The following is a 71866-nucleotide window of genomic DNA, read 5'->3' on the forward strand; positions in this document are numbered from 1 at the left end:
ATAGTACTGCCTTAGGCATGAAAGCTGACTGGGTGATTTGGGGCCATTCCCCCTCTCTCAGTCCAACCCACCTCACAGGGTTGTTGTGTGGAAAATAGGAGGAAGGAGTATTAAGTATGCTTGCCACTTTTGAATTATCTATAATGAATAATAAAAGTGGGATAAAAGAAATCTAATTTTTTTACCTCAGTTCTTTAAGTAGCTGACTCCTATTGAGAAAATCAGATTATTTTTAATTGTTCTTGAAAGTTTATGTATTTATTTAATAAATTTATATGCTCTCCTCATCTCATGCACATGGCTCTGGGTGGCTGACAATTAAAACAGAATAAATACACTACCAAAATGATAAACAGAACTAACATAAAATAGCAGACGAGGACCCTCAAGTGTATCCCACAATCAATATATGCAAGAAATTGATTCGCTCACACTATGAGGACCCCAGGCTTGATGGCAAGACCAGGTTTTAAATGTCTTGTGAAAGTAGGATCAGGGCAAATCTGATGGGGAGGCGGGGAGCAATTATATTCCAAAGAGGGGCCCCACATCACAAAAGAATCTTTTCTACGATAAACAGTCTGGCAAACTCTGGTCTCATCTAATCTCCTAATGACCGATTCCAGTACCCAAAGAATAACAGGATAAACAGAGTTGGAAGGGGACTTGGAGGTCTTCTAGTCCAACCCCCCTACTCAAGCAAGAGATTCTATACCAGGGGTAGGCAACCTTGGCTCTTTTAGGACTCGTGGACTTCAAATCCCAGAATTCCTGAACCAGCTATGCTGAGGGGAAAGGGAGAGGTTTCCAAGCATGGCTCAGCATGGCAACCTCTCCCTTCCCCTCAGCATAGCTGGCTCAGGAATTCTGGGAGTTGAAGTCCACGAGTCCTAAAAGAGCCAAGGTTGCCTACCCCTGTTCTATACCATTCTGGATAAATGGTTGTCCAGTCTCTTCTTAAAAACGTCCAGTATTGGAGCACCCAAAACCTCTGGAGGCAAGCCGTTCCACTGATTAATTGTTCCATCTGTGAGGGAATTCTAGGCTGGAGGTGTGGCTTTTGCATTTGTCCTTACCCAGAAATCCCTGGCCTCTCACATTTTTATGGATACATCTCCTATATCCCTTGCATTCTCCCCTGACCCACAGCCTTCCAGCTCTCCACCCCACAGCCAGGTCCTTCCTTTCCATACCCCTCTCTTTGCCAGCCAGTACAGCCTCTCATCCTCAGATTATCCTTGGACAGAAGTGGACGAGGGCGTCAGAAGGAGAACACTTTGGAAATCCTAATTAGAAAAGGGGGACTATTTAGCTGTTTTTCCAGCCGCTTTCTGGGATGGCATAAAAAAGGGGGGGAAATGGGATGAAGAAAGGTCTCTCTCATTCCTGCTCCTTTTGGTCTGATGTCACGGGGCAGAAATGCGTCTAGGGAAAAACCACAGAGGGAGAGGCAGGAATGCAATGGGCTGGAAGGGAGGGTAAGACATGGAAAGGGGCGGGAGAGGAGGGAAAGAGATGGGGGGGGCAGGGAAGCCATCAGTCAACTTCTTCGGAGCCTGGATCCGTCACCCCAATGTCCCAGTCAGAGGATCCCATTGGAAAATCCACACCAGATCAGCAAGTTCGTTCTCATTTTATTTCCTACTGTAATCCTGCCCAGCTTCCTCTAGCCATCACTGCATCTCCACAACAGTCCTGCAAGGAAGGCTAGGCTGGGCTAGGAGCTAACCACCAATCCAAATCACTGGATGGCTTTCTGAGGCCATTTTGGAAGAATTTTGCAAAAGGTTAGGGCCCAGTTCAGGACCCCGAGTCTGCTTCCTGCTCTGTAGAAGAGGTGTTTTTGCAAATCCTTATGGAATCCATCTTAGAGAATGCAGAAGCTAATATAAGATATATACATATATTTTTACAGAGGTTGGAATGAAGCTTAGAGAAGAAGTATCTGCCTTTACCCACGAGCATGCATTGCGGGATGGGGCAAGCGAGCTCCATCTGACCTTGACACCGGACTGTGAAAGTCCTCCTCCCAGCCCTATTAAATGATGGTTTGATCTCCTGCACATAAGAAGATTCCCTGGGGCGTTTGTATCACCAGCGTTTCTCAGTCTCAGCCACTTGAAGATCTGTGGACCTCAACTCCCACCACCGCATAGTGGCACAGTGATTAGACTGCACTATTGTAGGCTCATTCCCTGCTTGCTGCCAGGAGTTCGAGTCTCACCGGCTCAAGGTTGACTCAACCTTCCATCCTTCCAAGGTCTGTAAAATGAGGACCCAGATTGTTGGTGTGGGGGGCATATGGTGACTCTGTAAACCGCTTAGAGAGGGCTGCAAAGCACTATGAAGCGGTATATAAGTCTAAGCGCTATTGTCATTGCTATTCCCAGCCAGCAAATTCTGGGCTTTGAAATCCATACATTTTCAAGTGGCCAAGTTTGCCAAATGCTAATTCAGGCCAACAGGCAGAAAGTCTGCATCTCGTTCCAGATGAAAACCATTTGAGGATGCCAACGACCAAAACCAATGGAAAACTGCGAGCTTAGGTCAGGAACGGAGGGGGCAGTGGGGGAAAAGAAAAACCAAACAGATGCTAAGAATCCTCTTTGAGGGTTTGGCAACTGCTGCCTTGGAATAGGCCTCCACAGCCTTACGTTGCACAACCTCCACTAAGAAGCTGGAAGTGATGGGCTTTGTAGTCTCTGCACAGGGTCAGACTGGGTAAAATTTAGGTCTGAGCTCCAGTGGCAGCTTCCAAGGAAATTGGAAGACAATGCAAGTGGTATTTTACAGCATCAAAATACCTTTTGAAGTGATGGATCCAGGACTTAATTTTTTCCCCCTGTTTTCTGCCAAGGCAAAGGTAGGTGTGTGTGTGTGTGTGTGTGTGTGTGTGTGTGTGTGTGTGTGTGTGTGTGTGTAAATTCTCTTGTAGGATGCACAAGGCAGGGGACGAGAATGAAGGCTGTAAAGCAAGCTGGTCTAGCAGGCTGGTTCAGCAATTCCGCAAAGCCACAGGAATACGCTGAGAAATAGCATTCCTTCCTTCTTCAGAAGGGAAGGGCTGAGGAAAGGCACCGTATCCTCTCCTCCCCCCATTCTGCCCCCCCCCCGCCAGCTATAAGGATGAGGTAGAGGCTGGGAGAGGCCCCGGAGAAAGGCAAAAGACCACAAGAGGCCACGGGTGTGGGAACCCGCAATCCGGCAAGTTTGCAAAGCAGGAACAGCCCCATTCACACGTGATGGTTCCCTCGAGGATGTCAGGCGAATCCTTCGACATATTAAAAACCTGGACTCTAGGGTGAAAGGCAAACCCGGGTTCGCAAACGCGCCTCCAACGCAGCAGTCCCATCCCGGCTTGCAGACACAGTCCCACGTTCTCGTTCAGCAGCTAGACAGTTCCCACCCCCGCCGCCCTTCTCTGGCAAGGGCAAAAGGGAGGTGACCCTCATGCAACGCGTGAAGAAGTCTCAGAGGAAAGGGGGATCCTGCCAGGGGGGGTTAGAGAAGGGCGTGGGATTAAGTTTTGGGAAAGGGGGGGGGAAGTTGAGTGCCAAAATAAAAACCGCGGCCGTCGTTGCGCGAAAGAAAAAAAGAAGCGAGGCAGAGAGAGAAAAAGAAAAAGTGGAATTTGCGCGGGGGGGGGGGAGAGAGAGAGAAGCCGTGCAGCGACGGGGCATCAGCCTCTCCCTCCCCCCCACCCCCTCCCGCCCCGTTTGTAAAATAAAAGAAGGAAGAAAAGAGCGGAAAGAAAGTCGAGGGAACAGCAATAAACGAAGGCGGGAATGTTAAGGAGGGAGGGAGGGAGGGAGAGAGAGAGAGAGAGAGAGAGAGAAAGAAAGAAAGAAAGAAAGAAAGAAAGAAAGAAAGAAAGAAAGAAAGAAAGAAAGAAAGAAAGAAAGAAAGAAAGAAAGAAAGAAAGAAAGAAAGAAAGAAAGAAAGAAAGAAAGAAAGAAAGAAAGAAAGAAAGAAAGAAAGAAAGAAAGAAAGAAAGAAAGAAAGAAACGAGAGCGCCGTCCAGGAAGAAAAGAGAGGAAGGAAAAATGACGAGCGGGCATGCAAATAAGAAGGGAAGATCGGCTGGGAACTCGGTGGAAAAGAAAAAAAGGAAAGGGAAAAAAAAGGAAAAAGCAAGCCGAGTGGCGAAGGGGGAAAGGCGGGGAAGGGGCGAGAGAAAGAGGTGGAGACCCAAAGGACGCGGCGGCGGGGGAGACAGGGGCTCCCGCCGGGCGCTTCTTACCCAGATCGTCCATCACGGGCCGGCGAGGCTGGGTCCGGACTCCGGGCCGGCAGTTGCAGGCTGGGCGGCCCCCGCCCCAGTGACGCGCCTTCCCGGAGCGAGGCTCCGCGCTGTTGCCGCGCCCGCCAAGCCGACTTGGCTGACTTGCCGCCGCCGCCGCTGCAGTTGCGGGTGACCATTTATGGCAAAGGGGATTCGCGCTTGGGCAGGAAGGATGGACGCGCGCCCCCCCCCCTCCACTCCACTCCGCCTCGACACGGACACAAACACACACACACACACACACACACACACACACACACACACACACACACGCGTCGCGCGTCGTGGCCTCGCGTCCACTCCGGGGAAGATGGTTAAATAGGGGCAAGGGAACGTCAGCCCATCCAAGCGCCCCCTCCCGCCTCCCCAAACAGGACGCCCCGCTCCTAGGGACTTTTGGGGGGGTGATGGGGGGGAAGAGGGGTTGATCCGAACTAGACTTGGGTTGTCTCTGTGTGTGTGTGTCTGTGTGTATAATCTTGTGTTAAGGTAAGCTGATTGGTGTATCTTTAAAATGACAATAAAGTTATTCTATTCTATTCTTATTCCTGTTCTATTCTTATTCCTATTCTATTCTAATTCCTGTTCTATTCTATTCTATTCTTATTCCTATTCTATTCTAATTCCTGTTCTATTCTATTCTATTCTTATTCCTATTCTATTCTTATTCCTGTTCTATTCTATTCTTATTCCTGTTCTATTCTTATTCCTATTCTATTCTATTCTTATTCCTGTTCTGTTCTATTCTTATTCCTATTCTATTCTTATTCCTATTCTATTCTTATTCCTGTTCTATTCTATTCTATTCTTATTCCTATTCTATTCTAATTCCTGTTCTATTCTATTCTTATTCCTATTCTATTCTTATTCCTGTTCTATTCTATTCTTATTCCTGTTCTATTCTTATTCCTATTCTATTCTATTCTTATTCCTGTTCTGTTCTATTCTTATTCCTATTCTATTCTTATTCCTATTCTATTCTATTCTTATTCCTATTCTATTCTTATTCCTGTTCTATTCTATTCTATTCTTATTCCTATTCTATTCTAATTCCTGTTCTATTCTATTCTTATTCCTATTCTATTCTTATTCCTGTTCTATTCTATTCTTATTCCTGTTCTATTCTTATTCCTATTCTATTCTATTCTTATTCTATTCTATTCTTATTCCTATTCTATTCTTATTCCTGTTCTATTCTATTCTTATTCCTATTGTATTCTTATTCCTATTGTATTCTTATTCCTATTGTATTCTTATTCCTATTGTATTCTTATTCCTGTTCTATTCTATTCTTATTCCTATTCTATTCTATTCTTATTCCTGTTCTATTCTTATTCCTATTCTATTCTATTCTTATTCCTATTCTATTCTTATTCCTGTTCTATTCTATTCTATTCTTATTCCTATTCTATTCTAATTCCTGTTCTATTCTATTCTTATTCCTATTCTATTCTTATTCCTGTTCTATTCTATTCTTATTCCTGTTCTATTCTTATTCCTATTCTATTCTATTCTTATTCCTGTTCTGTTCTATTCTTATTCCTATTCTATTCTATTCTTATTCCTATTCTATTCTTATTCCTGTTCTATTCTATTCTATTCTTATTCCTATTCTATTCTTATTCCTATTCTATTCTTATTCCTATTCTATTCTAATTCCTGTTCTATTCTATTCTTATTCCTATTCTATTCTAATTCCTGTTCTATTCTATTCTTATTCCTATTCTATTCTTATTCCTATTCTATTCTATTCTATTCTTATTCCTATTCTATTCTTATTCCTGTTCTATTCTATTCTTATTCCTGTTCTATTGTATTCTTATTCCTATTGTATTCTTATTCCTATTGTATTCTTATTCCTATTGTATTCTTATTCCTATTGTATTCTTATTCCTGTTCTATTCTATTCTTATTCCTATTCTATTCTATTCTTATTCCTGTTCTATTCTATTCTTATTCCTCTTCTACTCTTATTCCTGTTCTATTCTATTCTTATTCCTATTCTATTCTATTCTAAATTATATTCGTTGCGGGTACTGTATCTAGTGAAGAGGTGAATTCCCATGTGCCGGCCAGGCTTGAGAAGCGAGAACCACCGGGAATTCCTTTTTTCGACTTCCTTTTGCAAAAACCTAGCTGCCTTGTGCGAGTGGAAGAAAGCGATCCTCAATGGTTAGAGAAACTAGCACCGTGTGGGTGTTTTAAACAGAATCATAGGCAGATTTGTGCCAGTGCAGAATTATGGGGTAGGAGGAGGAGGAGGAGGATTAAAACTTTGCTGGATCTTTCCTGGACGTTATTCCAATTGAACAACGCTCAATATGAAATAAATATTCCCAGCTCTGGGGGGGGAGCACCCTAAGTCAAGCTCCAGGTGTTCCAACATTTGCACAGGCCTCTTTCTTTCCTTCTCACAGTTTTTGAGGTTCACCTTGCAGACAGCCAGAGGGAGGTTGGGCACCCATAAGGCAGGTCCCTTTCGGCAATTCTGTGATATCACATCACAGTCAGGTATTCTGAATGCCGAATAATAGGGAAAGAAGTCTGCAGTTCTGGACTTAAGGGGTGTTTTGTGAAAGGCAATATACTCATGGCTGGGGTGAAACTGAGAATTGCAGGGAGAATTTAGTCATTGAACACTGAAATGATTTGACTCAGAGGATTTGTTGTTGGTGGGTTTTTTTTGGGGGGGGGAAGGCAAGATAGAAAGAGGGGGTGGGAATCTGAACAAAAGTTGGAGAATGAGAGAGAAAAAGTCATCAGACGTGAATGTTAATGCAGCCCCGAGGAGGGATGATTTCAGCCTGAAATCTGAACACCTATTTTAAAAAAGATCTGGATTTTAACTATTTTGACTCTTCCCCAAAACTCTTTTCCGAGAGCCGGTTCTAGTCCACCAAGCCAGCTGGGCCTCACCTTGGGCCAGCCACTTCCTCTCAGCCCTAGGAAGAAGGCAATGGCAAACCACTCCTGAAACACTCTGCCGACAAAACTGCTGGGACTTATCGAGGCACCCTCAGAGAATCGGACACCATTGACCAGTAACACAAAGAAAGTTTCAATAAAAGGAAAAGCGAGAAAAGGCAAGTGTACAAAAACATTGTGAGATCTAGTTTGGCATAGTTAGCTGTGAGAGCTCTGAGGTAGGAGGGGCCTATTCCAAGCCTTCTAAACCAAAGATATACAGCTTTTTCCTCCTAAGGATATGTTTGTGTGTGCTTGTGTGCTCAGAGTTTGCAGAGCTGTAGACACTAACCTCTAGTTATTAAGACCAAGAAGGGGTTTTGCAAAAACCTTTCTGTTGCCCCTCTGGCATGTACCAGATGTGATGGGACTCAAGTCTTCTGACATCTGGAAGAAGGCTAGATAGAAAAGTTAAGGTACTTTCTGCCATTCGGGTACAAGTCATGATGAATATAGAGTACTGACTGTAGAACAGGGGTACCCAACCCCCGGTCCGTGGACCAGTACCGGGATGTCGCATGCCAGAAACTGGGCCGCAGAAACAAGCAAAATCCCATCCGCAGGATGCAGGCAGCACACAAAACCATGCACCCTCCGGTCTGTGAAAAAAACACTCTCCAAGGAACCGGTTCCTGGTGCCCAAAAGGTTGGGGACCTCTGCTGTCGAATGTACATGTAGCAATAGTCCTTGACTTACAACCAATCGTCTTGCAACTGTTCAAAGTTACAACAGCACTGAAAAAAGTGACTTATAACTGGTTCTCACACTTAAAGCGTTGCACCACCTTCAGGGTCACATAATCCAAAATTTGAGCACTTGGCAACCAGTTATGTATTTACAGGGATGCGGTGGCTCAGTGGGTTAGGACGCTGAGCTTGTCGATCAGAAGGTCGGCAGTTTGGCGGGTCGAATCCTGAGTGCCGCGTAGCAGAGTGAGCGCCTGTTACTCGTCCCAGCTTCTGCCAACCTAGCAGTTCGAAAGCACGTAAAAATGCAAGTAGAAAAATAGGGACCACTACAGTGGGAAGGTAACATCGTTTCGTGCGCCTTTGGCGTCTAGTCATGCCGGCCACATGACCACGGAGACGTCCTCGGACAAGCGTGGCTCTTCAGCTTTGAAACGGAGATGAGCCCTTAAGAGTTGGAAACGACTAGCACGCATGTGCGGGGGAACCTTTACCTTTACCTATGTATTTACGATGGTTGCCGTGTCCTGGGGGGGGGTGGGGGGGGTGTAACCTGATCACCATTTCTGACTTTCCAGCCAGTTTCTCACAAGCAAAGTCAATGGGAGAAACCATATTCGCTTAGTGACAACTTAGCAACAGAATATCCGGTCCCAGTTGTGTTCCTAAAAGCAAGCGAAGATTTAATCTGAATAGATTTCCCAAATCTTATTATCCTGCATTTTTTTTTGCAGCACCCGTTAAGTGAATCACAGGATCATTCAAACGAATCCGCTTTCCCTGATTGATTTTGCTTGTGGGAAGCTGGCTGGGAAGGCTGTGGCTGGCGATCATGTGACCCTGGGCGCCCTACAAAAATGCAAGGACCGGTTGTCACATTTTTCAGTGCCGTTGTACCTTCGGTCAGTAAATAAATGGTCATAAGTTGAGGACTACCTATCGGTATATCATGGTAACAACTTCCCGAATGTCCTTACCACACTGGTTTTGGAACCTCAGCAACTTTTAAGATGCGTGGACTTTTTTCACTCCTAGAATTTCCTAACAGGTATGTCGGCTGGGGAATTCTGGGATTGAAGTCTACACATCTGAAAACTTGCTGACGCTGTTCTAGGGGGTAAGAATTAATCCAGAGGGAAAATGTCAGAAGGCGTTCGGCGAGCTAACATAAAAAAAACAACACTCCGGCTACAGCAAGGGCTTACGTAAGACATAAGAGCCGAGAGTACACTCAGTGTGGACTGCAGTTACCCAAGCAAAGATGTGCACCTTATCCCAATTTTGGGCAAAAGAGGTGCGCTCAGAAACAAAGTAGTTATATGCCAGAACATCAGACCTGGCTTGCTTCAGCACCCAAGCTGACAGCACTGTGATAAATCAGCTGCCAGCGCTGGGGCTGACTCCCATGGCTTTCCATAACAAGCAGCCAGACGGATAATCAACAGGACCAGTTTCTCACTTACTTTGAAGCTGGAGGAGAAGGGGGGAACAGGTAGCTAACGTAAGAATATATGCTCTCGTTATCTCAGTGGGGAGGAAAAGCTGCACATCTTGGCTCTTGCCGGATGTGCCCACGAACAGCAAAGAAAAAAAGAGTGGAACAGTCAAATGACAGCCCACCCTCAAAATGGGGGGGTGTCAAAATGTGGATCCCTTTCCCGCCCCATTCCCCACGAATGCGGCCTATAGAAGCCAGGCTCTTAGGAAATGGGTTTCTCGCCAGCGGACTGCAGACCATCTGGATGCAGTTAGAAACAGGCGTTTCCTGTTCTCAGCATGGGAAGGCGGAGGGGAGGGGAGGGGAGCAGGGCCGGGAGGCCTCAATGCGGAGAGACGTAACTGGCATTAAGAGGGCAGGCAAATCCCGCCAACTCTCAGCTCACTCAGCCGATGGGAGAAGTGGGGTGCCCCAGGGGACTTCAGGCCGAAAGTCCCAAAGCGGTCAGCATTCAGCCCACCCACCCACCCACCCACCCTGTCAAAAGGAGGTTTATGAAAGAGGGACAAACCCCTTGCTGGATTTGCACAGCGCGACCTCTCGACCCGTTTTTTTTCCATTTCGATCCTGCAGGCTATCCACGGGGGTGCAAGTGTCCCCCAGGGTGAAAGTGTGAAGAGCTGCCCTGTTAAGGAAATAAGGGCGAGCCACACAGCCCTTCTGAGCATTTCATGGCTTCTCTGTATTTCTCTATGTACAACAATTCACACACATTATCGTTCCAACTTCACAACGAGGACTGGTCTCCTCTTCAACCCAGCTTCTCTGGGTAACTGTTTCCTGGGCCTCCTCGCGAGGAGACAAAACCTCCACCTCTGCAGGTTCCTTCAGGTGCCTGGGGGCATCCAATGGGCTCCTGCTGACTCAAGTTTCCTTCTGTTACAGTCACACCCTTTCACTGTGTCCTTCCTATGCAGGGTGGAGAAGAAACATCTCCGGATCTGGGTTCATTTCTGAATTAACTAGCACCAGTACAGAGTTGCCGCACAGGCTACATACATATTCAAAGCTGACCCTTTTTACAGCTGGCCGGGACCAAAAGGAGACTCCTCCTACTTTTGAGTTTCGGCCAATCAAAAAAAGCAGAGTCTCTTTCTGACAGGAAGGATTCTTGAAGTTCCCGAATAGACATTCTACGGCTTCTACCCGTGTCGGTTTGTCTAGGACGGTGTTTCTCGAACCTCTGTGGATTCCCCAGCCAGAATTCAGAATTCTGGGAGTTGAAGTCCAGACCTCTTAAAGTCACAGAGATTAAGAAACACTGGTGTAGCAGCTGGCAGGGCAAACCCTAGTTCTGTTATCAGGCATCTCTCTTTCCCGCTCACCCCCCCCCACCGCCAGCCTCACCACCCCCCCACACACACACCGCAACTGATCAAACAGTGCTTGGTCCCAGTGCTAGGTTGAAGCCCTGACCATTATAGGACCATCCACTGACCCAGACTCCCCTTTTCTGAGCATTTTGCCGTTTATTCTCTTTGAACTCCAACCATCCTCTCCCTCGCCCCATCCACAACGTCAGTGTTTCAGTTGTGTATAAGAACCGGGGGAGAGGAGAGAAGGCACCCATCCGTCAGCTCAGCTGGCCCTCCGAGCCGCTGCCCCACGGAGACTCCAACACCACTCCGAGCAGCTTGGCGGCTAAACCGCTGGGATCTGCAGCCGATCGGAGCAGCTCTGCCAGGGCAGCAGCTCGGCGGGTGGGGGTTGAGCCTTCCCGGATGAAAACGGACGCCACACAATTCTGAAGGAGACGAGGCCGTTTCTGCTGCTCAGCCAGCCGGTACACATCCCCAAGAGTCCCAGGGCAGAGAGAGTCTTGGCACAATTTCTCATCCACCAAGGCTTGGAGGTCAGGGAGGAGATACTGTTCGGCCACCACCAAGATTCCTTCGGCTAAAGCCAGGGGGAACGGCTTTCCCAAGATCCGGCAAGGCTTGCCACGACAGCCGTGGAGGAAATGGGCGACAGCCAGGAAAGGCTCTGGCAACACGTCGCAAAGCGTCACGGTGGTGTGGGACGACTCGGCGAAGCCTCCGCTCAGCATGGCCCGGAAGACCTCAGAGGCCTCGCTGACCGCCTGTCGCACGGCTGGCACCCTGCAGCCAGAGTCCAGCTGAAAGAATAGGTCAGCCCCACCGCCCTCCTCCACCACGCGAGAATAAGGACAAAGCGGTGGGGAATCCAGGCGAGGCCGCTTCGCGGCAGGAGACGAGACAGAAGCAGGAGACGGAGCTTGGGAGCTCACAAGGAGGGAAAGAACGTCTGAGGTACAGAAGACCAAATAGGGGTCAGGCTCCCGCACCAGGACCCCCAGCAAGATCCGCAGGCCAGAGAGGCCCAGAAGCAGCTTCCGGCAAGCAGAATCATTCCTGCAGCAGAGAGAAGACACAACAATGAGCATTGCCGCTTGTTGCAAATCAACCTCATTTCCCTCTCTCCCCCACCTCCCCAGCCCCAAACTCCTGGCAATATTTCTCCCCGAATTTGGGGCAACCTCAGGTGTTATGCATAGGGACACAGTGGCTCAGTGGGTGAGCTTGTCGATCAGAAGGTCGGCAGTTTGGCGGGTTGAATCCCGAGTGCCGCATAACAGAGTGAGCGCCTGTTACTTGTCCCAGCTTCTGCCAACCTAGCAGTTCGAAAGCAAGTAGAAAAATAGGGACCACTACGGTGGGAAGGTAACAGCGTTCCATGCGCCTCTGGCATCTAGTGATGCCGGCCACATGACCACGGAGACGTCCTCGGACAAGCGCTGGCTCTTTGGCTTTGAAACGGAGATGAGCACCGACCCCTAGAGTCGGAAATGACTAGCACGCATGTGCGGGGGAACTTTTACCTTTACAGGTGTTATGCACCCTTCTCCCCTCATCTTCCAGATCTGTGGGATCGTACCACCAACGTTAACCGGTTGCCTCCCGCATCACAGTCTCCCGCCGTTTAGCCATCTCATCCAGTTGAAGATAAGCAGCCTGGACATCGCTTGGAGGTTCCAGAGCCACTAACAACACCCCACCACCACCACCCAATCTTTAAACCTCTGGTTTAAATAGCAGATCTGAGACAACCGCATGCAATGGCTGCGTTTGCATGTTATTTGTGTTCCCCTCCCCCCCGTTACACTGAACTACACCCTAAGCACAACAGATTGCGTTCACACAATACTGGGATGCAAACAAGACCACCCAGGTTAAGATCTCTCTGCTGGGCCTTGAAGCGAGCCCAGGGAACGAAGACAGAGCCTTGGGTCTCGCGCCAAAAAGGTTGCTGCTGTTTCGACAGCCAGCCGAGGAATAAAATGTTTTGCCCGCCACGTCCATCTTCGACAGTGTGCAGAAAGGGACGCCCGACTCACCGGCAGATGAGGGGCAGCGCCAGGGCGGAGGCTGCCTGGTCCAATTCGCAGCCCGACAGCAGCATGTGAGTGAGAACCCCCATGCCAAAGGGGGACTCTGCCTGCACGCAGAGGTTCATCAGCAGCGCCTCTCCTGTGGAGTGGGGGAAAAGGTAGCGGGTTAGAGGTAGCGTCGCCATCTAAAATGGTAAAGTGTGCCGGGAAGAATGGCGGCGAACCATCGCTTGGGCAAATCGGTATGTTCCTCCCGCCTTTACAGGCAATTTTCCCCATTTCTCTTCCTGCTCGAAGAGGCCTACTTTTACAGATATGCACAGGCAACCTCCTGACTTGACAAGCAACGAGGCTAACTCCCAGAATTCCCCAGCAAAGCCACCGCCTGGCTTAAAGTTGCCCAGTTTGGAGACAGTCTCTTATCAGCGGCTGCCCCGTATCCAAGACCCAGCGAGGTGGGACATGAGGGCAGATAACAGAGTAGGACAGCAATGGCAAACCTTTTAGAGACCGAGGGCCCAAACTGCAACCCAAAACCCACTTATGTATCGTTGGGTGCCGGGTGCCCATTGGGTGCCGGGTGCCCATTGGGTGGGTGTGGCCAAATGGGTGGGCGTGGCTACGGTGGTAACAGCAGACTGGGCGGGACTAAAAAGTTCAATCAATCAATTCCAACTTTGCGAGATCTTTTTTTTTTCCAGCGAGAAGTTGAAATTGATTTATTTATTAATTTTTGATATATTTTTTTTGGCACACGACAGCGGAGGCCTAAAGCGAAAAGGTTTCATAAAACCCAGCTGAGGGGTTAGGACTGGGGTGACAGCTTGTGTGCCCACAGAGAGAGCTCTGCGTGCCACCTGTGGCATGCGTGCCATAGGTTCGCCACCACGGGATTAGGAGATTCCCCCAACGTGAGACTCGCCGACGTCAGGAGACCTCGACTTACAGCCATTCCTTTAATGACCATTCAAAGCTACAATGGCACTGGAAAAAGTGACCTAGGACCAGTTCTCACACTTATGACCGTTGCAGCATTCCCCAGGCGCGTGATCAAACTCCAGGTGCCTGGCAACCAGCATCCATTTACGATGCTCTCAGGATTGTCCCTGGTAACTTTTCTAGGCAGTTTCTGACAAGCAAAGTCAAATGGGGGGGGAGGGAGCCAGATTCGCTTAACGACCACGTTTCACTTAACAAATTCAGGGATTCACTTAACAGCCACAGCAAAAAGCTAGTAAAATGGACACAACTCACTTAGTAACTGTCACGCTTAGCAATCGGACCAATGTTGAGTATTCTGGACAGCCTTGGCAACCTAGGGATGTAGTCTGACACGTCCAACTCCTATACAGGTAGTCCTCAACTTACAACCATTCGTTTAATGACGGTTCAAAGTTGTAACAGCACTGGGAGAAATGACTTAGGGACTTCTGACCCTTATGACCCCTGCAGCATCCCCACGGTCACGTGATCAAAATTGGGGCGCTTGGCAACCGGTTCATACTTATGACGGCTGCAGTGTCCCAGGGTCACTGTGATCCTCTTTTTGTGACCTTCCGACAAACAAAGTCAATGGGGAAGCCAGATTTGCTTAATGGCCGTGTTACTAACTTAACAACTGCAGCGGTTCGCTTAACAGCTGTGGCAAGAAAGTTTGCAAAATGGGGCAAAAAACCCATTTAACAACTGCCAAGCTTAGCAACGGAAATTTTGGGCTTAGTTCTGGTTGTTAAGCCGAGGACTTCCTGTAAACCCAAGGAAGCATGTTGGCTAGGATGAAGGGAGTCATACATCGGCCACAGGTGGGAGAAGATTGTCCTAAACTATGAGGATAACGCAACACACACACACACACACACACACACACACAAACACACACACACACCAAGTTCCTTGAATCTCCTGGGATCATCTGAACCGCTGGTCTCCCCCTCTTCTGCTTCACCGGTGATGGCGGTGGCGGCTTGCTCAGGGGATACACCCAGGATCAACCAAGCCCTGATGAGTGAGGGCCCATGGAAGCGCACGAAGGGCTCCAGGCAAGCTGGGTTGCAGGTGAGACGGTGCAGCAGCCGAAGGCAGCGAGAGGAAGGGGAAGGACTCCCGGTGATGTAACGCAACAGTCCGTGCAGCGTGTCCGGCGTCACCAAACTGCGACTAGGATCCTCAGCTTGAGAAAAACGGGAGAGGAGGAGCAGGGCTGGCGCTTCGGGAGCATGGAGGTCTGGGTCGCCCACGTGGGAAGAGAAAGAGAGCGGCAAGGTCAAGGAGAGCCAGGGAGACGAAGCTCCCGAGGCCGGGCGCAAGCCCTGGAGTGGTGGTGTGCTTTGCTCCGAGGAGCGCAGCTTGGCACGCCGTTTCCAGTAAGAGGTAGGCGTCTTGTACTCCTCCGGAGAAGTTGGGAGAGTCTGAATGTTCGGCTTCGGAGGGACCGGGACCGCTTCCTCTGTGACCGGGGATTTGGCAAGAGGCCCGGGTGACAGCTGGCTTTGGTCACCCTTGCTGGGAATCACGATCAATGGAACGGAGGTGGAGTTACTGGGCCCAGGGCTGTTCTGGCCGGCTACCAAAGCAAGCCAAGAGGATTGTTCGGCTCCACCGTCGATGTTTCCGGCATGTCGCCTTTCCTCCGAGGTGGATGAACAAGGCAACTCTGAGCCATCATCCGCAGAGAGATCGCCGTCTAAATTTGCCAGCTCTGACACCATCACCGGCTCCTTTTGCGGCTTGTTGGCCCCATCTTTATTCTCCTCGTTTCCCTCTGAATGTGGGTTTCCCTCTAAGACAGCTTCTGGGCGGACATTTCCCGATTCAGCCGACAAAGGTAACGCTGCAGGACTGAGGCTGTGATCCGGAAGGATTCCTCCACCTTTCGTTGCCGAGCTTAAAGTCTCCGAAAGGCCGGGCTGCCCCCCAAGAGGCAAATCCAAGAAAGGGGAATGTAAAAAATCAGGAGATTCGGCTCTGGAATGGGTTTTCATCCCAGATGTGCTGTGGCAAGGTCCCAGAGATTCATCTTGCAGTTCTTGGCCGGGACTGAGATCTCCTTGGGTCTCCAGGTCGGAAAGGGTGGCGTCAGGAGACCACTGAGGAGAAAGGTCTCCTGGGCTGGAAATATAACCTTCCGAGACAAGCCAGGATCTGCGTTGGGGACAAAGAAGAAAGAGAGAGAGACAAAAGAATAAGCTTTGACGCATATACATGGGGGAAGATCTGGAGAGGAGGGATCTCAAGAACAGAACGGGAGCACGTTCGGCTAGAAATACTGGGAACAAAAACTCCACACGGACTGCGCAGCTTGACGTCTTCCCTGCTGCAAAGTTTTCAGCGATCTGAATTAGTTAAGTCAGACGATGCTCCGTCTCAGAAAGGGCCCGCAACTTGGCCCTTGGTGGAGCAGTGGGCTAATGCCTCCTTACGTAACACCAGCTGCCTGCAATTAGTGCAGGTTCGCATCCCACCAGGCTCAAGGTTGACTCAGCCTTCCATCCTTCCGAGGTAGGTAAAATGAGGACCCAGATTGTTGGGGGCAATTAAGCTGACTTTGTAATAATGCCGCTTGGGGTGTGTGTGAAAGCCCTAATAAGCAGGCATATACATAGAATGAAGGCTACTGCTAAGCTTGTAAGCCACCCTGAAAGCCCTATTAGGGCTTTCACACACACACCCAAGCGGCATTATTACAAAGTCAGCTTAATTGCCCCCAACAATCTGGGTCCTCATTTTACCTACCTCGAAAGGATGGAAGGCTGAGTCAACCTTGAGCCTGGTGGGATGCGAACCTGCACTAATTGCAGGCAGCTGGTGTTACTTAAGGAGGCATTAGCCTGCCTCTGGAGCTGCGGACGGCCCCTGACCTTCGATCCTTCCGTCGTGACCTGAAGACTTGGTTATTCCAACAAGCGGGTCTGGACTGACTATGTTTTTTAAATTTGGCTTTTATTGAGTTAAATTGTCATGTATCTATTACATTTATTGTTTAATTCTTTTTTAAATTTTGTATTCCATGTTTCTTAAATTTTTTGTTGTGAGCCGCCCTGAGTCCTTAGGGAGAAGGGCGTCATATAAATTCAATAAATCTAATCTAATCTAATCTAATCTAATCTTCAGAGCGATGCTGTCACAGGAAGCCATACCTGGTGGGAAAGCAATGCAAGATGCGCCAAGCCATGCAGGGCGCAAAGCCCCCTCGTTTATAGTAGCTGCGCCCTTACGCTGAATTTTCCATCTTATTATAAATGCGGCGTTTTTCAAGCTTGGCAACTTTTAAGACACGAGGACTTCAGCCTCCCAGAATTCCCCAGCCAGCCATTTGGAACCAGACATTCCGATGCTTGTTATGCGAGTCATGCACAGTTTTACAAAAAAATTTTATTATTTTAATTTTTTTGCCACAGTCGCCAAGCAAATCATGGCAATTGTTAAAGGAATCACATGTGTTGTTAAGCAAGTCCAGCTTCCCCCCCACCCCACCCCGGCGGGGAAGGTTGCAGATATCAAGTCACAATATTGATTGCAGGATGCTGCAACCATTGTAAATACACAAAGGATGCCAGGTGTCCAAAATCTGATCATGGGACCCCAGGGGCATTGTGACAGTCACAATCGCGAGGACCAGTTGTTGCAAGTCACTTTATTTCAGTGCCATTACAACTCGGAAGGATGGCCAAATGTATTTGTATAATAAGCCAAGGGCTACCCCCTTCAAACTGAACTCGACTCCTGGACAACTCAAGGGCTTCTGTGGTTTTTTTTGTGTGTGTGTGTGAAAATTTCCAATTAATTATAGGCCTGGCTATTTTCTGCAGGTCTACCATCCAATTATCAAGCAGGCCTGATTCTGCTTAACTTCACCTGGTCAGCTAGGCATTTTCATCTGCTGAAGAGTTTTTAGGGCATAAATCAAATAAAGGTAAAGGTTCCCCCGCACACGCGTGCTAGTCGTTTCCGACTCTAGGGGCCGGTGCTCATCTCCGTTTCAAAGCTGAAGAGCCAGCGCTTGTCCGAGGACGTCTCCGTGGTCATGTGGCCGGCACAACTAGACGCCAAAGGCGCACGGAACGCTGTTACCTTCCCACCGGAGCGGTCCCTATTTTTCTACTTGCATTTTTACGTGCTTTCGAACTGCTAGGTTGGCAGAAGCTGGGACGAGTAACAGGTGCTCACTCTGTTACGCGGCACTCGGGATTCGACCCGTCAAACTGCCGACCTTCTGATCGACAAGCTCAGCGTCCTAACCCACTGAGCCACCGCGTCCCTCTATAAATCAAATAGGAGGCCCCCAAATTCGGAGAAATTCAACTTCCCATTAAAAGAGAAACGAACAGCTGAATCTTTAAACCACACGGACTTTATAGGAGGAAGGCAGAAGGGGCTGTGCAAAGCTGGCACCAATCAGAGGAGGTCAGCTGCTCCACTGTCCACCTAACTCCCCACTGTGATGTTTTTGTCTTTTTCAATTTGCCAGGTCTTTCCTAGAATTCCCAATCTAGGAAATCCCAGAATCAGACACGCAAGGTAAACAACTGTCTTCCACTTGCATATATATGCAAAGGATCGGTGCAGAGTTTTCCTTTTTTTATCGTTTACTCATGTTCACACCATCCATTTCCCAACTGGGCTTTAGAATGTAAAAACACCTTTTATTTGGCAGCCTTTCAAACTTACCCCATCTTTCTCTGACGTATAAACCCACCTTTCCCACTGCAATACCCACTAACAGCATTGGAATGCAGGTAGCCCTCGACTTGCAACAGTTCATTTATTTATTTTTATTTTTATTTATTTTAATCCCATTTATATCCCGCCCTTCTCCGAAGACTCAGGGCGGCTTACAATTTAAGCACAAACCAATGTGCTTAGCAGTAGCCTTCATTCTATGTATATGCCTGCTTTATTAGGACTTTCGGGGGCCCCCAAGTGGCATTATTACAAAGTCAGCTTATTGCCCCCAACAATCTGGGTCCTCATTTTACCTACCTCGGAAGGATGGAAGGCTGAGTCAACCTTGAGCCTGGTGGGATGCGAACCTGCACTAATTGCGGGCAGCTGGTGTTACTTAAGGAGGCATTAGCCCACTGCTCCACCAAGGCTCCTTTAGTTACAATGGCATTGAAAAAAGTGACCATTGCAGCAGTATGACTATTGGTCATGTGATCAAAATTCAAGTGCTGGACAGCTGACTCATATTTATGACATTTCCAGTCTCCCCAGGGGGCCGTGTGATCACCCTTTGTGATCTTCTGACCAGCAAAGTCAACGGGGAAGCCAGATTCACTTAACAATGGTGTTAAGTGAAGTAACTCAACAACTGCAGTAATTCCATTTAATGACTGTGGCCAGAAAGGTCGTAAAAATGGGGCAAAATTCACTTCAGAAATATCTCACTTAACGTTCCCCACTATCCTTCGCATTCCCCACCATCCGGTCAGAGCTGAAGAAGCTTCTGGGATGAGAAGCGAAACGTCTCCCAAAGAAAGACAAGAAATTCTAGTTGCCTGGTGAAAAAGGCACCTTTGGGGCAACCGTGACCTGGATGACTGAGAATCCTCATAGACATCTCACTTTATAACAGAAATGTTGAGCTCTACTGCGGTCGTTAAGTCGAGGACTACCTGTACAATGCTTCTTATTGGAAGCCAAGCCCAACATGGCCAATGACCATGAGTCAGCGGACCCGACCCATCTGAATAAGTTGTAGTCCAACCCATCTGAAACTGTTGAATAGTCCCTGCACCCACCCAGATGACCCGCAGGCAAAACCAAATTTACCTCAGTCTCTGAAAACTGGAACTCTCTGCTCCGGGCAAGGCCTGTTCTCCTCGCCGCCCCTCAGCAGGGAAGTCAAACGATGCCGCATCTTTCTCGTATTCATGTTCTTCCTCCTCCTCCTCCTCCGCTTGTTCCCGGCCGGCCCACTGGCCCTGGGCTGCCAGCCTGCCAACCAGCAAGGGCACCAGTCCTCCGGCCTGTAGCATCTCCAGGGCTTCCTCGTCGTAGAAAAAGGCCACAAAAGCCATCACCACCCGAGCGTGCGAATAGCTGTGACATTGGTCCCGCAACAGGGAGAGCAGTAACTCTAATCCTCCGGTCTTCCGCACCCGGCTCCGATTAACGGCCTCCCGGCACAGGAGGCACAAAGCTTTGACCAGTGGATGGAGGGAGGCTCCGGGTGCCCCGGCTCCCCTCCGCCGTTGGATCTCCCCCACTAGCAACTCCACCCCACCAGCGTTGCCTATAGCTGGTCTCAGCATGCCCTGAAGACAGAGGTTGGCGAGGACCGCAAGGGCCGACTCCTGCACCACCCGTTTTTCGTGGCCGGCTAAGGTTACGAGGGGCACCACCCCACCTCCCAAGCTCAGCTGCTCCGCACAGTCACGACTGCAGCCCTTTGTCAGCTCCACAAGGGCGCGCACCACGGCTGCAATCAAGGGCCCATCCTCCACGGAGGAAACCAAGCGCTCGGCTATGGGGCGGACTGCCCCCTGTTGGGCCAGCGAAAGACGATGAGCAGGAGTATTGGCCAGGTAGCGGATGGCCCTGATCACGCTCTGCAAACATTCACTGTCCTGGGAGGTGGTGAGCACCTGGATTAGCTGGGGCACGGCTCCTGTGAGGCAAATATTCAGGAAGTGAGAATATGGCAAGAAAAGGAAATCCGGTCACAAGATCCTACATCGGCTAAACGGTGAGTCAGCCAGATACATTTCCAGATGCCTCAATTAGCATACATCTCGGTTTATTTTTAGGGACTCAACGTTTTATTGACCCCTATAATCAAGCAGCGTTCAAAGGCACCATATTAACCCCAAGAGCTCCTTGCTCCCGTCTACCTGTCAGGCCAATTATTATTATTAATTGCACTAACTACGGATACGAAGTTTATTCTCCACTTTAAAATAAAGCAGCAAAAAAAAAAGAAAGTCTTCCGTGACGAGATCTACTTGGGATCTGTCAGGACTCCACCATTTTAGCCTTCTGGGAGGCTCTGAAGAGCTGACGTCTCCCCAAGTGCTGGCCTTGAGCGAAGAGGCCAGCGAACACACGGGGGAAAATATCGTCCATGGGGTGCCTGTGAGACGCTTTCGATTTTAGTATTCTAGTTTTATGTTTTATTGCTGCTGAGCAGCCCAGGATTACAGTACCGCAAGATGGGCAGTTACGTAAGCCTTTTAAATAAATAAATAATTTCTGCTCTGGTTTCCATTGACATCATTCCCATCCCCCGACCTGGGATATGGAGAATAATATGAAGGTTTGCAGTGGAACTTTGACAAGAGTAATTTGGAATTTGATGCCCAATTGTGGAAAGCCACTCAAATTCCTTCCAAGTTACCAATGAAGTGACACCACCACCACCTCCCCATCCTGCAGATTCTTATATTAGAAGAACGAAGAGCTCTGGATTCATCACAGTTAAGCAGAGATGCTTAACATATCCCCGCTTTTAATTTACAACCTGTCCGTAGAGCGTCACATCTGACCAACCTATTATTGCAAAGGTTTTACTATATTAAATGAATTCCCCTATGGAATTGTACGATGCCCTTCAGAGTTTGCACCAAATATTATTAAGAGAATATATGAAATGTATTTTTTTTTACTATTTCAAGCCCTCAGAATAGCCAAGCATATTATATATGCTAAAGGTATACAACAGAATTGATAATTATCTGCATATTTGTAAGGGGGAGTTGAGAATGGCGGGACATAAATTTGTCTCAGGGTGCTGATGCTGCTAGCACAGAATCTTTATCCACCAGGCCATATTGACTCCAAGCAATTAATAGCTCTTAACCTCTGTGTGTGTGTGTTCGTGTGTGTTCATGACGGGGAGAGGGAGGAGGAAAAAGTCCAACTAACATTGTTGGAAAATAAACTTGAGCTGCCCTTGGATGATGAAAAAGTAAGAAAGACAGCTGTACCTCCGCACTGACCAACCACAATCAGGACCAGCAACTCTGTTACTAAGTGGCACGGTCATTAAGTATGACATTATGTGACCACATCAACTTACATCAATTTCAGCTGCAGTCACTAAGGAAATCATACCTGCAGTGATTAAACACAATTTAACAACTTCCTGATGGCTTCCCCATTGACCTTGCTTGTTGGAAGCCAGCTGTGAAGGTTGCAAAGGGTGATCACATGACTGTGAGATGTGGCAACCGTTGTAAATGTTCACCAGTTGTCAAAACACCCAAATTGCAATCATGTGACCTCAAGGAAGTGGCGATGGCCACAGCTTTGAGGACTGGCCACAAGAGTCTCCTTTTTCAACATTGTCATAACTTCAAACTCACTGAATGAGTGGCTGGTAAAAGAGGACGTGTGTGTGTGTGTGTGTGTGTGTGTGTGTGTGTGTGTGTGTGTAAATACATACACATACTACACATCTCAGTTCTACACTTACATAGATCCTACCCTTTTGCCCACCCAACCCCTGTTCAACCTGCTTCATGGATGGCCTGGCAATTTTCTAAGTCTACAGCCAAGTTGCCGAGTGCCCGTGCTGTCCGATTCAGGATACTTTCCACAGCAAGTGACTTCAGGATAATAACTAGAAAGAGAAAACGGGGAAAGGTAGCAATTTGATAATCCAGTTGTAAAACCACAACATCTTTTAAGAGAAGTAGCTGTCTTGGCTAGTTGCACTGGGGGGGGGGGAGAAGGGAAGAGTTTTGTGGCACTTCAAACTACATTTAGCTTTTTTATCACTTTCTGCTAAGAGGTAGGCATTTCCAGGATAGACAACAGTTTGGTGTAGTGGCCAGATTAGAAACTGAGAGATTGTGAGGGAATCTTAGGTAAAGAAATCAGCTGGGCAACTTTTGGCCACTCCCTCGTTTCACAGGGTTGTTAATCATGGGGAACATAGGACAAAATAGCATTATGTATGCTGGCTTAAGCTGTAAAAAAAAATAAAAGCAGGCTATGCGTCTAATTTAGAGATAAATACAAGCTTCCTACATTTTACATATTACAAAATTACACCATGTGATGAGAGAGATTTCTGGAAAAGTTGCAAGTCCCTTGCATGCTGGGCATACATGTACTTATGAGATCTTTTCAGTGCTAGGGCATGCACTGGTACAAGCTCCAATTCACAAAACATCTATTAGCCAATTCTTCCATGCATTTAGTTATCTAAACACAAAGTACTTAGCATAGCCCCATAACTTGGCATCAAAGAGGGTCTGATAAAATCAAAAGGTAAATATTAATAGTACCTAAACTTGTTTTTGCTGGCTTGAAACCATGAATAGCTTTCCATTTTCCCCCGTCCATCCATTTTAAAGGACGAAGCTGTGATATTCACAGTATTAACAGGCAGATGGCGTGCCAAGTAAAGCAACCGCAGACCCAAGTTACACATCTAGGCATAATTTAGCTGTGTGGTGTTTTTTATTGTTGTTTTAAGGACCGGGACAATCATTGTAGCCCAGGACACCATCACAAATCTAACATGAGATGTTCCCAGTTTTAGAAATGTTCTACAGTCCGGGCCCATGCACAAGGCTCAGACTGGCATGGTTTAAAATCCTTAAGATTGCAAGTTGTTAGCATATTCTAGCTTATGTTTGTAATACTATACCCTGTATTCAGCTCTGGGAAGTCGGGGAGGCGGGAGGGTTGGGTAGGGGTGGGTTGGGGAGAGGGGAGGGAGAGGAGGGGTTTTTTCTTTTTTTTGTTTCTTTTTTCTATTTTAAAAATGTATTGTAAAACTTTTCAATAAAAAAAAAGATTGCAAGATACAACGTTTAAGAAATGAGTTACTTCTAGCTGACATTGGGAAAGCCTGAGGTTTCACCTTGACCACTTCCAACAGCCGGAAGCCCTTGTTAAGGTTATCATCCTTTTGCACTCACACCATCAGATTTAAGGGGGCATAAAACTGATTCCCCCCTCCTCTGCCCCCAGTGGGTGCCCTGATTTGAGAAGCCCCACCCATAAGAGGGGGGGGTTTGGCTTGATGGGAACAGCGGTCTCCCCCTCCCCACCAAGGCTGCATCTTCACTCCTTAGCACAGGGGTCTTCAAACGGCATCAAACGCCCTTCGCCCAGTGCGCTCCCACAGGGAGGGTCTGCTCAGGGTTCCGCCGGTGAGAGATTGCCGGCGGGTGACACCCAGGGATAGGGCCTTCTCAGTGGGAGCGCCTGCCCTCTGGAACCAGCTGCCAGTAGAGCTGAGGACTGCTCCCGACCTCCGATCATTCCGCCGGGGCCTGAAGACCTGGCTCTTTGAGCTCTCGGGCCCAGGCTGAGGAGTAAATTTTAACTGGGGTTTTAATGTACAGGGTGAATTTAATGCTTTTTAAATTGGTTTTAACTTTTGTATGTTTTGATTTTTAATTCCCTGTAAACCGCCCTGAGTCCTCAGGGAAAGGGCGGTATACAAATGCAAATATTAAATTAAATTAAACTTGGCCCTTTTATGACTTGGGGACTTCAACTCCCAGAATTCCTCAGCCAGCGTGGCTGGCTGAGGAATTCTGGGAGTTGAAGTCCAGAAGTCATAAAAGGGCCAAGTTTGAACTTAGCAAGACAAGATGGCCCTTCCCGGAGCCCCTGCCGATGCCGCCGACTTCAACTCCCATTATCCCGTTGCAGCTCCCCCATCGGCCTAGCTGGCTGGGAATCATGGGAGTTGAAGTCCAAGACGTGATCAGGCATCAGGCTGGGACGGGAGGGGTGGGAACAGCCCCGCCCACTCCAGAAATACCTGGGAGGGGTGTGTGTGTGTGAAGAGGGGCTCTTCCTTAGCCGTACCCCCATTCTGCCCCCCCATACACTTTTTGCACTCACCTAGCGGCGGGATCCCCCCAAGTTCGCGCACCTGGGTGCGGCTGCCCCCTTCGGTGCAGCAGTTGCCCAGGATGCTGAGGGCCAGGTCCAAAGTGCGGCGCGGTCGCGGGGAGCCGGAGAGGATCCCCAAAAGTGGCGCCAGCCCCCCGTGGGTCCGGAAACGGGCGATGCCTCCCGTCTCCTTGATGTGCTGGGTCCGGAGGGCCAACAAGGCCTTGCCCAGCCCGGGCTCGGTCCCCCTCTGCAGCTGGGCCAGGCAATAATCTAGGGAGCCAGTGGGGGTGCAGGCTCCACCCCCCGAACCCCTTGAAGCAGGAGCCGCCATCTTGGGGAGAATCCCCTTCCTAAGGGCCGAGGGGGGTAAACATCAAAGGACGGGGGGGCGGTGCACGCCGGGAGTTGTAGTCCTCCGCCCCCCCAAGAAAAAAGGGGAGAGGCTACCGGTCCCGGGATAGATCACACAGTGCCAAGCGCGGCTGAAGGAGTGATGCATGACGGTAGCTGTAGTTCCTACCTCGTCCTTTGTGATAAATAGTGTTAAGAGGAAGGACCGCAACTTCCATAGGGCTATGCGCCAGCAAATGGCAAGCCTCAACGTGTACAGCAAAGGCAAAACTGGGGGTGGAACGGAGAACTGCATTTTGGGAGTAGTAGTTTTACTGGTAGGCTAAATGGGAATAAATAAACCGTACACGTATGGATTTTCGTGTTCTGGAGAAAGATGCAAAAGTGCGTCTCAGTTTTTGGGAACCTGTTGCAAGACTCAAAAAAACCCACGAACATTAAGATTTATTAATTGTATGAATAAAATTTAATTTTTAATATTATTTTATAATACACATTTTATTTTATATTAATATTTTAATGCTGTTTTGGAACATAATACATTTCGGTACTAGGTGCTGTGTTTAAATTGCAGTTTAAATTATGCAGCATGCACAGTGATGTCGAGAACACTGTAAGCAAAATTTTAAAAGGAATGCTAAAAAAAAGAAGACGGCCCTCCCTTCAAAAATTTAAAGCTCAGGTCAGCCAAAATTCTTCCCCTCTTCCATCCCAGACTTGTATTGGATGACCAGGGAACTGATTGATGTTGGAACTAACAAATTTGCGTGGCCTGAGACTGGGGAGAAAAAATTGAATAAAATTAAGACAGGTTACCCAAGGAGGTCCATCCATCAGATATAAGAGTAAGGAGGCACTTCAGAAAATCACCAAAAAGCGACCAAGTGTTTTGTTAGTACAACAGACTTACAAGTTGACTTACAACCGTTTGTTTAGTGACCATTTGGAGTTACAACGCCACTAAAAATAACGACATAACCGTTTTTATACTTACAACCATTGCAGGACCCCCACGGTCAAGCGATCAAAATTCATACACTTGGCAACTGCCTCGTATTAATGATAGTTGCAGTGTCTCGGGGTGGTGTGATCACCTTTTGCGACCTTCTAATAAGCAAACTCAACAGGGAAGCCAGATTCACTTAACAACCGTGATACTAACCTAACAACTGCAGTGATTCACTTAACAATGTGGCAAGAAAGGTCGTAACATGGGGCAAAACTCACTTAACCAATGTCTCACTTAGCAACAAAAATTTTGGGCTCAATTGTAAGTCGAGGACTACTTCTATTGTTAATTTTTTCCCAGGAAGCGTGAGAAGTTGAATATATTTTTTCGCTCTCAATTCCCAATATTTACATTAGGTATTATGACCTTTGATAGGAGAGGAAGGTGAGTTTTGCTTCATTTCCTCAAATTTCAGGTCTCAGAGCAAAGCAGGGCAGAGGGAAGCCTAAAGAGACAGAGACAGAAACAGTAAAGAAGGAAAAAGCTTTGTGATGTGTTCCCACCTTCTTCACATGGAGGAGCCCAACCCAGCCCAGCACTTTGTCAGGACAAAGATTCTTCTCTAGGGAACTCCAGCAGACTAACTTCTCTGAACTTCTATAGCCCTGTTGGATTATACAAATTGGGTATGTCTAGTCTAATGAAGTCAGGGACGTGGTGGCTCAGTGGGTTAGGATGCTGAGCTTGTCGATCAGAAGGTCGGCAGTTTGGCGGGTCGAATCCCGAGCGCCGCGTAACAGAGTGAGCGCCTGTTACTCGTCCCAGCTTCTGCCAACCTAGCAATTGGAAAGCACGTAAAAATGCAAGTAGAAAAATAGGGACCACTATGGTGGGAAGGTAACAGCGTTCCGTGCGCCTTTGGCGTCTAGTCATGCCGGCCACATGACCACGGAGACATCCTCGGACAAGCGCTGGCTCTTCGGCTTTGAAACGGAGATGAGCACCGGCCCCAAGAGCCGGAAACGACTAGCACGCACGTGCGGGGGAACCTTTACCTTTACCTTAGTCTAATGAAGAGAAGGACGAGGGGGGACATGATAGCAATGTTCCAATATCTCAGCTGGAAATTTTGAGAATTCACAATGAACAAGCAATAATTCTCCCTCAGCCTGTTCTGCCCCACCTAGATCCTCATAGCCACAAAACACAAAACAGTAGCAATGTACACTTGGGTGTCATCAGCCTATTGATGAGATATGAAGCCAAAACCTTCAGATGTTCTCTCTTAGGAGCTTCACATAGATGTTACAGAGGACCAAACTTTACACTGCATTACACTCAGCCGACCTCTTATTTCTACCCAGCTCCAAACACTGATTGGACTTGTCCACTGAGGGAGAAGCAGAACCATTCGACTCAGTGCCCCTATCTTCCAACTCCTGTAGACAGTCTAGAAGGACATCATGGTTGATGATCGTGAAGACTGCTAAAGTAGATCTAGGAGAGTTGCAACTCTCTATCCCGGGGTAGGCAACCTTGGCTCTTTTATGGCTCGTGGACTTCAACTCCCAGAATTGCCAATGATCATATGTGTTCCCACCTTCTTTACTTGGAGGAGCCCAACCCAGCCCAGCACTTTGTCAGGACAAAGATTCTTCTCTAGGGAACTCCAACAGACCAACTTCTCTGAACTTCCATAGCCCTGTTGGATTATAGGAATTGGGTATGTCTAGTTTAATGAAGAGAAGGACGAGGGGTGACATGATAGCAATGTTCAAATATGTCAGGGGTTGCCACAGAGGAGAGGGAGTCAAGCTATTCTCCAAAGCGCCCAAAGGTAGGACAAGAAGCAATGGATGGAAATTAATCAAGGAGAGAAGCAACCTAGAACTAAGGAGAAACTTCCTGACAGTTAGAACAATTAATCAGTGGAACAACCTGCCTCCAGAAGCTGTGAATGCTCCAACACTGGAAGTTTTTAAGAAGAGACTGGACAGCTGTTTGCCTGAAATGGTATTGGGTTTCCTGCCTGAGCAGGGGGTTGAACTAGATGACCTCCAACGTCCCTTCCAACTCTGTTATTCTGTTGTGTAATTCCTACTCATATCCTGCCTCAAAAGACTGCTGAGTCAAAGTAAGGATACTGGTACATCAGGATAGTAAGAATCTCCTTGGTGGAGGCCTGTCCGTTGCTGGGATCAGCTTCCTTGCTAGAGAACTGACCTCATCTGGACATCTAGAGGCATTTTTGCTTTCTGTGTGGAAAGGATGTGGAGGACATTCAATCAACAGAAGGTTGATTGCAGTGTAAACTCACTCTGCAGCACAGGGAGGGAGCAGGGGAAGAGTGTCCCCAAGAGAGAACAACCACATATTTCCTAAAAATACATTTATCAGGTCATTTCTATCAACTGGACAATCAAAACAAGCGTTGGCTAAACACTAAAGAAGAATTTATTTATTTATTTATTTAATTAAATTTTTATACCGCCCTATTCCCGAAGGACTCAGGGCGGTTTACAGGGCAACATAAAATATGATATAAAATAGTATAAATTAAAATAGATTAAATTACATAAGCCCAACAATTAAAACAATATTAAAAGCTAAAACCCCTTCAGTCCAGGCCTGATAGATCAAAAAAACAAGTTTTCAGATCCCGGCGAAATGTACGCAGATTGGGGGCGGTCCGAAGTTCCACCGGTAAATCATTCCAAAGGGCAGGCGCGCCCACAGAGAATGCCTTCCCCCTGGGGATCACTCGCCGGCACTCCTTAACCGTCGGCACCCTGAGAAGGCCCTCCCTGTGGGAGTGCACAGGACGATGGGAAGTTGATGCCGGCAGCAGGTGTTCCCTTAGATAATCCGGACCCAAGCCATTCAGAGCTTTATAGGTCATTACAAGCACCTTGAATCTCACCCGGAGGGCAACCGGAAGCCAATGCAGCTCACGGAGAAGAGGTGTTACACGGGAGTATCGGGAAACTCCCATAACAACTCGCGCGGCTGCATTCTGCACCAGTTGAAGCCTCCGCGTGGTCCTCAAGGGCAGCCCCATGTAGAGAGCGTTGGAGTAGTCTAGCCGGGAGGTCACGAGCGCATGGGTGACTATGCGTAGGGCATCTCGGTCCAGATAGGGCCGCAACTGGCGCACCAGACGAAGCTGGGCAAAAGCCCCCCTGGTCACGGCTCCTATATGGTCTTCGAAATTGAGCCGTGAATCCGTGAATGGAGCTTAGGGGAACTGTTTTTCAAACTTCCTCCACCATTGTGTTGAGTTCAGACACACAGAGGAATGTAGCTTGAAGGACATGTTCACGTACACACCTCTTATCAAGCCACTTGCTTCCTCCCATGCTTGAATTGTCCATCATCTTTGAATTAAACCTACAGATGTGCTACAGGTCCAAAACTTTCACTCATCCCCATTCCCAACATCTGGAACCATAATGGATTGATAAGTAATCCTACGCACACTAGATTTTGTATATGCCAACTCATTCTGGATTTTACCTCTCTGGGTGACTCTTGATAAATCCCAGAATTGGATGATGCGGTAGGGCATGTTGGAACGTGCATGTTCTCACTTCCTGGATGCCCACCCCGCCCTGGATTTTGTACGTATTCCCAACAGATAAAAAGAGGATAATTGTTCTTGCTTCAGATGTGATAATGTCTCAAGCCAAATGGGTCAAAGAGAAGGAAAGTGCATTTTATTAAAAGTACTTCTGCAAAAACCTACCCCGACAGACCCTGATAAGCAATGGTATTCTGGTATAGATGCTGTGGCGCACACATAGGTAGTCCTCAACTTACAACCGTTCACTTAGTGATCCTTTGAAGTTACAGTACACTGAAAAAAGTGACTTATGATGAGTCCTCGCACTTATGAGCATCCCCCAAGATCACATGATCAAAATCTGGGCACTTGGCAACTGGTACCTATTTACCACAGTTACAGTGGTACCACCATTTTGTTGTGGGACCGCCATTTTGTGACCTTCCCAGCTGGCTTCTGAGAAGCAGAATCAATGGGGGGCAACCAGATTCACTTAATGACTGCACTGATTCACTTAAACACTATGGCAAAAAGGCTGTAAAAATGGGTGTGACTCACTTAACAACTGCCTTGCTTAGCAGTAAAAATTCTGGTCCTAATTATTCCTGTATGTTGAGGACTATCTGCATTTATTTGTTTGCTCCTTTTTTTTTGGTCTGCCGGATAACAGATTTGTGTAAAAACGTACATTGTACGAACAGTTTTGTGTAACGATAAAGAAAAATTAAGCCCCAGATAAAATAGAAAGGCTACACTTACAACCCAAGACCCTTTTAAAGAATCCTAATTTTTATCATTTCCTGGAGCCTATCAAGGCAGTTGCAGATTGTATGTCAGGAGGCAAGGAGCTCCATAATGTTGGGGCTACCCAACATTTGAACACCTGCTCCTCCCTAGCCTCACCGAATGGGGGGCTTCTAATAGACACCCCTGAGGGCTTTGCGTTGGGTCAGTTAATAATGAATGGAGGAGGTAGCCCTGGAGATATTCTGGAATCAAGCCACATGGGGTTCGAAGTTGAAAAGTTCCAAGTTCAAAAGCAGCACTTCAAACTGGACATGGAAGCTAATAGAAAGCCAGTGCAAGACCAGACGATTGGTTTAACATGCTCATGCTGGCACATCAATGAATGGGCCACGGCACTGTACTCATTGAGGCTCCTCTGTAGTCTTCAAAGGCAGTCCCAAGTACAGCATATTACAGCATTCCAGCCAAGTGGTGATGAAGGCACAAGTCAGCATTGCAAAATCATCTTCTCCTAAGTAAGGCTGCAATTGTCCAGCATTATTCATGAGTCCAGGAAAATTCCCACTGCCACCTCATCTAAGATTTCTGCTTATCTGAAGGATCATTCACAGGAAAGATATATTTCAGTTTGGAGGAGATGGATAAATTATATTCAAATAAATATGGGACTAAAAAGTACCATTTAGCTTATGAGTAGATTTTAGTGGGATATTGTTATTGGTACGTTGTTTGTAGTTATGTTAAAAGAGAGTTAAAGCGCATTATGAATTTGGTTAATCGTATATTATGCATAATTTTTATTTAGAATATGATTATTGTAACTATAATCCTGTATTTAGCTCTGGGAAGTGGGGGGGAAGTGGGTGGGTTTGGGGTGGGAGGGATTTGGGGATATATTGTAAAATTTTGTTTTTGTAAAACTCTTTAATAAAAAAAAAGAAAAAAAAGAAATACAGCTGGAGATTTTGAGAATTCACAATGAACCCGCAATAATTCTCCCTCAGCCTGTTCTGCCCCACCTAGATCCTCGTAGCCACAAAACACAAAACAGTAGCAATGTACACTCGGGTGTCATCAGCCTATTGATGAGATCTGAAGCCAAAACCTTCAGATGACGTCTCATAGGAGCTTCACATAGATGTTACAGAGGACCAAACTTTACACTGCATTACACTCAGCCGACCTCTTATTTCCACCCAGCTCCAAACACTGATTGGACTTGTCTACTGAGGGAGAAGCAGAACCATTCGACTCAGTGCTCCTATCTTCCAACTCCTGTAGGCAGTCTAGAAGGACATCATGGTTGATGATTGTGAAGACTGCTGAAGTAGATCTAGGAGAGTTGCGACTCTCTATCCCGGGGTAGGCAACCTTGGCTCTTCTATGACTCGTGGACTTCAACTCCCAGAATTCCTGAGCCAGCCATGATGGTTGGCTCAGGAATTCTGGGAGTTGAAGTCCACGAGTCATAAAAGAGCCAAGATTGCCTACCCCTGCTCTATCCAGTCCATGATACAAGTCATCAATTAATGTTGTCTCAGTATTGTGCCCGGGTCTGAATCCCAACTAGAAAAGATCCAGGTAATTCCCTTCTTCTAAGGGACTCTGTAGATGAACTCTGACCAGGCTGATACATATCAAACATAGGTGGACTCAGGGGGGACCTTCTGAAGGGGAAGTCCACCCTGGCCCTCTTGTTGGTTATTGACATCAACTCATCATGCGGTGAGGTATTGATTACCTCCTAGATCCAATTGGTCACCATTCTGGACCACCTAAAAAGTCAGGGAGGGGCCAACGATCAAGGTCATGAGTAACCAACCATGAGGGCACCCTACCTACTCCGTAAGCCAGAAACCTATCCCAGATAACAAAGCCTGATGTTGCTGAGTCATCAGAAAGGACTGCACCCATGCAGAATCCATTATTTATTTATTTAGTTATTTATTTAAAAGATTTATATAGCCTTCCATCTTATACGACATAATCCTGGGTGTCTGGCAACCAATAGAAACATAAAAAACAAACGCAGAAATCCCTCAGTGCCCTCAACTGCCCCACATCCATACAATACCTTTGTAGGCTCTGGTCTGACACTACCCCAGTTTTGGAGAAATTTTGGAAAAAAGAAAGGGGAAGGGAAGGGGAAGGGAAGGGGAAGAGGAAGGAAAGGGGAAAGGAAGGGGAAGGGAAGGGAAGGGAAGGGAAGGGAAGGGAAGGGAAGGAAAGGAAAGGAAAGGAAAGGAAAGGAAAGGAAAGGAAAGGAAAGGAAAGGAAAGGAAAGGAAAGGAAAGGAAAGGAAAGGAAAGGAAAGGGAAAGGAAAGGAAAGGAAAGGAAAGGAAAGGAAAGGAAAGGAAAGGAAAGGAAAGGAAAGGAAAGGAAAGGAAAGGAAAGGAAAGGAAAGGAAAGGAAAGGAAAGGAAAGGAAAGGAAAGGAAAGGAAAGGAAAGGAAAGGAAAGGGAAGGGAAGGGAAAGGAAAGGAAAGAAGGAAAGGAAAGGAAAGGAAAGGAAAGGAAAGGAAAGGAAAGGAAAGGAAAGGAAGGGAAGGGAAAGGAAAGGAAAGGAAGGGAAGGGAAGGGAAGGAAAGGAAAGGAAAGGAAAGGAAAGGGAAGGGAAGGAAAGGAAAGGAAAGGGAAGGAAAGGAAAGGAAAGGAAAGGAAAGGAAAGGAAAGGAAAGGAAGGGAAAGGAAAGGAAAGGAAAGGAAAGGAAAGGAAAGGAAAGGAAAGGAAAGGAAAGGAAAGGAAAGGAAAGGAAAGGAAAGGAAAGGAAAGGAAAGGAAAGGAAAGGAAAGGAAAGGAAAGGAAAGGAAAGGAAGGGAAGGGAAGGGAAGGGAAGGGAAGGAAGGAAAGGAAAGGAAAGGAAAGGAAAGGAAAGGAAGGGAAGGAAGGGAAGGGAAGGAAAGGAAAGGAAAGGAAAGGAAAGGAAAGGAAAGGGAAGGGAAGGGAAAGGAAAGGAAAGAAGGAAAGGAAAGGAAAGGAAAGGAAAGGAAAGGAAAGGAAAGGAAAGGAAAGGAAAGGAAAGGAAAGGAAAGGAAAGGAAAGGAAAGGAAAGGAAAGGAAAGGAAAGGACCCAAGTTATAAACTCATCATAAAAGGTAAAGGTAAAGGTTCCCCCGCACATGCGTGCCAGTCGTTTCCAACTCTAGGGGCCGATGCTCATCTCCGTTTCAAAGCCGAAGAGCCAGCGCTTGTCTGAGGACGTCTCCGTGGTCACGTGGCTGGCATGACTAGACGCCAAAGGCGCACAGAACGCTGTTACCTTCCCACCGTAGTGGTCCCTATTTTTCTACTTGCATTTTTTACGTGCTTTCGAACTGCTAGGTTGGCAGAAGCTGGGACGAGTAACAGGAGCTCACTCTGTTACACGGCACTCGGGATTCGACCCGCCAAACTGCCGACCTTCTGATCGACAAGCTCAGCGTCCTAACCCACTGAGCCACCGTGTCCCTTATAAACTCATCATAATGCACATCATTTCTTTGCTTTATTAGCCTTAGCATAGAAAGTAGGACACTTCTTAATTGACAGGTGTTTCCTGGACAGCTCCTAGATCCCTTGTCTGCATTTGGCAGCCAATAGTTCTGTAAGTTGGTCTGGACACCCTTCTTATCATGTCCTTCATGCAAATCGGAGGTTACAAGTCTTTGTTTCCTCATCAGGTGAAACTGGCGACTGGCAAGTTGAAGGATGACGAAAGAAATGCCCTCCTCAAGTTGCATTCCATTAAGTAATATGTTCGGCTGATTCTTCTCTCCCTCTCTCCGCCTCAGGCTCTTCGGCTGACTCAACACCGTAAAACCAAAAACAAAATTACGATAAGGGGGGAAAACCTTGGTTCCCAATTTCCTGATAGGACTTCTTCCTGAATTTTGAAAGATGGCTCCTTCCTACCTACTTTGTGGGCACTCCGTTTCCACCTCTTACACCACGTCCCTGAATCACCTCGACTTGGATCAGTTTCTTAGAGCTGAACCCCTAGACCAGGGGTAGGCAACCTTGGCTCTTTTATGACTCGTGGACTTCAACTCCCAGAATTCCTGAGCCAGCATGGCTCGGCATGGAAACCTCTCCCTTCCCCTCAGCATGGCTGGCTCAGGAATTCTGGGAGTTGAAGTCCACGAGTCATAATAGAGCCAAGGTTGCCTACCCCTGTACTTCCTAATCCCACATTAAAGGTAGTCCTGGACTTAGAACCATTCATTTTGAGACTGTTCAAAGTTACCATGGCCCTGGAAAAAGTGACTTATGACCGTTTTTCACACTTACAACCATTGTAGCCTCCTCAGGATCATGTGATCAAAATTTAGGTGCTTGGCAACTGGCATGTACCTACGACAGTTGCAGTGTCTTGGGGGGGGTCACATAATCAACATTTGGAACCTTCCCAGCTGGTTTCCGACAAACAAAGTCAATGGGGGGGGAGCCAGATTTGCTTAACAGCTCCATGATTCACTTAACAACTGCAATGATTAGCTTAACAACCATGGCCAAAAAGATTGTAAAATAGAGGGAAACTCACCATGCCCTACCTAGCAATGAAAATTTGGGGCTCCATTGTGGTTGTAAGTGGAGGATTATCTGTACTGCCCTGACTAAAATTTGGCCATTTCATTCTACCAATGCATTTTTCCTCCTCTGAGAGATACAGGTAGTCCCTGATTTACAACCATTTGTTTCATGACCGTTCGAAGTTATAACAGCACTGGAAAAAGTGATTTACAACCAGTCCTTGCACAACCGGCATGTACTTATGATGGTTGTGGCGTCCTGGGGTCTTGTTCTGTACCAGCCTGCTACCGGCCCTGCAGAAAAGGCAACCCCTTTATAAACGGCAAGAGGCTGGAATGACGTCTGCCAAATTTATTACTACAAAAAACAAACAAGACACGAACCAAGATACAGGAGCTTTGAAACACTATCTGAGCGGTTGCTTTCAGCAAACCAGCCCTCCCCACACATTCCCTTTATAAAGAGTTCAGGGCGTGGCCTCTCTCTGCCTCGTTCCGAGAAGCCCCACAGCCTTCCTCTGTTTACTCCTACTTGACTGCCTCCTGCGTCGGGCGTCCTTGAACAGGGCCAGCTGTGGGTCATTTCATCCACACTGTCAGGCTCACACAGCTGGGTCTCCATGGTGACCAAGTGGGAGGGGCCTGCCTGAGGGCTATCATCAGCAAGATCTTCAACCCCCTCAGCAAGGTCTTCAACACCCCCCTCCTCCTCTGAGTCGTCCGACCCAACTGCCGAACCCACAGGCTGACCCTGAATCACAACAGGTCTTGAGACCGGCAATTTGCAACCTTCTTAATGAGCTTCAGAGAAGGAAAGTCAATGGGGGAAGACACATTGTCTTAACGACTGCATGATTCACTTAACAACTGTGGCCAAAAAAAAAGATTGTAAAATTGCAAGTCATTTAACAAACTGGCTTGCTTAGAAACAGAAATTCTGGTTCCGATTGCGGTTGTAAGTTGAGAACCACCTATACTTCTTTTGCTGGATCTTGTCTCCAGGTCAACGTGAGAATGCAGCCAAACAGCAGATAGCCAACTTGAGCTGATCTCAAAAACATAAGCCAAGTGAGATCCTGTTAATACAAGGGAAAAATCGAAGACATAGCTACATATTGGGCAAGACCTGGCTCAAAAACAGCAACTGTGTGAGGGACCTTGGAGTCCTAGTGGACAATCACTTGACTATGAGCCAACAGTGTGCAGCAGCAACCAAAAAAGCTAATATAATCCTGGGTTGTATAAATAGAGGCATAGAATCAAGATTACACAAGATATTAGTACCGCTTTATAAAACCATAGTGCAGGGGTAGGCAACCTTGGGTCTTTTATGAGCTCTACTGGTTCAGGAATTCTGGGAGTTGAAGTCCACGAGTCATAAAAGACCCAAGGTTGCCTACCCCTGCCCTAGTGACACTACACTTCGAATACTGCAACCGATTTTGATCACCATATTACAAAAAAAAAGATGTTGAGAGTTTGGAAAAAAAAATCAGAAAAGAGCAACTAAGATGATCCAAGGCTGGAGACTAAAACATATGAAGAACGGCTGCAGGACTTGGGCTTGGCTAGTAGTCTAAAAAAAGAAGAAATAGGGGAGACATGATAGCAGTATTCCAGTATTTGAAGGGCTGCCACAAAAAAGAGGGGGCCAGGTTGTTCATCAAAGCACCAGAGGGCAGGACAAGAAACAATGGTTGGAAATTGATCAAAGAGAGAAGCAACCTGGAATTTATTTATTTATTTATTTATTTTATTATATTTGTATACCGCCCTTCTCCCGAAGGACTCAGGGCGGTGAACAGGGCGATACATGTTAAAAACAAGAATACAAAAGTTAAACAAGATTAAACAAGATGCCCAAAAACTATATAACAATAAGTTAAGTTAAAATACATAAAAAACAATAAAACCCTCACCCATCAGGCCAGGCCGGCTTGTTCGAACAGGTAAGTCTTTAGATCGCGCCGGAAGGAGCGAAGGTTGGGCGCCATCCGGAGCTCAACCGGAAGATGGTTCCATAAATCCGGCGCGCCCACAGAGAACGCCCTCCCCCTGGGGGCCACCAGTCGACATTCTTTGACCGGTGGCACCCTGAGGAGGCCCTCTTTGTGGGAGCGTATTGGGCGGAGGGAAGTTCATGCCGGCTGCAGGTGCTCCTTAAGGAGAAACTTCCTGACAGTGAGGACAATTAACCCGTGGAATAGCTTGCCTCCAGAAATCGTGGGCGCTCCATCACTGGAGATTTTTTAAAAAGAGGCCATACGGTCACTTGTCTGAGATGGTACTATAGCTTCTCCTGCTTGAGCAGGGGGCTGGACTAGAAGACCTCCAAGGTCCCTTCCAGCTCTATTCTATTCTGTCTCAGCCTAGAACCATAAGGTGAAGGAAAAACACCAAACCATTTCTGTGTTGCAAGAAAACGTGGATATTCCCATTGTGAGGAGACAAGCTACACTTCTGGTATCTTTGCCTGTCCTGAAGCAATGGAGGAAGAGTCACCATTTGATCATGGACATCGGGGAAGGGGAGGAAAAAGCATACGATGTAGGTCAAAGCTTGTCTGTCTACCTGCCCTGTCACAACCGGTTCTCCTGAAATTGACTGTGTTTATAGTGAGGACAAAGCCATGTCCAGAAACATAACAGAGTGAACCTGCTCAGTAATGATGTATGCCGATTGGTGTACATTCAAAGTGACAATAAAGTTATCATCATCAACCACCAAAAGTGACTTAGATCAAAGGCATATTTCTATTTAGCGGAAAGGGAAGAGCCGGCAGAGGCAGGATTCCTTCCTCAGAAGGAGTCTATTGGGAAAGAATAGAGAGAAAAGTCCGTAGAAGTACATTCTCCAACATGGAGCTCTAGGGCCCTTGGTGCTCTCTGAGTTTGGTTGTTTTCTTGTGGATGTTTCATTACCAAACTAGGTAAGATCATCAGTCCTGCCTGTAATATTGACGATGTTACTTTGTTGGGTCATGAAACGTCTGCAAGAAAACAACCAAGCTCAGAGAGCATCAAGGACCCCTCAGTTCAACCCCGAGCTACAAATGTTCTATTCTACTGAAACTGTTTATCTATTATGACCCCTGCTTTGGGTGGGGAATGGCAAACCATGATCATAAAGTGGGGAAGGTTAAAATTAAAATTGTAAGTCTGTAGGACGGGAAATCCTGACCGTATCATTAGACAAGGGAACTTAGGAAAAAGCGACTGGAGGATAATCATATTAACTATATTTAATTTGAATTAAGCTTAAAGATAAGTACACGTAGTCCTTGACTTACAGCCGTTCATTTAGCGACTGTTCAAAATTACAGCAACATTGAAAAAAGTAACTTACCGCTGGCCCTCACACTTGTAACCATTGCAGTGTCTTGTAGTCCAAAATTCGGACACTTAGCAACTGACATATTGTTATGACAATTATAGCGCCCTGGGGTCATGTGATCTCCGCTTGCAGCCGTCCCAGTCAATGGGTGCAGGGGAAGTTGGATTCACTTAACAACGGTATGCTTCACTTAACATCTGGATGATTCACTTAACAGCTATGGCAAAAGGGTTTTAAAATCAGATGTAACTTACTTAACAACCCCCTTGCTTAACAACGGTAATTCCGAATCCCAGTTGTGGGCTGTAATTACAGTTGACTGGTTGTAATACGAAATATACGTACAGTGGTTGCTCAGACAGAAACTCCCACCTCTTTTCCTTGATTTCCTGACAGCTCAAACCTCATTCTTGAAGTCTCCAAAAGCTGAAAATAATCCAGTCTGTGAACCCAAATGGATCAGGGAATAATTCCCGGGATTTTTATTCCATCCGGGGAGAAAGTGAGGGGGATTGTAGGGTTATTAGTTATTGTATGCATCTTTATTCCTTTATTTTCCTTACAAGCCAGAATTGCAGATAACATCGAACAAAGCCGTGAAAAGATTTTGTTTTGTTTTTTTACTGATCCAAATACTTTAGGAAACCCCCAAACATCACTGTGCACGATCTAATATTTTTTTGTTTTAAATCATTCTGGGGAACTGGCAACCCAGCATGACTTGACACTATTTTGGGGTTGTTTCTGAAAAGGAAGTAAGGATTTTTAAATATATAACACAGGAAGAATGGTAAATGGACTCCTAGAACCACTGAACAATAGCTGATGAAGAGTTAGCTGGAAAGCCAATGTTGGTTATTTTTGAGACTTCTGTGCTCTTAAGAGTAGCCTTCCCCTCAGCAGGACACAGAAAAGTGTGACCACACACTCTAGGTGGTTTTGCACCACATTTCTCTTCGCCAGTTCAGAGGGAAATACCCAGGCAGCCTTCTAACAAAATAAAGAAAGTTAGAGATCGTAGTTGCTAGTGGAAGTAACCACGTTAGATTAAAACAGGGGAGCGGATAGATTTTGAATTAAAGAAAAATAGTCCACCCCTTTCTACAGTATTGGTAGCAAGCCCCTATATATCTCTGAAAGGAAAACAGCCTAGAGGTTACATCCAGACCTGGATCCCAAGAAGACCAGGAAAGGGAAGATGAACAGATTATTTCCTTGCTTAGAAAGGCGGCTTCAGCTAAGATGATTTCCTAAGAATTGTGTAACTCTTACTTGCTCACTCATCCCTCCCTTGCATACACATACTAGCTAGGAGTCTGTAGCCTTTTTGACCTGGTTCTCTTTCCTTTCCTTCGCTGTAATTCACCCTCCTTTGCTGGTAATTCCACCCGCCCCAGTAACAAGCTGGGTGGTGACCTTATTGCATGCCCACACACACGCACACACTCACACGCACACACACACACACACATACATACAGAAACAGAGGCACACATATAAAAAGAAGCTAGGATGCTTCTATCATCATCTCTGTCCACCTTGTCCATCAGGACAGAAAGAGACATCCACCAGACAGGTGAGCCTTCCAATGGCGGGGTTTTAAATGAGAAAAGATGGACTAGGAACCTGGATGAGTTGAGCGACTGAGGCTGTGAGAATTATTGCTTTATTTTGTGATAGATCACGGATGACCCCGTTTCCAGTGGGGAAGATTTTGGATTTCTGGCTATTTTTTTAGTAGTGCTCAAGGCATTTTGCACACAGGAATGCTCCAACACTGGAGGTTTTTAAGAAGAGTTTGGACAACCATTTGTCTGGAATGGCATAGGGTTTCCTGCCTGAACATGGGGTTGGACTAGAAGACCTCCAAGGTCCCTTCTGACTCTGTTATTCTATGTTTTACTAGGGATCAGTCCAAGGACCCATAGCCTCTATTTTAGAATGAAATAGAGATATAAGAGCCAGTTTGGTGTAGTGGTTAAGGTGCTGACCTACAAACTAGGAGACTGGGAATTCTAGTCCTGCCTTAGACATGAAAACCAACTAGGTGACTTTGAGCCAGTCACTCTCTCTCTCTCTCTCTCAGTCCAACCCACCTCACAGGGTTGTTGTTATGGGGAAAATAGGAGGAGGAAGGAATATTAGAAATGTTTGCTGCCTTGACTTTATTTATTTATGTCCCACGTCTATTCTTCTTACAAATAACACAAGTAGTAAATAAATAGGATAAAAGTTAAAGAAATAAACATATCAAACCCTCCTTGATGTGTAGAAATAAAGCATGAAAGTAAGTATATAATAAATAAACAAATAAATTGTATCAAATTCTCTTTGGTGTACAGAAATAACAAAGTAACAGAACAGAATAACAGAGTTGGAAGGGACCTTGGAGGTCATCTAGTCCAACCCCCTGCACGAGCAGGAGATGCTATATCATTTCAGATAAATGGCCATCCAATCTCTTTTTAAAAACCTCCAGGGATGGAGCATCCACCACTTCTGAAGGCAAGCCGTTCCACTGATTAATGGTTCTCACCCTTAGGAAATTTCTCCTAAATTCTAGGTTGTTTCTCTCCTTGAGTAGTTTCCATCCATTGGTTCTTGTCTTGCCTTCTGGCGCTTTGGAAAATAGTTTTCCTCATCTTTGTGGCAGCCCCTCAAATACTGGAACACTGCTATCAAATAAGGCATGAAAGCAATCTCGTTTTTCCTGTGGCTTATTCTGAACATAAAAATGTTGAGAGCACAAGGATGCCAAACAGAGAAGCTTTGTTTAGCAAATTGGATCCTTGTGAATTTGTCTCATATGTTTGTCATCACATCTTGTGGTAAGGAGGTCGGTAAGTTAATTAGGCCTCAGCACTGTTATCATTCATCCTATCGTAACATTTAGCCTTGCCTTTTTTTATATAAGTGCTCACTCCTAAAGGTTTTCTGATGTTTACAGAAATTTTTCCTCTGTTGCAACAGCTTCTTATCAATGGTCTCATCATCACAGGTTCTTTGTTGTTACATAAGTGTTTGCTTTGTGCTGTGGAAGTCGGTTGTGGCTTCTGGTGCCCATGCAAATGTGTATGAGAAATCATGCGTCTAATCATAGATTATTCTTTCAAAATTTGGCAACCAAACTGCTACGCCCAAAATACCCTCCGTTTACCTGGCCATTCTGGTGTCAGAACTGAACGTTGGGCTATGACAACTGATTGTGTGTACATCTTATATTGTTTGTGTACATCCTTTTTGTTTATAGCTGCATCAGCAGCCCATGAAGCCTCTTTCATATTTTAAAGGAAAACCAACAATTGCAAAAAAAACAAACCAACGGCAATCAGTTGCTGTTAATCCTGTTTTCAAAAGATTCTAGCACTCAGCATTGCTAGGGGGAGTAATTTGAAATCATTTTATTTTTAAAGGTTTAAAACAACTGCGGGAAAGAACTCAGCAGATTGTTCAGCCACTAAGTTTACCAAGTATATATTCACAAACCTGATATAATGTCTAATATATACGATGATTGTTATTATTAATCATACTCTAAGACTGAGACTTGATTTTTCTTTTGCACAAAGTTTCAGATCATTCTTACGTTCTCATAAATGATTTCTAATATATAAAATTCTGCTCCATTGCCACAACCGTGACAGCTCCGTGTTGATGGTCTCATGGAAATAATTATACTACTAGTACTGCTGCTACCATTTGTTTATACTACTATTATTATTACTACTGTAGAAGCGCTACTATAGTACATATCAGAATTTCTCAACCTTGGCTACTTGAAGATGTGTGGGCTTCAATTCTGGGGGGCTGGGGAATTCTGGGATTTGAAATCCACACGTCTTCAACCTGATGGGATAAGAAACACTGGTTCATATGCCTCTAGTATTAATTATAAAAATATAATAGCATTTACACTTATATGCTGCCCCCCCCTCGGGGCTTTACAGCACTCTCTGGGCAGTTTACCATGTTTACAATATTGCCCTCAACCATCTGTGTCCTCATTTTACTGACCTTGGAAGGATAGAAGGCCTAAGTCAATCTTGAGCCTGTAAGTATCAAACTCCAAGTTGTGGGTGGAGTTAACCTGCCATTTTGCATTCTAACCATTGCGCCACCAGGGCTCCTGTTAACTATTGTTTGCCTTATGGATTAACCAATCAGCCTACATTTTTTCCTCATAGCTGGACAAAATCCCATCCCATGGATTCTCTCAAGATACTCACAACCCTCACGGTGGTCTTTTGGCTTCCAGGCGGATGCTACGCCAGTTCTGATGGTAATGCCACCCTAAAGTGCCTTGTTGGGGGGGGCAGGCAATGAAAGGCCAGAAACCCCCTTCCAGGGTGCAATGAAAAGCCAGAAACCCCTTCCAGGGTACAACTAAACCCACTTTGGATGGATTTGGCTCACCAGCTTCTGAAAGCTAACAAGATTGAGCCTGGTTTGGACTCAGATGGGAAACGTAGGCTGGGGATGAACTGGGGGAAAACTGGGAAAAGCTAGCGACTAATCAAGGTTAGTTTTGGTAATGAGGGTGGGGGTTTGTCAAGAAAAATGCATGGAAGTTAGAAGGATTATAGCTGGACTCAAGACATCCTGGCAGGTGCAAAGAATCAGGAGCATGCATTAAGTTGCAGTTCAGAAGATTTCACGCTCAAGCCTGTTCACAAGAATCTGGTCCACTAAAATTCAGCCCTAGGTTGGCACCAGAACGGAATTCAAGAGGGGTTGGACTTAAGCTTGATTTTGAATTGTCCGCAACTGCGCATAGGTGTCAACACCTACCTAGGCTGTGAAAGGGTTGACAGACAAGCTGCACACGTACATCTCCCAAATGTCAGCTGCTGTGGAAATGCACGGCCTGCATGCTGATAGGTAGAACTGACTTCCTGTTGAGAGGAAGGTGGAAGGCAGGCAAATTCCACCGACGTTAAAATTCGCAGGAGTACAGGTAGTCCTCAACTTAACAATAGTTCATTTACTGAACAAAAGTGACTAAGGACCGTTTCCCAGACTTAGGACTTTGCAGCATTCCCATGGCCACATGATCAAAATTCAGACGCTTGGCAACTGATTCATATTTATGACGGTTGCTGTCCCAAGGTTTTCCGATCTTCTGACAAGCAAAGTCAAAGGGGAAGGCAGATTCACTTAACAACCGTGTTACAGCTTCAGTGATTCACTTAACAACTGAGGCGAGGAATCAGTCAAAACTCACTTAACAAATGTCTCACTTAACAACAGAAATTTCGGACTCAGTTGTGGTCATAAAGTCAGGGGCTACCTGCATAAATGCAACAGTTATGCAGCCATCTCTGAATGACAGATGACTACGTCCCCTTATGTGCCCTGATGCAGAAGTCTAACCAAAGCTTTAGAACAGTGGTGGCGAACCTATGGCACACGTGCCGGAGGTGGCACTCAGAGCCCTCTCTGTTGGCACACGCGCCACCGCCACCAGCAGCAAGTCCATCAGGCCACCCGGAGCAGAAGCCCCACCCAACACAAAGAAGGCGGAGTGGACCACTAGCAAGCTCTAGTAGAGGTGGTAGAGCAGAGGTCACCAACCATTGTCGATTGGTGGACTGGAAGAAAAGGGAGGGGGAAGCGTGCATGCGTGCATGCGTGCCCAGGGCCACAAGCACACACATGCTGCAAATGGGGCGGGGCTAGTTCCTGAGTGATACTCACTAGCCCTGCCCTGTTCTTGTGTGGTGCAGCACCTTGTATCTGTACCGTGGCATGGCGGCGGCCATTTTCGCGCCTTGCAGCACGGTGGCCCATTTTTGCACCCCTGGTTTTTGCATGCCAGAGGCGGCACTCAGAGATGCCTCCCTGCCCACCCCCCATGGCTCTACAATGCTGATGCGGCCCTGGCACTTTGCGATAAATAAGTGGGGTTGGGGTTGCGGTTTGGGCACTCAGTCTCTAAAAAGTTTGCCATCACTGCTTTAGAATGTTTTTGAGAACATAAGTGTTGTGAGTTCTTCACGCAGGAAAGGAGACAAGGCAAGTGAGTTCAGCAAAGCTCATGGTTTATTGCTTGCAGGATCTGAACTGAGAATTGGGCTGCAGCTTGCAGCAACTGATAGCCTGGCCCCTAGGCGACAGCCAATAGATTTAAAGTAACCCATTGCCGCCTAGGGGCAGCCAATAGCAGCACTGGAGACCTGGAGTCTGGGTTGCTGGAGAGCCGTTAGCTGCTCCAGCTTACCAGGTGGCGTTACAATTGAGCCCAATACATAACAATAAGGACCCTAGCCTAGGCTAATGCCTCATTTAACTCTGCCCTTCAGCTCTGCCTGCTCTTACCCTACACATCCTTCCTGTTAGCTACTCAGAGGTATCTGCAAGTGTGGTCCAAAACAAAGCAAAGCTTTGATTATGGTGGCCATTTTGACTTTTTTGCTATATTTAAAGACACCCTACTTCCAAAAATTATTTTGGGATTGAGGTAGAACCTGGCTCACTCTATTTCTTTCTTTTACAGGTTCCTGGTGTTACACGGAGCCACACTGTGGTAAGAAAAACAGAGACACTTTTCCTTTTGACCCCCAGATCACAAGTCATATTGAGTCTCAGCCAGGGATCGTCCAATGCATTTAAATTCCAAAACTCAGCTTTGCAAATGTATCTCATCCCTTGGCTTTACCCTGTAGTAAAAAGAAAGTGAAAATCCTGTTCATATAATTTGCTAATTGTGAGCAGGATGCCCAGCAAAGATAGTAGCTTTTAGGAAAACTAGATTCCAGCTTTTTAAAAAATGTATTTCTTTGGCACTTCAAGTCTAATGACTATCCCTTTTTGGGGGGGGGATTGTTGGGAAGGTCCTAAAACCTGGATATCCCTTGGTCATTGCAACGGCAAGAGACAGTCACCCATCAACATTATTCAGAGAGACGCTTCCCACAATCCCAGTCTGGGTCCTGTGGATCTTGTTGGTTATGACAACCACAAAAAACTGCTGGAAATCAGAAATACTGGGAAAACAGGTGAGTTAAAATATTGTTTTTTTCAGCAATTTTATTAAGATTAAAGGTAAAGGTTCCCCCGCACATGCGTGCTAGTCGTTTCCAACTCTAGGGGCCGGTGCTCATCTCCGTTTCAAAGCCGAAGAGCCAGCGCTTGTACGAGGACGTCTCCGTGGTCATGTGGCCGGCATGACTAGACGCCAAAGGCGCACGGAACGCTGTTACCTTCCCACCGTAGCGGTCCCTATTTTTCTACTTGCATTTTTACGTGCTTTCGAACTGCTAGGTGGGCAGAAGCTGGGACGAGTAACAGGCGCTCACTCTGTTACGCGGCACTCGGGATTCGACCCGCCAAAGTGCCGACCTTCTGATCGACAAGCTCAGCATCCTAACCCACTGAGCCACCGCGTCCCTTCTTTATTAAGATTATCCTGATATAAAATACAAATGAAAATAAAGAGGGTAGGAAAAGGGGAAAGGGGAAGAAAGGAGAAGTGTAGAGTCAAGGGGAAAAGAAAAAAGAAGCATTGATTTTCAATTGTTTTCAGGACAGTAAAATGCAAAATAGGATTACTATATAGTCTCAACTTTTATTTTACCCATATAACAAGCACTAGAGAGCCAGTTTGGTCCAATGGTTAAGACACCAGGCTAGAAACTCTGGGATTATGAGTTCGAATCCCACGTTAGGCATGAAAGCCAGCTGGGTCATCTTGGCCAAGCACTAAAAGATTGTGAGTTCTACTCCTGCCTTAGCCATGAAAGCCAGCTGTGTGATTTTGGCCCAACCCATCTTACAGGGTTGTTGTTATGGGGAAAATAGGAGAAGGAAGACATATTAGGTATGTTCTCTGCCTTAAGTCATTTGTATAAATAAAGGCAATAAAGGATGGAAGTCTCTGAAGTGTGAAAAAAAAATATCTAAATTGTTGCCAAGAAAACTGTGTGCAGGGGCCTGAATTTAATTTGAAGGGGTGTTGACTTTACTCAGTGGATTTACTCCTACAGCATTGTGCAAAGGAGCGTTGATTATGAAGGGATGCAACTACTAGCAATACAGCGATTATCTTTTGATGTTTGTTTTCGCACAGTTGTTGTAATTTGCAAGCATATTACTCAAGGCGGGGGAGGAACAGAGCATTTCTCCCATCAGGTTGAGTAATGATGCTCTTTGCCGAAGCATTAGAAATTCTCAAGAAAAGGCATATTTCCACAAATGAGACCTCTAACACCAAGTAGAAATAGACGTAAGACTCCAATCTTTGCTTTGAAAGTTAATCCCATTGAACCCAGTATTCCTGGATAAGAAAATGAATGTAAAATGCACGGTCATTTTACTTTCAAATAGGTAAGGATCATAATCCCTCAAACACATTTAAATCATTCTCTGTGTGCAAAATTACATAGCCCCTTTCTGTGACTCAGTGGTCCCTGATGTACTTAGATGCCTATAAGTTCTATAATTCTTGGCTTGGAATTTTGAGAGTTGTGGTTGCAGCCTCTGGTAAATGTAGGATGGGGAAAACAGGCAAATCAGATCAGATGAAAGCCTCAGAAGTTGTACAGTTCTTACAGGTAATCCTTGACTTATGACTGTTCATTTAATGACGGGCTGTAGTTACGATGGCCTTAGGAAAAAATGACTTACAACTTGTCCTTGAAGTGACAACTGTTGCATTATCCCCACGGATCATGTCATCACAATTTGAGCATTGGCAACTGGCTCACAATTATAACAGTTGTTGTATCTGGTGGTCACACGATTGTGATTTGCGATCTTCCTAGCTACTCTTCCAACAAGAAAAATCAGTTGGGGAAGCTGGATTCGCTTAACACCCCAGTGCTTTGCTTAACAACTGCAGCAAAAATGATTGTACGATCAGGGCCAGCCACGTGATGACTTGCTTAATAATGGCTTTGTTTAATGCCTGAAATTCCCATTTCAATCCCATGGACTGAAAAGTCCCATTTGTGGTCATAAATCAGGGACCAATTGTACTTTCAACCACACTGGCTGGCATAATTGATTCTCATCATAGCAGGAGTGGGCAACTTTATTTGACCGGTGGACTTCAACTCCCAGAATTCCTGAGCCAGCATGGCTGGCTCAGGAATTCTGGGAGTTGAAGTCCACCAGTCGTAAAGCTGCCATAGTTGGCCACCCCTAATTTAGCTCAAAGGAAAGCAAATTTGGACTCTTGAAATGCTTTGGACTAAAGTCCCACACTCAAAAGCCTCCAAAGGTTGAAGACCTGATCTAGAACGCTGGATTTTTCATTTCTCTTTCATCGGCAGTTGACGTATCCCTGGACGATGGTCTTCACCTCGCTGGTTTTGGCCTTCCTGCCCGATATACAGCCAAATCCTTTCACTTCCATTGGGGAGACGGTGCCTCACAACCCGGTTCGGAGCATCAGCTTGATGGCAAACAATACACAATGGAGGTGAGCTCAGATATTCCAGCCGATTTACACAATGTCCACTTTTTTTTGTGCCCCAAAAAGAGTCTTCCGGTCCTGCTTTATTATAGCATAAGCAATTGCTTTAGCTCTGCAGTGGCGAACCTATGGGACGCGTGCTACAGGTGGCATGCAGAGCCCTCTCTGTGGGCACGCGTGCCGTCGCCCCAGTCCTAGGCCTTCAGCTGGGTTTTACAAAACTTTTTTGCTTTAGGCCTCCACCGCCGTGGCAAAAAAAAAAGGTTCAATCAATCAATTTCAACTTCTCGCGTGAAAAAAAAAAGATCTCGCAAATTTGGAATTGATTGATTGAACTTGGTGGAGCAGTGGGCTAATGCCTCCTTAAGTAACACCAGCTGCCTGCAATTAGTGCAGGTTCGCATCCCACCAGGCTCAAGGTTGACTCAGCCTTCCATCCTTCCGAGGTAGGTAAAATGAGGACCCAGATTGTTGGGGGCAATAAGCTGACTTTGTAATAATGCTGCTTGGGGTGTGTGTGAAAGCCCTAATAAGCAGGCATATACATAGAATGAAGGCTACTGCTAAGCTTGTAAGCCGCCCTGAGTCTTCGGAGAAGGGCGGGATATAAATGGAATTAAAATAAAAAATAAAAAACTTTTTAGTCCCATCCAGTCTGCTGTTACCACCGCAGCCATGCCCACCCAATGGGCCACGCCCACCCAGCACCCGACGATACATAAGTGGATTTTGGGTTGCAGTTTGGGCACTCGGTCTCTAAAAGGATCGCCATCACTGTTTTAGCTGCTGCAGATTACAAGTAGTCCTCAACTTACAAGTTACAACCGTTTATTTAGTGATGGTTTGAAGTTACGGCACTGCAAAAAATGGACTCATGTCCGTTTTTCACACTTACGACCTTTGTAACATCCCCACGGTCCCGTGATCAAAATTTGGACACTTGACATGTATTTATGATGGTAGCGGTGTCCCAGGGTCATTTGATCCCCTTTTGTGACCTTACACCACTTCATTTAGTGGCCGTTCAAAGTTACAACAGCACTGAAAAAAGTGACTTATGACCGTTTTTCATACGACAGTGGCAGCATCCCCAGGGTCACACGATCAGAATTCAGGCACCTGGCAACTGACTCGTATTTATGACGGTTGCAGTGTCTTGGGGTCATGTGATCCCCTTTTGTGACCTTCTGACAAGCAAAGTCTACGGGGAAGCCAGATTCACTGAACAACCACGTTACCAACATAACAACTGCCGTGATTCACTTAATAATTTGGGCAAAAATGATTGTAAAATGGGGCAAAGCTCAACGTCTTGCTTAGCAACAGAGATGTTGGGCTCAGTTGTGGTCGTAAGTTGAGGATTATCTCTAAAAGGATCAATCCTCTGGAAATTTGTCCGAAGCTTGGGAAAGTCAATAGCTTTCAGGGCTGAGTTTGCTGTGCTGCGCTTTCTGAAATCCACTGTCCCTCTTCCAATTAGAGCTTTTCCACAGAATATAGGAATTTGCAATATTTTAGGGACTGAAGCCAGATCTGGAATACAGCCAAAGGCACATTTCCCAAATTAAATGGAGTTAGTTGAAAGATTCAGTTAAATGTATAGATTAAAATCACATTAATTGCACTGCATTGGTGCAGTTCAGTTCCATGGGTTTTATAGTTTCTATTGCATTCAAAATAGCAACTTTACTGGCAGCTTCTGGAACTGTGTTGGGGACTGTATCTTAGATTCCTGAGGGCCACATGGGGCCACAACTTTCACATCTCCAAAGTAAAGCAGTTAGAGCCAATCACAGCTTGGTTGCATATATAGCAATTTTTCACAATGTGCTGTCCCTCGTGTTGAATAGGCTTCAAGTGTCCGTGCTTAAGACGCCAAGTTAGAAAATGGGAGATTGTAAATTCTAGTCCTTCTTTAGCCATGGAAAGCCAGCCAGGTAACATTAGGCCAATCACACTGTCTCTCAGCCCAATCTGCCTCACAAATTGTTGTTATGGGGAAAACAGGAGGCAGGAGGGTTAATTGCCAAGAGTTGGTGGGATAAAAATGTAATAATAAATAAATCTTGAGGGGGAATTGTGGGCGTTATAATCCAGGACACCTAGAGCAGAGGTAGGCAACCTCGGCTCTTTTATGACTCATGGACTTCAACTCCCAAAATTCCTGAGCCTCAGGAATTCTGGGAGTTGAAGTCCATGAGTCATAAAAGAGCCGAGGTTGCCTACCCCTGACCTAGAGGGCAAATTGAGAGTCTGTCTGGTCTACTGGTTAAGGCACCAGGCTAGAAAGCAAAAGTCTGTGAGTTCAAGTCCCACCTTAGCCATGAAAGTCACCAGTGGTTTTCTCTCAGCCTAACTCATCTCATGGGGTTGTTGTTGTTGTTGTGGGGGGGGGAAGGTGTGTTGGATATGTTTGCCGCCTTGAATTATTTGTAAAAATCATAAAGGCGGGATACAAATAAAGAAAGTAAATAAAAATAAGCCTCTGGAGCTTGAACGGTATCTCTGACCCTGAGGTTCCAAGGAGAAACACAGATCTCACAAAACCTTTGTGTTCTCTCTTCAGTTGCACATCGTACATACCAAAAACAACATGAAGATGGAGGATGCTGTGAAGGATCCAAAGGGCATCGCAGTGCTGGCATTTTTCATCGAGGTGAGACCCCAATCCAAACCAGATACATTGACCAAATATGCCAATCTATAACAAGTCATGTGGTAAGATAAGGAAAATATTTACACAAATGTACAGAAAGGCTGAAATCACAGAGGAACATTTTTCCCCAACACAAAAATATACAGTTAGAAAATGCCCTGGCCAGGCCAAATGCCTACAGTTAGTCCTCGACTTATGACTGATTCAAAATTATTATTATTATTATTGTTATTGTTATTGTTATTGTTATTGTTATTGTTATTGTTATTGTTATTATTCCCATTTATATCCCGCCCTTCTCCGAAGACTCAGGGCGGCTTATAATCTAAGAAGCACAAATCAATGTGCTTAGCAATAGCCTTCATTCTATGTATATACCTGCTTATTAGGGCTTTCGCGCCCCCCCAGTGGCATTTTTACAAAGTCAGCTTATTGCCCCCAACAATCTGGGTCCTCATTTTACCTACCTCAGAAGGATGGAAGGCTGAGTCAACCTTGAGCCTGGTGGGACTCGAACCTGCACTAATTGCAGGCAGCTGGTGTTATGACGGACACCCGCCCCCCAAAAGCTGTTTACAACACTGATCTGAACTTCAGATCTCCACCACTATCCTATAGTCATGTGATCACATTCTGAGCATTCATCAACCAGCCTGCATTTATAGCCATCTGCAGTGCCCCTTGATCACATGACCATTATGTATAATCTTTTTGCCAAACAGCATTTACTACTTGTTTCCACAAAAACCACCCTATAGCAAACAAAGAGTTCATTTAATAATTGTTGCATTTAATGACTGCCACAAAACGATTTGTAAAATCAGGTCTGGTGATGTAGTAACCTGCTTTATACTACAATTTATGGCCAAAATTACTTGCTTAATTACAGTCATAACTCAAGAACTACCTGTAAAGAAATTCATCCTGTCAGAGAAATGGGTATGAAAATCTTTGTATTTTTCCCATGGATTAATTGAGCCGAAGTGAGGGAAATCAATAGTTTTGCAATTTTGAAGAAGAAACTAAAAGAAAATTTAAAAAAAAGACAAAAGCAATTAATCTGATTCTCAAGATATGCTTTGATTCCGTGATTCTTTTTTTTTTCCTCTCTGCTCCCAACCGCCACTTGTCCGTGGTGTAAATAAAAGAGATGAGGGAAATTTATTTCCCCTACAAACTATAGATCATTTTCCCAATTGGTGTGAAATATCATCTTAAGGAGCACTTTTAGCGTTGATGGGTGGCTGTTGTATACTGTCAACATTTCAGTTACAATAAGTTGCATTTAAAGCTCTTAGATTGGCATTGCAAAACTAAAGACCACTGCTAGGTGGCAGCAAACAGATACCAAAAACTAGCTTTGCCAATCCAGTATTTTTTTTACTGTAAATTTCATAATATAGCAGTATGCTATCAGCAATGCCAGTCAAGAATGCCTCCCTGTGTTTATGGTTTTGAATCTAAACCTGCTGAAGGACGGAAGACAGAGGTAGGCAAGCTTGGCTCTTTTGTGACTGGCTCAGGAATTCTGGGAGTTGAAGTCCACGAGACATAGAAGAGCAAGCTTGCCTACCCCTGGGTTAGGGGAAGAGAATATTCAATGTCTAAATTTGTTTCATCACCAAATTCTTGACTGTATGGAGGAGAAACACTGGCAGGGGCAGGGGAGGAGTGAAAAGAGGGGTCAGTCTAGAATTGTGGTGGCGAACTTATGGCACGGGTGCCAAAGGTGGCACGCAGAGCCCTCTCTGTGGGCACGTGCACCATCGCCTAGTCCTAGTCCTTCAGCTGGGTTTTATAAAACCTTTTTGCTTTAGGCCTCCACCACCGTGTACCAAAAAAAAAAGGTTCAATCAATCAATCAATCAATTTCAACTTCTCGCAGGGAAAAAAAAGTTCTCGCAAAGTTGGAATTGATTGATTGAACTTTTTAGTCCCACCCAGTCTGCTGTTACCACTGCAGCCACGCCCACCCAATGGGCCACACCCACCCAAAGGGCCACGCCCACCCAGCACCTGATGATACATAAGTGGGTTTTGGGTTGCAGTTTGGGCACTCGGTCTCTAAAAGGTTCACCATCACTGGTCTAGAATCTTTTATGTGGCTACAAATGAACTAAGTCTAACTGCCCTTCACTGTCATTAATCCTTATCTAACCTAAAAGGGACGCGGTGGCTCAGTGGGTTAGGACGCTGAGCTTTTGTCGATCAGAAGATCGGCAGTTTGGCGGGTCGAATCCCGAGTGCCGTGTAACAGAGTGAGCGCCTGTTATTCGTCCCAGCTTCTGCCAACCTAGCAGTTCGAAAGCATGTAAAAATGGAAGTAGAAAAATAGGGACCACTCCGGTGGGAAGGTAACAGCGCTCCGTGTGCCTTTGGCGTCTAGTCATGCCAGCCACATGACCACGGAGACGTCCTCGGACAAGCGCTGGCTCTTCGGCTTTGAAACGGAGATGAGCACTGGCCCCTAGAGTTGGAAACGACTAGCACGCATGTGCGGGGGAAGCTTTACCTTTTAACTCTAAGCTGGTGTCAAAAAGATTCTTGTGCATAGGCTTTTAGCAATAAAAAAATCAGTTAATTTCAACCTTCATGCCTGACCTGGTCTTTCATGCCTGACATGTCCCCTCCTATTCTTTCCTCCTTTTTTTCAGGGATCTGAGAAGGCTAAGAACAAAACTGCAGAGCCATGGGAATTGTTTGCCAAGAACCTCAAAAAAGTTTCCAAAAAAGGTAAGTTTGTCGGATTTTTGGAGAGATATTTGGATCTTCTTGTATCTCTTTAAGACTCCATAGTGGCTTCCATAATGAGCTGGAAAATGGATGCTTCCACTTTGCAACTGGCATCTTCCAATGGGCTGGTTGCTCCAACCATTTCCCCACCTTGTCCTGACATGCCGTTCTAATGACTTGCTAATCTTAAAAAAAAATCAAAGTAGATAAAATAAGCAAGCTAGATGACCCAACCTACATAAGCAGGGATTAATACAATCAAGCAGAATACAATACCCTAATCAAGGAGCTACCAAGGAGAAAAGGCACACCCCATCAACATTGATAGGGCAAGTATATAAACAGGGAACAAATTCAAATTCACTGATGACGTTACCAAGTTGGGTAATGAAAGGTCTGCAAACAAACAACCAAGCTCAGAGAGCATCAGGGACAAAATTTAAAGTCCCAGTCATAGAAGAATACTTTGTTTCTCTATCTGCTGATTTAGTACAGTTATCGATCCTGTCTTTCCTCTAAGGCAGGGGTCTCCAAATGCAGCAACTTTTAAGACGTGTAGACTTCAACTCCCGAGAATTCCTCAGCCAGTCATGCTAGCGGAGGAATTCTGGGAGTTGAAGTCCACAAGTCTTAAAAATGCCACATTTGGGCACCCCTGGTCTAGGGACATCAATGATGATACGTATTTCCTGCCCCCTCCATATTATCCTCATAGCAGCCTTGTGAGGATGGATGGGCTACAAACTATTAATGGATAGATAAAAATCTAAATCACGCTTCGAGATTGGGCTCCATCTAGTCCAGCATATTGTTCTCCCAGTGGTTAACCAACTGCAGAAGAAAACCCATTGGTCTCCCAGCAGATGGCCTTCAGAGGCTGTTCTCCTGTCCTGAAGGCTAATAGACATTGGTCTCCATCGCTTCCATGAACTTGACCGACCTTTTTTTAGAGCGCTTGAGGAATTGAGGCAGAAGGTGCCTCTGGAGAGCTTGCTCAGGAAGTTGGTGGCTAGAAAGAGACGTCAGCGTGAGTCAGCAGGGATGTGCAACATCTCCCAACACGTTTCAGGGCTAGTGGGATTTGATCCCACATCTCTTCAGTCCTAATGCGACGTTTCACAATTACTACTGCAGGGATCTGTACCTCTCTCAGGCTATAGATGCCAACACAGGTGTGATTCGATACATGGAACTCTTCCAATTCCCACATTTGTATCACCACCAGCACCGAATTCAGGCAACCTCAGCAAAACGGCAAGCTGACTTGAGGGGCTTGTGGCTTGTTTGTTTATTTTGTTTATTTATCTTCCAAATTTCAGGTTGATCACATGAAATTCAAAACTTTATTTTTTAAAAAAAATAAAGCGTTTTGCATTTTACTGGAATTTGGATAGTGTTAGGAACTATCTTCCACACAGAGACTGTGACAAGGTTCTCAGTTCTAATCAACCTTCCTTTTTTTTTTCTTTCACCGTTAGTGTGAAAACAGACTTGAAAATAATTCGGTCGGGCAAGTAAGGCATAACTAATTTTCCTCTGATTCCTGAACAGGGGAAAGCGTGCGTCTGGAGAGCTCTTATTCTCTGCTGGATTTGATGGGTTCCACTAACCTGACCCGTTATTACCGCTACCCTGGATCCCTCACCACCCCTGGCTGTGATGAGGCTGTGATATGGACCGTCTTTGCTGACCCAATTGTGGTACCTCATAAAGTGGTAAGACTACAGCTGCGACAGGGCATGAACAAGCAGATCCACATCTGAAGAGTTCAATTAGCCATTTTATTGCTCAAGCTTATAGCACAAGAATCTTCTCAGACGGTTTGCACCTAAGACTAGACGAGGTTTAATGGCATTCAAGAGTCAGACTTTGCACTGTTATGTCTGCATAGGGATTCCAGACTAATTCCCTGTTTGACGCCTTCCCCTGGCTCAACCAATCTCTCTCCAGCAGAAAAATCCATAAATTAATGAAAAAGTATGTGCAAGTATGCAACTTACAACCACAATTCAGCCCAAAATGTCCATTGCTAAGCAAGGCAGTTGTTAAGGACTTTTTGCCCCATTTTAACATCTTTCTTGGCATAGTTGTTAAATGAATTGGTGCAGTTGTTAAGTTAGTAACATGATTGTGAAGTGAATGTGGCTTCCCCATTGACTTTGTTGGTTAGAAGGTTGCAAAAGGTGATCACATGACCCCGGGGCACTGAAACCATAATCATAAATCATAAATACATGCCAGTTGCCAAGCCTCCACATTTTGATCACATGGCCAGAGGGGATGCTGCAACAGACATATGTCTGAAACACTGTGCCATTGTAACTTCACACAATCATTAAACAAATGGTTGTAAGTCAAGGACTACTTGTAAATAAAAAATGTGGATCTTTCATCATAGGCTTGTGGGCACCATTTTGACTTTTTTGACCTCCCCAAAGGACCACTCCCCCGCGCCATGTTTTTCCCCTTTGAACTTCTCTCAAAATGGGTATTTGAGTCTTTGCCCCCCTGACTCAGCCAAATACAAATCTGTCATGAAATTGGTCCTTCCTGGGGCTAATCCATTGCCTGTTGCTTTTTTTTTTGGCTTTAAGTCACTGCACACCTGACTTTTCTCTGACATAATTTTACAAATTTTACATGCCTTATATGGTGTCAGGATACAGTAAGAAACATATTTCGACACGGAGCAACTAAGGTTGACAAGTCCACATTGCTCATGGCCTGGAGATGAAGTAAAAGCAACATGGCTGTATGAGCAGTCAAAGGATGTTGACAAAGGATGCTGTGGTTGCATGCAAGACGGAAGCAATGTTTGTGGTTTTGACATTAAATTAGACTCTTTGCTCCACCAAAAAATTACAGGTAGTCCTTGACTTATGACCACAACAGAGCTCAAAATTTCCATTGCTAAATGAGGCAGTTGTTCAGTGAATTGTGCCCCATTTTACAACCCTTCTGGCCACAGTTGTTAAGCAAATCACTGCAAATGTTAAGCTAGTAACACAATTGTTAAACGAATCTAGCTTCCTCATTGACTTTGCTTGTCAGAAAGTCGCAAAAGGTGATCACGTGGCCCTGGGACACTGCAACCATCATAAATATGAGCCAGTCACCAGCTTCTGAATTTTGATTATCTGATCATGGGGATGCTGCAATGGCGATAAGTGTGAAAAACAATCATAAGGCAGTTTTTTCAGAGCCTTTTTAACTTCAAACAGCCACTAAATAAATGGCTGTAAGTCAAGGACTACCTCTATAGTAGGCAATTCCATTCAGTTCCGTTCACTATTAAAAATAATTGTTTTTGCCAGGTTTTAGGAAGACAGTCTCCAAAACATTCTTTCCTCTCCATCTGTCTGATAGTCTTTTCTGTTTTGCTACAAATTAATTTCCATTGTGCTCAGCCCTGCAGTTGAAGACCGAGCTTCTTTAAAAAAAACCAAGGATGCACATGAAGAGGATATTGTAATGCTTTGTTGGGATGCAAAGTTGTATATTGGCCTTTTGATTTGTCTTGATGCATTTTAGTGATCAGAAACCCTGCACCTTAACAGAATAACAGTTGGAAGGGACCTTGGACGTCTTTTAGTCCCAACCCCAGCTGAAGTCCCAACCCTATACCTGTGGTGACGAACCTATGGCACACGTGCCACAGATGGCACACAGAGCCCTATCTGTGGGCACGCGTGCCGTTGCCCCAGTCCTAGGCCTTCAGCTGGGTTTTATAAAACCTTTTTGCTTTAGGCCTCCTCTGCTGTGTGCAAAAAAAAAAGGTTCAATCAGTCAATCAATTTCAACTTCTCGCAGGAAAAATAAGATCTTGCAAAGTTGGAATTGATTGATTGAACTTTTTAGTTCCACCCATTCTGCTGTTACCACCGCAGCCACGCCCACCCAATGGACCATGCCTACCCAATGGGCCACACCCACCCAATGGGCCACGCTCACCCGGCACCCGATGACACATAAGTGGGTTTGGGGTTGGAGTTTGGGCACTCGGTCTCTAAAAGGTTTGCCATCACTGCCCTAGACCATTTCAAACAAATGTTTGTCCAATCTCTTCTTTAAACCCCTCAGTGTTGCAGCACCCACAACTTCCAGAGGCAAGTTGTTCCACTGGGTGATTGTTCTGTCAGGAAATTTCTCCTTAGTTCTAGATTGCTTCTCTCCTTGATAACTTTCCACCCATTCCTTCTTGTCCTGCCTTTGGGCGCTTTGGAGAGTAGGTTGAGCTGCTCTTCTGCAGCCCCCCAAATATTGGAACACTGCTATCATCTTTCTTGCTTATCATCTCCACTCCTCTTTCTTTCAATAGGTCAAGAAATTTGCTTCAGAGCTCTCGTCTACGGAGCCTTCAAAGGAACCCCAGTTACCACTAATCAACAACTTCCGGCCCCTGCAGAAGATTGGAGATCGGAAAGTGGAGGCATTTGATGCTTTGAAGTCTTCAGCTGCCTGTTTTGTTTCCCCTCCAACTGTATTCATCCTCTTCCTTTCTATCACCACATTTCTACAATTCTTCTCCGTATAAGGGAGAACGGCAGGAGCGAACCATGTGGGCTTGCAGTTCCCGAAAGGTCACAGCGCGACTACCACTTTTCTGCCCACCACAGGTTCCATTTTTGCCTCCTCTTAACCCTCAAGCAGCTTATTCAGGGGCAGAGGCCCAGAAAAATAAAGTCCAAATTCAGGAGGTGGCTAAGAATCCCATCAGTCAAGGAATTTCGGCTGGCAGGGTCCAGGAGAAGAGCCTTTTGTGCTGTGGTCCCCACCTTCTGGAATATTCTCCCCTTGGAAGTGAGATCTGCCCCCAGACTCTTGGCCTTCCAGAAGAATCTGAAAATTTGGCTCTGACGGGGCCACGACTGGGGCCTGCTATGTTGGGGGTGGCTGACTGAGTCACCCACCATCTTGTTTTTTTAGCTATTTAATTCTCCTAATTTTAATTGCTTTGTATTGTCTTTTTTTATTGTACTTTTTGTTCTAAGGTAAGTTGCCCAGAATCACTGTATCAGTGAGATGGCTGGCATATTAAACAAATAAACAGGTAAATAAATAAATAAAAAGAAAAATAGAAATACAGAAAAACTGGAAGGAAGCTAATGTTGCTTGACCCAATCACTGGGATAAGGTGATGTTTGCCACGTTAAAGCCAAAGCTGAAGTGAAGTGCTCCATGTAAAACCAGGTATTATGACATCGAAACCAGTAGATCCATCATTTTGCAAAAAGATGTTAGTTTTTCTAAGATCAGAGAGATAAAATACACGGTAGACAGATGATGAGGGAGAATAAGAGAGAGGGAGGGCGGAGGAGGTAAGAGATTCAGATATGGGTTTTCGGGTGGCTATCGTTTCAGTTTTTTTAAAACAGTGAAGATCAGTTTTAGCTCTAGCTGCATTAAAATACTCAGCTAAGAACATTCACAATTTTGGTGACTTTGGCTCCGTCCGTCCCACACGTCATGAGCACCGCAGAGAAACTGCCATCTTCTCCTTGTTGCAAATGCCACACCTTTGTCTTCTTCCACAGAGCCAAGCCTGGGCGTTACATTCAGCTGATGTTGAGGCAGTTCTGCAAGGGAGCTTAAGCTGCTTATCTCGTTGGCTAATGCCAGCTGGAAATGAATCAACTTTTTGTGATTGCTCCACAGGTTTCAATCATGTGACAGGTTTGGCAATGATGCTGGCCAGGAGTTTGCCTCAGGCCCGTCCCAATTGGAAGCTCTCCTGTTTCTTCATAATGACCAATCCTTGCTGGGATAGGAAGTCCAGACACTTTCATTTTTTGGAATGGGGAGGGGAAGAAGGGCTATGTTTGGGAATGGGTGACTTCTATGAACTTTCCCATGATCCTTGATTCCTGCTTGGACCGAACCTCCTCTCAACGAAGCAATGGTTAGCCATAAGCATTGGAAAGATCCGTTAGCCCAGTGTGCCTTGCCCAAATGGTATTTGAGATGGAAATATAAATTAATACAGATAGTCCAGTGTTCCAGTATCTGAGGGGCTGCCACAAGGCAGAGCGAGGTGGGGGGCAAGTTGTTCACCAAAGCACCAAAGGGAAGGATGAGAAACAATGGTTGGAAACTGATCAAAGAAAGAAGCAACCTGGAACTAAGGAGAAACTTCCTGACAGTGAGGACAATCAACCAGTGGAACAGCTTACCCCCAGAAATCGTGGACGCTCCATCACTGGAGATTTTGAAAAAGAGGCTAGACAGTCACCTGTCTGAGATGGTATAGGTTCTCCTGCTCAAACGGGGCTGGACTAGAAGACCTCCAAGGTCCCTTCCAGCTTCTATTCTATTCTATTCTATTCTATTCTATTCTATTCTATTCTATTCTATTCTATTCTATTCTATTCTATTCTATTCTATTCTATTCTATTCTTACCACAAAATTTCCATTGATAAGCAAAACACTTGCTAAATGAATTTTGCCCATTTTATGACCTTTTTTGCCGCAGTTATTAAAGTTAGTACACAGCCGTTAAGAGAACCTGGGTTCCCCGTTGACTTTGCTTGTCAGAAGGTCTCAAAAAGCGATCCCATGACCCCAGGACACTGCAAATAAATGCCAGTTGCCAAACATCCAGATTTTGATCACGTGGCTCCAAAGGTGCTGCCACAGTCTTTAAGTGTGAAAAATTGTCACAATAAGTCACTTTTTTACAGCGTCACTCTAGCTTCAAACGGTCACTATATGAATGGCCATAGATGGAGGACAATCTGTATTTCTTTGTTTAAGTGCACAAGGAGAGGCATCTCACCCAAAGAGAGGGAAAGAGAGCAAATTAGACAATTAGAGAATCATTTTATTCAATTTCAGACATACAGTGGTACCTTGCTACTCGTCCTTCATTGGTTCCGGGAGTACAAAAAACAATGAGTACCAAACAAATTTTTCCCATAAGGAATAAGGTAGTGAGTCACAAGGAAGCCGACATCAACAAGTTCTAGCTTGCGTGTTGAGTACCAAACAAACAATAAGTACAGGGACAAAAAATGCATTGAGTACTAAATTTGATCAGTTTGAGAGCTGCTGAGTACCGAGGTACGATTGTATTGGGTTGGAATGAGGTTTTTTTTTCCTTTGGTTGACATCATCTGACTCATTTATAACATAGCACGCGTGCTCAGACACTTTATATGTGCCATGTAACATTTCATTGCCTCCCATAAAACTTTGAGTATGAACTTGTTAATGCTCATCATATTCAGGAGGTGTGGCTGTTACGTTACGATGAATTTGCAAGTCACTGGAGTTCAGATTCACATCCGAACTAGATACATCAATCAAAGGAACTCCTAACAACTGAAAACATTACTCAGAGAGCCCCACCCCTCTTCCTGCTACCATCACACTCTTTTCACCTTTCTTTGGGTTAAAAAAGGAAATGAGCAGACTCCTTAGGAATTTCACCTGAGTGCAGATAGAAAGTTTGCCCGTCACCCTTTTATCAGGGAAATAGAAGAAAATAACAGAAAGTTAGATGAATCTGGTTTTTTTTTAAAAAAAAGAAAGATGTTCAGCCCTGGAGGAGATGGACATAGAGTTAGAACAATTAACCAGTGGAACAACCTGCCTCCAGAAGTGGTGAATGCTCCAACACTGGAAGTTTTTAAGAAGAGACTGGCCAGCCATTTGTCTGAAATGGTATAGGGTTTCCTGCCTGAGCAGGGGGTTGGACTAGATGACCTCCAAGGTCCCTTCCAACATCATCATCATCATCATCATCATCATCATCATCATCATCATCATCATCATTATATTATTATTATTATTATTATTATTATTATTATTATTATTATTATTATTATTATTATTATTATTATTATTATTATTATTATTATTGAAGATGTGACCAGAAGGAAGGATCTGTTCCTGCCGTAATGAAGAACTGAGATGTTTGCCAGCAAGGCAGGGTGGCTCAAGTGGCAGACCACATTGTACCAAGTTTGTGCTGGCAAAGGTAGCAAAACCTGCTTTTGGTCTGGAGCAAGAGAAGTTAGGCAGAAATTGCCTTCACCGGAGGCTGGAGTCGGATGCAGGATATATGCTTGCATGTCACCTCTAGACATGGTTAGTGGAGGACCTTATCACCCCATAACTAACTTCCCATCTTGATGGGAACTGGTTTCTTTTTGCCGTAAAGCTGAATTTGTGAACTGCAGAAAATATAACTAAAGCTGAAGCCAATGTAATTTTCTGCTACCAGTTGTTCCTCAGAGGTGTGTGGGGGAGGGGAAAAAACAACCCTTTTTATGTGGAAATTTTAAAGAATGTTACTCTCCTTGGGGATTCACAAAATGAAAACAGCTTTGTCAGGATCTTGTGACTAAAATGTGACCATGCCAAGCCAGATGGTGATTGTCACGTAGGGACAATTTTTACTGTTGTTTTGAAATAATTAAATGCAGGAGAAGGCAGTAATTCAGATCGGGACAGTGATGGGAACAAAGAAATGAGGTTTTCTCCCTCTGAATACCACAATCATAACCTATGGCCCTTCATGCCACAGGCTATTTTTTTTAAACAAAAGAAAACAAAACAATACAGCAACAAGCTTTTAACAAATATACAATTAGTCCTTCATTAATGACCATAGTTGGCACCAGAATTTCCATTGCTAAGCAAATTGGTCGTTAAGGGAGACATGCTTGATATTAGTACAATCTTTTTTGCTATGGTTGTTAAGCAAACCAATGCCAATTGTTAAGTGACTTTGCTTGTCAGACGCCAGCTGGGAAGGTTGCAAGTGGTGATCACGTGACCCCGGGACCTTGTGACCATCAAAAATTCATGCCAGTTACCAAGGGCCTGAATTTTGACCACTGACCCTGGGGATGCTACGACAGTCGTAAGTACGAGGAATGGTCATACGTCCCTTTTTTCAGTGCCACCCTAACTTAGAACCATTGCTAAATGAAGGGCTGTAAGCTGAGGACTTCTCGTAGTGTCCAATTGGGTCCTTAGAAGATGAACGTATTCAGCAATCAGCTCGTCAGGATGGGTCTGTGAATGTATGTAGCTTGTCTGGTTGTGTATAGCTTACGATGAACGTATTTGGGACAACAGCTCAGGGAAGATATCTCAAGACAGACACAGATTTCAATGGATAGTTAGAACCACAGAAAAAACAACTTATTTATTTTATTTATTTAATGGGACTTATATGCCGCCCTATCTCCCGAAGGACTCAGGGCGGCTAACAACAGTAAAATACAAGTAAAAATACAAATATTAAAAATTAAACTATATCTATAGCCCCAACTACAACCAATAAAACCTTAAAACCATATTAAAAACCCCTTATCATCAGTCCAGGTCAGCCTTTTGGAAAAGAAATGTCTTAAGGTCACGATGAAAAGACCGGAGGTCTGGGGTCATCCGGAGCTCCAGGGGAAGCTGATTCCACAGGGCAGGTGCCCCCACAGAGAAGGCCCTCCCCCTGGGGGTCGCCAGCCGACATTGTCTGGCCGACAGCACCCTGAGGAGGCCCTCTCTGTGTGAGCGCACAGGGCGATGGGAAGTCGTTCCTGGCAGCAGACGGTCCTGCAGGTATCCCGGGCCTAAGCCATGTAGGGTTTTATAGGTAAGAACCAGCACCTTAAATCTCACCCGGAGGGCAACCGGTAACCAATGCAGCTCACGCAGGAGGGGTGTAATATGGGAGTATCGGGATGCTCCCATCACAACCCGCGCGGCCGCATTCTGCACCAGCTGAAGTCTTCGGGTGGTCTTCAAGGGCAGCCCCATGTAGAGAGCATTACAGTAATCAACACGGGAGGTAACGAGCGCATGAGTGAGCGTACGTAAAGCATCTCGGTCCAGATAGGGGTGCAACTGGCGCACCAGGCGAACCTGGGAAAATGCCCCCCTGGCCACGACTCCTATATGATCTTCTAAACTGAGTCGTGCATCCAGGAGGATGCCTAAGTTGCGCACCCTATCAACGGTAGGTAATACCTCTCCCCCCATAACCATAGATGGAATATCCTGGACTACACGAGATGCCGATACGTAAAGCCACTTGGTCTTGGCCGGGTTGAGTTGGAGCCTGTTCTTCCCCATCCAGATTCGTATCGCTTCCAGGCAACTGGACATCATGTCGAGGGCATCACTGGGTTGGTTCAGGGTAGAGATGAAAAGCTGGGTATCATCAGCATATTGATGATACCTTACCCCCAAACCACGGATGATCTCACCCAGTGGCTTCATATAACTGCTACCAACCTGCCTTCCATTCGGGGCCTGTATACTGCACGAGCCAGAAAGAGGGCTGAGAAAATATCTACAGACCCCTCATATCCTGGACATAAACTGTTAAAAGTTCTCCCCTCAAGACGATGCTACAGGGCATTGCATGCCAGTACAACTAGACACAAAACAGGTTTTCCCCCATGCCATCACTCTGCTAAATAACTACACTGTCAAACTACCTAGTAAGTCTGTATTACTATTATTCTTCTCATCTTTCCTATTACCTATCTCCTTATCGTCTTATGACTATAACTTTGTTGCTTATGTCTTACGATTTATATTGTTTTATTTACTATCCTAGTATGCTTTACGTTGACTGCTTATGTAGTATACTGTGTGACTATCACTGAGTGTTGTACCTTATGATTTATGATGAATCTATTTTATGATTATTATGATCACGATTTATCACTTGTTGCTTGTATTACGCTGAGGGCTTATGGACCGGAGACAAATTCCTTGTGTGTCCAGTCACACTTGGCCAATAAAGAATTCTAATTCTATTCTATTCTAAAAAGATATGTCCTTTCAGTCGATCATATTTTCTTACTATAATTCAATCTTTTTTAATATCCCCTGAAGCTGTTGGGATGGCTATTGTCTTTAGAGATTGTATATTTATCTCATCTTTTTTTTCTAGCAAGATCAGCATTTTGTACCGTATCTGTTTCCATTCCAACCTCTGTGTCCTCATGATTAACTTTGTGAGGTAAGTTAGGTGTGGATAGTCAGCAACCTGTAATTATCTAATAAACCTTGTGACTGAGTGGTGATTTGAACCTGGTCTTGACCTGAACTTAGGTCAACCTGTTAATTGTGTCGCCATAAGGGTGGCTCGCTGGAATACTGTACAGGAAGTCCTCGTTTAGCAACCACAATCGAGATCAACATCGGAGCCAATAAGCTAAGCGGCCTTTAATTAAAACGGCAAATGTGCTTATGATCTTCTTTCTGCTTTTCTTTGCTTTACAGATCTGTGAAGGTCATAAATGAGGAGTCACAAAGTTACATTTTTTATCACCATCCTAACTGTGAAGTTGCTATATGAGACAGTCGCTATATGAGGACTATCTGTACTGTACATATCCCCTAATTTCTAGATTAGAAGGACCTGGAAGACACTCTCAGAAGAATCTTATAGCATCTTACCTTAGATTTGAATTAATGGCCTTTTTTGATTAGAAAACACTATATTTTAGATGCCTTTGAAGCCAGAGTAGGTAAAGTTCTACTACATCCTAAACCTCTTTTCAAAAATATTTATTGTTGTATAGTGGGTTCTGGAGAGCAGGAAGGACGCTGAGACGATGAGTACAACATAACAGCTCTTTATTTGGTGGAAGTGACTGTACTGAGGAATAGGGGCTAACTGCACTCTTATATATACCTGGCCAGTACCTGGCCAGGTACTCAACCAACCAATCGGATTGAACCTCTGTTTCCCGCCAAAAATGCTTCCCGCCAAAACAGTTACAGTTCAACGCCTCCTGGTGGTGACTCTTATACAAGCTTTAGGTGTTCCAATAAAGCCTAATACATAACATTTATGTTCAGTTCCTACTAAGTCTCATGGTAGAGTCTCGAGATGGAGATAGGCTGACATGGTGCGAGTTCGTATCTACCAAATATATAGAGTAATAAATGCACGTTTTCTTGAAAAACCACAACAAACATTTTGTGGATATTACTGCATTCATTTAATGTTGTGCAAAATTAGACTCACAACATTCAAGATGTGAAGACCAGGTCTTCTTCAGGGGGATCTGAAGTCCTCTTCAAAATATTATGCTAAAGCACCTTTTCATGCAATAACTCAGTGTTTTATGTTCCTGGTAGTAATAGACATTTCGACCGTTCAACGGTTGCACAGGGCGGAAATTGTTTTGCATACGCCTTTTCTCCTCAGCGGTGGTAAAATATAGTGAATTTGTCATTATTTTAATCTGGAAAAAATAGAGGGGGAAAAAACCAATGGCAGGAGAGGAGAAGAAGAAGAAGGGAGAAGACAGCAAAAAGTGAAAAGTTACTTCATCTACCTGGCTCTGGAATTCTGGGAGTTGAAGTCCACAAGTCATAAAAGAGCCAAGGTTCCCCACCCCTGGTACTCTGTGAAGCATTTTGCGCTGCACAACCCCATTACTTCCCTGCTTCAGATGTACAGAGAGTCCTCAACTTATAGCCTTTTGTTTACTGACTGAAGTTATAACAGCCCTGAAAAAAGGTTATAAATGTTTTTCACATTTACAACCGTGGCAGCATCCCCCAGGGTCACGTGATCAAAATTCAGACACTTGGCAACTGGCTCCCATTTATGACGGTTGCAGTCTCCCAGGGTCATGTGTGATCCCCTTTTGTGACCTTCTGACAAGCCAAGTCAACAGGGAAGCCAGATTCACTTAACAACCATGTTACTAACTCAACAACTGCAGTGAGTCAGTTAACAACTGCGGCAAAATTCACTTAGCAACTGTCTTACTTTTACTTTGCAATGGAAGTTTGAGGCTCTGTTGTGGTTGTAACTCAAGGACTACCTGTATTTCTTCTACCTCCTTCGGTTCCTCAGATCCTTCCTCACCTTGGATTGTGAGTTGTCACTTCCACTTGTGCTAGAGTGTCTAGCAGACACTCTAGCACAAGTGTCTGCTAGACCTGAAAATCTAATTATCTGAGATAGCTGGAGAAGCATTTTAGTATCTGAGGTAAAGGAGAACCAGATTCCCCCTTATTTTCATGTACATATTTAACTCGTGAGGAGTTAAATCTGATCTCCAAACTAGCAATAAGAGAGCTGTCATACTTTGCCATACTTAAGGGCAATGTGGATTAGTATTTAAAAGGGCAGACTGGCATATAGTATAAGCCTACAGATGGTCCTCAACTTATGATCACAATTGGGACTGCAATTCAGGTCATAAGTCACTGCAGTCATAATTCAAGGCACCTACGTGAACAGATCCATTTTTTTTGGTCCGTTTTTACAGGGCTGATTTAAACGAATCCTTAGGATCATTAAGCAAATCCATTCTCCCGAAACTGGCAAAAACATCCAAAAATAATGGACATGTGCCCGCGGGATGCTGCAGCCAGTCATAAGTGTGAGCAGTTGCCAAGCGTCTGACATGCAGTCACATGACCCTGAGGGTGGTTGTTTTGCAACCATTTTTACCACGCTCGGAAGTGCTTCACAAGCCATAAGCACCTTTCAGAGGCCCTCACAGCTTTGAACAGTCATAAAATAACCTGTTATAAGTTTAAGGCTTATAATGCTTTTAATGCTTCTCTTGCCCCCCCCCACCCCCATCATTATCTGCCTCATCAGTATCTGCCACTTCTTTGCCTTCTGACAGGGCCAGCTCTAAATGCAAAACTAGATCTACAGTATTTGCTTATAGCAACGCTGTCCTAATCTATAGCGGTTTTGCGACCAACTCAGGAATCTGAGCATTTGAGGATCAGCTGACTCTAATAAGGGCCAGTATATTTCCAGAGAATCCATTCCTGAAAGCTGAGATGAATCAGACCTTATCCACTCACCACGCGGTAAGAAACCCAAAGGGGTTCTAGAAACACAATCCAGATCACAACCTCTTCACAGTCTGGAGAAGTGAGAGAACCTCTGTAGCGGATATACGTGCTTAAATCTGCTGTCTTCAATAAGCCACCCATAGAGAATTCCCCATTCAGATCCCAAGTATTACCTGAAAAACCAGAAAAAAGAGACAAGTACAACGTCACCTCATTTTTATTTTAGGGAAGTGGGTGGGACTGGGGGGGGTGGGGGAGGGGAGATCCAGAGACTCACCTTTCTCTGGGATTTTTCGGAGAAGATTGCCTACAGTGGTCCATGGGGTGATATAATTAGACTTTTCGGATATCTGTAGCAAATTGAAAGAAAACAGTACAGTATATATTAGTTGGTGGGATGCAGGGAATAGTCGCTTAGCGTGCTAAATAGTCTCTAAATTAAATTACATCTTAAATTAGAGATGCCAGCTTGCAGAGAATAGCATGAATGTGCCTGGTGCAAAAGTGGGTTACAGTTGCATTTATGTCTATAGATAGTCTCTGACTTACAACTATTCATTTAGTGACCAATCAATCAGAATAGAGCTGAAAGGGACCTTGGAGGTCTTCTAGTCCAGGGCTTTTCAACCTTTTCACCCATTGTACCACTTTTAGGATATGGCAACATCCGAGTACCACCAGTCGCCTAGCAAGGTGCCAAAAACTTGATGACCAAAAAAAAAAAAAGGAAAAAAGTAATGAAGTACAGGTAGTCCTCAACTTACAACAGTTCGCTTGGTGACTGTTCAAAGTTACAATGGCACTGAAAAAAGTGCCCCCCCCCCAAGCCACAGCCGAGCAAGACACCTGCCTGCCCGCCTGGCAGCGCTCTTCCTCCTGTCCGAGGTTTTCATTGTTGTGGGCATTTCTGTTGAGGATTGGCAGCGGGGGTGGGGTGGGGGGTGTTTGGTTTTTATTCCCCTGTCTGCTGGGTGGTTGCAGCAGGTTTTGGTCACTTCACATGACCCTGGGACACTGTGACCGTCATAAATATGAGTCAGTTGCCAAGCATCTGAATGTAAATCACGAGAGATGCTGCAACATTCTAGCTGATCGGCGCTGCTTCTGGGCTCAGCAGAAGCGCCAGGATCAGCGCTGAGCTCCAGGTGGAGCCTGGAGCTGATCCTGGCGCTTCCGCTGAGCCCTGACAGCCCTGCAGCTCCAGCCATCTTTTGTTCAGGCTTGATGGCTGCATACCACCTGCCAGGTGCCAATGTACCACAGGTGGTACCCGTACCACTGGCTGAAAAGCCCTGTTCTAGTCCAACCCCCCATACACTGTACAATGGGACTGAAAAAAAGTGACATATGACCGATTCTCACATTTACAACTGTTGCAGAGTGCCTATGGTCATGTCATCAAAATTTGGTTGCTTAGCAACTGGCATGTATTTATGATGCTTGCACTGTCCCAGGGTCATGTGATTGCCATCTGCAATCTTCCCAGCTGCCTTCTGACAGGCAAAGTCAAAGGGGGAAGCCAGGCTTGTTTAATAACCACATGATTCATTTAACGACGGCAGTGATTTGCTCAGCAACTGTGGCCAAGATCATAAACTGAGGTATGACTCACTTAACCACTGCCTTGCTTAGCGATGGAAATTTTGGGCTCTGTTGTGGTCGTAAGTTGAGGACTACCCAGAGTGTGAAAATGAACTTGGGAAACAGAAGAGAGCGCCACAGATTGGGCAAGCATCATGTAAAAAAAATATCTCAGCCCTTGGGTGGAGAGAGGGCATAGGAAGCTTTTCGAAAAAGACCCTCTCTAGTTTTCAAGAGAGTAAAAAGGGGAGGAAGGCAGCCATGTTTTCAGCCTTGCAAGATTCTGTTAATGTAATCTTGCAATAAATATAGAGGTTGTACTCATTTTTATTTATTGTTTATTTTATTTAGAACATTTGTATTGCCGCCTACTTGCACACAGAGACTCAATGTGGCTTACATCAATTAAAAAAACACCCTAAAAAAAATAAAATGTTGTTAGCTGCGAAGTCGTGTCCAACCCATCGCAACCCCATGGACAACGTTCCTCCAGGCCTTCCTGTCCTCTACCACCTTCTGGAGTCCATTTAAGCTCACGCCTACTGTTTCAGTGACTCCATCCAGCCACCTCATTCTCTGTCATCTCCTTCTTCTCTTGCCCTCAATCTTTCCCAGCATTAGGCTCTTCTCCAGTGAGTCCTTACTTCTCATTAGGTGGCCAAAGTATTTGAGTTTCAGCTTCAGGATCCGGCCTTCTAAAGAGCAGACAGGGTTGATCTCCTCTAGGACTGACCAGTTTGATCGCCTTGCGGTCCAAGGGACTCGCAGGAGTCTTCCCCAGCTCCATAGTTCAAAGGCCTCCATTCTTTGGCGCTCAGCCTTTCTTATGGTCCAACTTTCACTGCCGTACATTGCAACTGGGAAGACCATAGCCTTGACTGTACGCACTTTTGTTGATAGGGTGATGTCTCTGCTTTTTAGTGTGCTGTCTAGATTTGCCATGGCTTTCCTCCTGAGGAGCAAGCGTCTTTTGATTTCTTGGCTACAGTCCCCATCTGCAGTGATCTTGGAGCCCAGGAAAATAAAATCTGTCACTACCTCCATTTCTTCCCCATCTGTTTCCCAGGAATTGAGAGGGACAGATGCCATGATCTTGGTTTTCTTAAAATAAAATAACAAGAGGAAAAATAAAATAATAAGGCCCTGCCCCCCACCCCAGCCACAACTCACATTAAACTAGCCATTTGTGCTTCTTCTCCGGACTACCTCAAAGGGTTGACAGACACATGTATTATAATTGTCAACATGTGTCCAAACTAACCAACACAATTCTTTCTATTAGTAGGGAACGTGACATGAGGACAACTAAAGCTGATGTCCTGGTCTATCCAGGGTTTATCTAACCCAAACCAGTTCTATGAAAGCTTTTAACTCATGATGGGCAGTGGACCTCAGTAACTAGGAGTCCATACAAATTAACCCAGAGAATAAATGGTAGGTGTGGTATATGGAATTCTCTCTGAATGTATCAAATCCCCATCCTATTTGGAAGGTGCCCACCCTAGGCTGCCCGAGGGACAGATACTCTTGGACCAATGCAGTGTTGGATTGGCATTCCTCCTGGCCAACCATTTGCGCTGCTTACCTCTATTAAAAATGCCAGGACAACCAATCCGTCAGGCTCCTTCTTCGCATCTTCTAAACTCATGTTGTTTTTAGTGTGAACCAGGTGCATCTGGTGCAAGGATGGAGAATGAGCATCAGCACCAACATTTTAAACAGAGTGTTAACAATGCAGGTAGCCCTCGACTCACAACCGTTTGCTTAGTGACCATTAGAAGTCACAATGGCACTGACAAAAGTGACTTGTGACCGTTTTTTCACATTTACGACCTTTGCAGCGTTCCCCACGGTCACATTCAGACGCTTGGCAACTGGCTCCTGTTTGTGACGGTTGCAGTGTCCCGGGGTCATGTGATCACATTTTGCAACCTTCTGACAAGCAAAATCAATGGGGAAGCCAGATTGACTTAACAACCCCCTGCTACTAGCTCAACAAATGCAGTGAGTCAATTAACAGCAGTGGCAAGAAAGGTCATAAAATTGGGCAAAACTCACCCAGCAACTGTGTCGCTTAGCAGGGAAAAGGTTGGGCTCAGTTGTGATCATAAACTGAGGACTGTCTGTATAAAACAGTTTTCCTCAACCCGGGCAATTTTAAGACATGTGGATTTTAACTCCCAGAATTCCCCAGCCAATCATTCCATCCTATCCTACACACACACACACAGAGAGAGAGAGAGAGAGAGAGAGTGAGAGAGAGAATCTATAAAGCTCAGTGGTTGGCTACTTTTATTTTATTTTTATTTTTTTAATTCCATTTATATCCCGCCCTTCTCCGAAGACTCAGGGCGGCTTACAAACTTAGCAGTAGCCTTCATTCTATGTATATGCCTGCTTATTAGGGCTTTCACACACACCCCAAGTGGCATTATTACAAAGTCAGCTTAATTGCCCCCAACAATCTGGGTCCTCATTTTACCTACCTCGGAAGGATGGAAGGCTGAGTCAACCTTGAGCCTGGTGGGACTCGAACCTGCACTAATTGCAGGCAGCTGGTGTTACTTAAGGAGGCATTAGCCCACTGCTCCACCAAGGCTCTTGTAGTTCCCACTTGTTCTCTTAAGATAGTTGTGATGAGGAGAGTAGTTGTATTCTCTTTTTAACAAGTAATCTATTCTGAAAAGACTTTGCACCTCCCGTTACTGATTTTTTCATCCTTCCCCTGAGGACTATCAGCAACAAACATAATAGCTTATGAAAAAAAGCTGCCAAAGTAGAAGTGCAGAAAGCAAAGTTAAAGATTCTGGTTGCAGAATAGTAAGTTGATCTTAACTGGTCAAGTAATCAGCACTACAGATTGTCCCAAAGGTGCTTCTTCAATAGGCAACTGGGTTTTCTTCGTTTTTCCTTGAACATGTTTCGCTTCTCATCCAAGAAGCTTGTTCAGTTCTGACTGAATGGTAGAGAATGGAAGGATTTATATTCCTTGCAGGCATCTGGTCATTAGCACTCTTTCTGGGAGTCATTAAGGCTACTTCCCCACCATTCTGACAGACATGAAGAAGCTGCTTAGATGAAAAGCGAAACGTCTTCAAAGAGAAACAAGAACGTCCAGTTGCCTCTGGAAAAAGCGTCTTTGAAACAACCAAGACTTGGATGACTGAGAATCTCCATAGACATTCAGGTAGCCCTTGACTTACGACCATTTTCTTTGTGACCATTCAAAGTGACAACAAAGTCACTGAAAAATGTAACTTACAACTGGTCCTCGCACCTACAATCATCACCCACACAGTCACCTGATCAAAATTTGGGCACTTGACAACCAGCATGTATTTACAGTATAACAGCTGCAACATCCTGAAGTCCTGTGATCTCCATTTGTGACCTTCCCAATTGGCTTCTGACAAGCAAAGTCAATGCAGGAAGCTGAATTCACTTAAAGACAGAAAGAGTCACTTAACTGCAGCGAACTACTTGAGCCGTGGTGGTGCAATGGTTAGAATGCAGTACTGCAGGGCTACGACTGCTGGCTGGCAGCAGTTCGAATCTCACCAGGCTTCTACCTTTCCAAGGTCAATAAAAGGAGGACCCAGATTGTTGGAGGCAATATGCTGTCACTGCAAACTGTAAAGAACTGTAAGGTAAAATGTAAAAGTTCC

At 45.4% G+C, this 71866-nt stretch overlaps 2 protein-coding genes across 2 annotated transcripts; one reads left to right on the forward strand and one right to left on the reverse strand.

Moving 5' to 3' along the window:
* Positions 1-10880: 10880 nt before the first annotated feature.
* LOC308677677 (armadillo repeat-containing protein 5-like) lies at positions 10881-24980 on the reverse strand. The gene is made up of 6 exons (XM_081344292.1): positions 24586-24980; positions 22232-22339; positions 19552-20389; positions 14666-15921; positions 12787-12919; positions 10881-11803 (listed from the first exon to the last, which is right to left on the reverse strand). Exons 1-6 carry the CDS (start codon positions 24908-24910, stop codon positions 11005-11007), a joined length of 3459 nt encoding a protein of 1152 aa, XP_081200418.1. The 5' UTR covers positions 24911-24980; the 3' UTR covers positions 10881-11004.
* A 17250-nt stretch (positions 24981-42230) lies between these two features.
* LOC308678445 (carbonic anhydrase 4-like) lies at positions 42231-57362 on the forward strand (the record flags this gene model as incomplete). The annotated part of the gene is made up of 8 exons (XM_081345646.1): positions 42231-42306; positions 44521-44550; positions 44858-45022; positions 47297-47445; positions 50006-50095; positions 52750-52828; positions 54380-54543; positions 57147-57362. 8 exons carry the CDS (start codon positions 42231-42233, stop codon positions 57360-57362), a joined length of 969 nt encoding a protein of 322 aa, XP_081201772.1.
* Between the last annotated feature and the right edge of the window lie 14504 nt (positions 57363-71866).

Source organism: Vipera berus, assembly GCF_964194415.1.
Source record: "Vipera berus genome assembly, chromosome: Z".
NCBI lineage: Eukaryota > Metazoa > Chordata > Lepidosauria > Squamata > Viperidae > Vipera > Vipera berus.

What these genes read in the sequence shown, in the direction of transcription:
- LOC308677677 (XM_081344292.1), bottom strand. Translation starts at nt 24,910, where the DNA reads ATGGCGGCTCCTGCTTCAAGGGGTTCGGGGGGTGGAGCCTGCACCCCC. An exon ending in TGGGGGGATCCCGCCGCTAG is followed by an intron (nt 22,340 to 24,585) that starts GTGAGTGCAAAA and finishes TTCTCTTTCTAG; the next exon opens with TTATTATCCTGAAGTCACTT. An exon ending in TCCAGTTTTCAGAGACTGAG is followed by an intron (nt 15,922 to 19,551) that starts GTAAATTTGGTT and finishes TCCCCAACGCAG; the next exon opens with ATCCTGGCTTGTCTCGGAAG.